This window comes from Gopherus flavomarginatus, chromosome 11, assembly GCF_025201925.1.
Source record: "Gopherus flavomarginatus isolate rGopFla2 chromosome 11, rGopFla2.mat.asm, whole genome shotgun sequence".
NCBI lineage: Eukaryota > Metazoa > Chordata > Testudines > Testudinidae > Gopherus > Gopherus flavomarginatus.
Window position 1 is genome coordinate 42,868,345 of NC_066627.1, and position 72,089 is coordinate 42,940,433.

At 43.8% G+C, this 72,089-nt stretch overlaps 1 protein-coding gene across 1 annotated transcript; it reads left to right on the plus strand.

Annotated features, from left to right (window-relative positions):
• The first annotated feature begins 263 nt into the window (after positions 1-263).
• CDH26 (cadherin 26) lies at positions 264-32,464 on the plus strand. Its single transcript, XM_050917774.1, has 17 exons — positions 264-349; positions 9,857-9,934; positions 10,851-10,973; positions 12,261-12,422; positions 13,557-13,704; positions 15,954-16,120; positions 16,481-16,609; positions 20,632-20,817; positions 21,004-21,272; positions 21,857-21,999; positions 23,567-23,800; positions 24,449-24,670; positions 27,996-28,126; positions 30,048-30,116; positions 30,273-30,326; positions 31,310-31,396; positions 32,118-32,464. Exons 1-17 carry the CDS (start codon positions 317-319, stop codon positions 32,307-32,309), a joined length of 2,427 nt encoding a protein of 808 aa, XP_050773731.1. The 5' UTR covers positions 264-316; the 3' UTR covers positions 32,310-32,464.
• The last annotated feature ends 39,625 nt before the right edge of the window (positions 32,465-72,089 follow it).

Sequence of the window (72,089 nt, forward strand, 5' to 3'; positions counted from 1 at the left end):
AGCGGAGCCTGCAGAGCAGAGCCGGACCCGCACTTCGCAGCCGGGCTCTGCCTGCACCTCCAGCAACTACTGACAAGGACCGCGGGCATCTCCCCACGCCGGCGTGGGAGGGGGAGCCCCTCGCCCCCCCCCACTCGCTCCGCGGGTCCCCGCCTCTCCGGGAAGCGGCCGCGGTACCCCCGCGCCGATCCCTGCAGGGGAGGGGGTGGGGCGGCATGTGCAGCCGAGGCCGCTCCTCCAACCCGCTTTATAAGCGGGGATGCTGCGGTGCAGCGGCTCAGACCCGCTCGCGCTCCGGCCACCGCCTCTGCTGGCCATGGGGCGCCTGGCAGCGCTGCTTCTCCTGGCGGTAGGTGCGCGGGGGACCGCGGGGGCTGCGGGGCACCGGGCGGTGGAAGAGGCTGGGGCAGCCTGGAGCGGTGCACAGGCAGCGGATGCGGGAGCTGGGGAAGCTCCGGAGAAAAGATACATAAGAGTCTGCCTAGGCGCCCCCCGCACCTGTGCAGGGGTAATTCAGTGCTACCAGCTACACCCCACCGCATTAAACTGCCCCACTGCGGTAACGCTGGTTAGCGGGAGGGGGAAGCCTTTGGAAATAGAAATCTTTGCCCTTGAAATAGTTTGCCTGTTAACCAACCTACCTTCAGAGAGGCGCTGATCTCAAGGAGGTGGGCTTGGCCAACTTTGGTTTTTGTTTTTTAATAATATCACTTTTAAGCACTTTGATTTTTAATCAATTTACATTTTCATAGTTGTGGGAAGTTATGGAGGGGCCAGACACTAATTATTTAATGACAGTAGATGAGATTTAAAAAAGTTAAGGCTTTATAACCATTAAAACATAAGTTGTCAACAGCATAATAGACAAAGTAAATATCCTTAAATCAATTCTAGTACATTTTGAAGCAGAATTTTTCTTACATTGTCTAAGCTGTAAATTTAAATCATCATGGATGGAAATTTGTCAGTTTGTGTATCTTTGGTGAAATCAATGTTTACCAACAAAAATCTAATCCTTAAAAGCCTACAAATCAATTAATCAATGATTTAGATAATGGCATAGAGCAGGGGTTCTCACACTGAGGGGTCAGGACTCCTCAGGGGGTCGCAAGGTTATTACATGGGGGGGTTGCGAGCTGTCAGCCTTCACCCCAAACCCTGCTTTGCATCCAGCATTTATAATGGTGTTAAATATATAAAAAAGTGTTTTTAATGTATAAGGGCGGTCACACTCAGAGGCTTGCTATGTGAAAGGGGTCACCAGTACAAAAGTCTGAGAACCCCTGGCATAGAGAGTACACTTGTAAAGATTGTGGATGATATCAAGCTGGGAGGAGTTGAAAGTGCTTTGGAGGCTAGGAATAAAATTCAGAATGATCTGGACAAACTGGAGAAATGGTCTGAAGTAAATACAATGAAGTTCAGTAAGGACAAATGTAAAGTACTCCATTTAGGAAGGAACAATCAGTTGCACACCTACAAAATGGGAAATGACTGCCTAGGAAAGAGTACTGCGGAAAGGGATCTGGGCTAATAGTGGACCACAAGCTAAATATGAGTCAACAGTGTAACACTTTTGCAAAAAAAAGCAAACATCATTCTGGGATGTATTAGCAGGATGTTGTAAGCAAGACATGAGAAGGAATTCTTCCACTCTACTCCACGCTGATTAGGCCTCAACTGGAGTATTGTGTCCAGTTCTGGGTGCCATGTTTCAGGAAAGATATGGACAGATTGGAGAAAGTCCACAGAAGAGCAACAAAAATGATTAATGGTCTAGAAAACATGATCTAAGAGGGAAGATTGAGAAAATTGTGTTTGTTTAGTCTGGAAAAGAGAAGACTGAGAGGGGACATGATAACAATTTTCAAGTACATAAAAGGTTGTTACAAGGAGGAGGGAGAAAAATTGTTCTTCTTGTCCTGTCCTCAGAGGTTAAGAAGCAATGGGCTTAAATTGCAGCAAGGGAGGTTTAGTTTAGACATGAGGAAAAACTTTCTGACTGTCAGGGTGGTTAAGCACTGCAATAAATTGCCTAGGGAGGTTGTGGAATCTCCATCACTGGGTATTTTAAGAGCAGTTTGGACAAATACCTGTCAGGGATGGTGTAGATAATACTTAGTCCTGCCTTGAGTGCAGGGAACTGGACTAGATGACCTCTCGAGGTCCCTTCCAGGTCTATGATTCTATGATATAGGTTCTTTTGGGCAAAAAATAACCAAAGAAGTTGAAGATATTGCTACAAGGTAAAACAATGGAAATAATACATAAAGTGTTGGTACCAATCTCAGTCCCCAGTTCTACAAAGAATTACTTTAAAGCATATGAATAGTCCCATTAAGATGAGTGGAACTACAGTAGAACCTGAGAGTTACAAACTGACCCATTCAACTACACGCTTCACTTGGAACCGAAAGTGAACAATCAGGCAGCAGCAGAAATAATAATAATAATAAAAAAGCAAATACAGAACAGTACCATGTTAAATGTAAACGACTAAAAAAAAAGTTAAATTTTTTTTTGACAAGGTAAGGAAACTGTTTCTGTGCTTGTTTCATTAAAATTAAGATGGTTAATGTCACGGAGTCCCCGGGTGATACTCTGGAACTGCTCCCCACAAAGCCAGTCAGGTCTCTGGGGAGCCTCCTCTCCCTTGGAGCAGACTGTTTTCAGGGTAAGAAGCTCACACGACTTCACCTTCATGGGTCTGACCTTGGAGCATTCAGCATATGCTTCTCCGTGTGCTTCCCACAGTGAGTCCACCCAGGCGGGGTCCTAGGGAAGCACAGGGTCCTGCACCCCCACTTCGCAGTCAGCAATGACTCTTAGCCAGCCAGTAAAACAGAGGTTTATTAGAAGACAGGAACACGGTCTAAAAAAGAGCTTGTAGGTATAGAGAACAGGACCCCTCAGCTGAGTCCATTCTGGGGCCCAGCAAGCCAGACAACCCCGTGTGCACTCACTTCCCGTCCCCAGCCAGCTCCCAACTGAAACCCCTCCAGCCCCTCCTTCTCTGCGGAGTTCTTTTCCAGGGCCAGGAGGTCACCTGACCTCTTTGTTCTCCCATACATTTAGCATCCTCTTGTGGGGCAGGGGGGCAGAACTCGGGCCATTAGTTGCCAGGAGACAGAGTGTTGGCCAGAAACTGAGGCATCCACACAGTATTCAGAGGAAACATTAAGAACAGTTCCACTTTGTCACAGTTCAAAGCAACATTTTCTTCTGCATAGTAAAGTTTCAAAGCTGTATTAAGTCAATATTCAGTTGTAAACTTTTGAAAGAACCACAACATTTTGTTCAGAGTTACGAACATTTCAGAATTACAAATTACCTCCATTTCTGAGGTGTTCATAACTCTGAGGTTCTACTGTAGTGACATGCTTGAAGTTAAGCCATGCCATGAAAGGGGGAACAATATTTCTCTGATCAGCAGTTCACACTTTTGTATGCTGTTTAAGGAAATGGGTATGGACCGTGGAGTAACTTCATTACTTTCAGATACAATAAAGCAGACCTTTGTACTGTGCTTGTGCTTAATGCCCTTTATGACAAAAACTTGGTCTTCCATGGAAAAGCTTGTTTGTGTTTGCAGATAACTAGTTCTACATAATATCCTTTCATATACTATTGTGATGTTCTCCTCTGGTGTAATTTGGTCCCGTGATCTGCTCGGTCACTCCAATCTTTGACTCTGGGAGTCAGCCTTACCCTGCTCTGCTATGAGAACCCCACTCCTGGGCTGTTCACACACAGCCTCCGGCATGTAAGCTGCTCTCAGCTACTTGCAACCGAATGACACTAGCCAATATCTCCGGTCCCAGACCCAACCCTAGGAACCTCCGTCTCGCAGTGTCCAGTTATGCCAACTGGACGCTGCAAGCTTATATGAGTTCATCAATTTAACAAAGAAAACTGATATGTATCAGAGTTCTTATCCCAAGGGGAGCCTCTAACATGCTTCAAACCAAACACACTGCTTTAAGTAGAATAAAAAACCCAAATGTATTAACTATAAAGATTATAAATCAAAGCATACCAAGTCAGATCTGGTCAAAAGAAATAAAGGATTCTGTCATTTGTTCAGCTGCAGAACTCTGCCAGCTAACAATTGGGACAGTTTCCTTAATCTCTTCCCCTGTGCCTGAGAGAATGTTGCCTTGTGCTGGAAAGGAGCTAGTCTCAGCCCTCCCATATTTGGAAGCAACCTGATTCCCTGTGTTATAGAGCCGCGGTTTGCCGCTCCAGGCCAACATTTTCATAGTTGTGGGAAGTTATGGAGCGGCCAAACACTAATTATTTAATGACAGTAGATGAGATAAGGCTTTATACCCATTAAAACACAAGTTGTCAACAGCATAATAGACAAAATAAATAAGTCTAGTACATTTTGAAGCAGAATTTTTCTTACATTGTCTAGCTTTAAATTTAAATGATCATGGATGGACATTTGTCAGTTTCTGTATGTTCGATGAAATCAACATTTACTAACAAAAATCTAATCCTTCCAAGCCTACAAATAAATTAATCAATGATTTAGATAATGTCATAGAGAGTACACGTATAAAGTTTGCCGATGGTACTAAGCTGGGAGAGGTTGAAAGTGCTTTGGAGGATAGGATTGAAATTCAAAATGATCTGGACAAACTGGAGAAATGGTCTGAAGTAAATACAATGAAGTTCTATAAGGATAAATGTAAAGTACTCCATTTAGGAAGGAACAATCAGTTGCACACCTACAAAATGTGAAATGACTGCCTAGGAAAGAGTACTGCAGAAAGGGATCTGGGGTAATAGTGGACCACAAGTTAAATATGAGTCAATAGTTTAACACTTTTGCAAAAAAAAGCAAACGTCATTCTGGGATGTATTAGCAGGAGTGTTGTAAGCAAGACACGAGAAGGAATTCTTCCACTCTACTCCACGCTGATTAGGCCTCAACTGGAGTATTGTGTCCAGTTCTGGGTGCCATGTTTCAGGAAAGATGTGGACAGATTGGAGAAAGTCCACAGAAGAGCAACAAAAGTGATTAATGGACTAGAAAACATGATCTAAGAGGGAAGATTGAGAAAATTGTGTTTGTTTAGTCTGGAAAAGAGAAGACTGAGAGGGGACATGATAACAATTTTCAAGTATATAAAAGGTTGTTACAAGGAAGAGGGAGAAAAATTGTTGTTCTTAACCTCTGAGGATAGGACAAGAAGCAATGGGCTTAAATTGCAGCAAGGGCGGTTTAGGTTGGACATGAAGAAAAACTTCTTAACTGTCAGGGTGGTTAAGCACTGCAATAAATTGTCTAGAGAGGTTGTGGAATCTCCATCATTGGGGATTTTTAAGAGCAGGTTGGACAAACACCTGTCAGGGATGGTATAGATAATACTTAGTTCTACCTTGAGTGCAGGGGATTGGACTAGATGACCTCTTGAGGTCCCTTCCAGGTCTATGATTCTATGAAATAGGTTCCTTTGGCAAAAAATAACCAAAGAAGTTGATGATATTGCTACAAGGTAAAGCGATGGAAATAATACATAAAAAGTGTTGGTACCAATCTCAGTGCCCAGTTCTACAAAGAATTACTTTAAAGCATATAAATAGTCCCATTAAGTTGAGTGGAACTACTGTAGAACCTAAGAGTTATGAACTGACCCATTCAACTACACGCTTCACTTGGAACCGAAAGTACACAATCAGGCAGCAGCAGAAATAATAATAATGATTTAAAAAAAGCAAATACAGAACAGTACTGTGTTCAATGTAAATGACTAAAAAAGGGAAACTTAAAAAAAAATTGGACAAGGTAAGGAAACTGTTTCTGTGCTTGTTTCATTAAAATTAAGATAGTTAAAAGCAACATTTTCTTCTGCATAGTAAAGTTTCAAAGCTGTATTAAATCAATATTCAGTTGTAAACTTTTGGAAGAACCGCCATAACATGTTGTTCAGAGTTATGAACATTTCAGAATTACAAATTACTTCCATTTCCGAGGTGTTCATAACTCTGAGGTTCTACTATAGTGAGATGCTTGAAGTTAAGCATTTGTGAAAGTCTCTGCAGAATTAACTATCATAAGCAAACCATTACTGTGCAATGCTCCTGCTGCAGAGGATATTTGTGTGTGTGTGTGTGTGTGTGTGTGTGTGTGTGTGTGTGTGTGTGTGTGTGTGTGTGTGTGTGAGAGAGAGAGAGAGAGACAGGTGGTGGGTAGGGGCTGATGGCGAGTTTCCACCCTACCCCTGCCTCTGTCTGAATTTACAAGACAGCATGCTGACACACTCTGCCCCCCCAAAACACACTTTGTCTCCCCCTACATACACGCAACACACTCCCTATCATACTCCCCATCCCCTCATTTGAAAAGCAGCTGGCAATCTAGTAGGATGCCCATGGAACAATGGGATTGGGGAACCTGCATTATGTGACACTGTGCCTGCCCCATTGAGCATTGCTAACCCTTTCCAAAGCACGCTGCAGCCACTTGCACACTGGGATAGCTACCACAATGCACTGCTCTCTGTGGCATTGTAAGAACTGCTAATGTGGACGTGCTCCACAGTCACAAGGAGCAAGTGTGAACACACGGCAGTGCTTTCCCTGCTGCTGTCTCCAAGGGCTGGTTTAACTCCCGGTACTCTACATCTGCAAGTGTAGCCACAGCCTGAGTCTGTGTTGTAGAGTGAAAGGAAGGGAAGTGTGGCTGGAACGGTTATGGGTTTTACCAGGCACAGACTGAGTTATGGCCACATTCTGTTACTGCTTGCTGAGCACCTGAAGCCAGCACTTCTCAGGATATGGTCCTGTGGAAATGGCAGAGAATGACTTGCCTGCCACATGTACTGGAAGGGTGTAAATACCGAAGACAGAGAAATCAGCATGGAGAAAAAAAAAAAAAAAAAAAAAAAAAAAAAAAAAAAAAAAAAAAAAAATTGGGAAGAAGTTCTAGCCAAGTGGCTGTAGCTAAAAATAATGGAATGAAATGAAGAGAAGGGTAACTAGGAGAGCATGTAGCTGAGCTGAGCTTTACAAGATAACTTCCCATGGAAAATGGTGAAAGCCCCATCCAGTGGGCCATTTTGTTCAATCAGTTAATGAACAGCAATTGATATTAACAATGGATATCACAATATAGTCCTGGGAGACACTTCAAACTAGCATGTGAAGCATTAGAACGTATACATTGGGGGATCAATCCTGCACTCTCCCCAGGGGATAGACTAGAGGACCTGATAACATGCCATGAAAGGAGGAACAATATTTCTCTGACCAGCAGTTCACACTTTTGTATGCTGTTTAAGGAAATGGGTATGGACCTTGGAGTAACTTCACTAATTTCAGTTGCAATAAAGCAGACCTTTGTACTGTGCTTGTGATTAATGCCCTTTATGATAAAAACTTGGTCTTCCATGGAAAAGCTTGTTTGTGTTTGCAGATAACTAGTTCTACATAATATCCTTTCATATACTATTGTGATGTTCCCCTCTGGTGTAATCTGGACCCGTGATCTGCTCGGTCACTCCAATCCTTGACTTCGGGAGCCAGCCTTACCCTGCTCTGCTGTGAGAACCCGCTCCTGGGCTGTTCACACGCAGCCTCTGGCATGTAAGCTGCTCCCAGCTACTTGTAACCGAATGACACTAGCTAATATCTCCGATCTCAGACACAACCCTAGGAACCTCTATCTCGCAGTGTCCAGTTATGCCCACTGGACTTGCAAGCTTATATGAATTCATCTGTTTAACAAAGAAATTGATATGTATTAGGCTTGTTATCCCAAGGGGAACCTCTGACACACTTCAAACCAAATGCACTGCTTCAGGTAGAATAAAGAAACAAATGTATTAACTATAAAGATAGATTTTAAGTGATTATAAGTCAAGGCATAACAGGTGGGATTTGGTCAAATGAAATAAAAGCAAAACGAATTCTAAGCTGATCTTAACACTTTCAGTGCCCTTACAAACTTATATGCTTCTCACCACAGGGGGGCTGGTTGCTCTTCAGCCAAGCTCTCCCCTTTGATCAGTACTTCAGTCGCTTGGTGTGGTGTCTGTAGATGTAGGTGGAAAAGAGAGAGAGAGAGCATGGCAAATGTCTCTCCTTTTTATCATGTCCTTTCTTTCTTCTTGGCTTTGCCCCCTCCCACTTCAGAGTCAGGTGAGCATTACTTCATCGCAGTTCCAAACTGACCAAAGGAAGGGGGGTGACTCCCTCGAGAATCTAAGGGCTTGTCTATGCCACACAGCTTTTAGTGACAAGGCTGGGTCGACCCAGCCTTGTTGCTAAAAGTCAGCATGTGTAAACGCTCTTTGTTGGTACTTTGTCGGCACTTTTGCCGACAAAATACTTCCAGCCCCTGCCGATAAAGCTGCGTTCACACTGCTACTTGCATTGGCAAAACTGTTGTCTTTCATGGGGGGCGGGGGGGCTTTTTTAAGTACTCATGAAAGAAAAACGTTTTGTCAATAACTTCACAGTGTAGACCTACCCTAACAGATTTTTTTGTTGCTGCCTACGCCAGCATCTTTTGTTCCTGTGAGGTGGGGCTGGGTTTGCCCCATACCTGCCCAGATGAGGTGTGAACTGCCTGTCTGCTCTTAGAAAGTTCTTGTCTGGGCCTGCTTTAAGCCATAAGGATACATTTTCAGCCTCACAACTATATACATGAAATTATAACCCATAACATAATTATAACATCACTATAACAGCAATACTTAGTACATCATGAGCCTTCCATAGACACCCGACATGACAAACTTTGCATTGGATACCACACAATCATTTTACAAGGATGAACATGAGGGTGCTGGGTGTTCCCCCGAGGTACAGAGCATCACAACTAAAGAGACAGAAAGCTCTCAAAAGGATGGGCTTTCTCTTCTGGTTATAAACGGCACTCACAACACTTGATCCACAATTACATTGCAGTTGCAAATCAAATAGTTTAGTGGTCTTGACTGCCCTTGCAAATAATTTTGCAAGTACAAAATTGAAAATTCTAGTTTTGTGGGTACAGGCTACATCTGGAAAATGGAGCCTAAGTCTCAGCTTTGTTGAAAACATACCCCCACTTGTGAGCTCAACACTGAAAATGCCACAGCTGTGAAAGTTGTTTTGTAGAACTTCTTTCTTTTAATTTGCAAAGGAGCCCAAGGGAGTTAGATAGCGACTGAAATTCCATGGGAGTTGGGGTCTTGACTCCCTTAGTCTCCATTGAAAATCTCAACTGCAGACCAAATAGAGTGGGATTTTTAAAATTGTTCATGGTTGGCATGGTTCTTCTCCCAACGATACTGACATCAGCGGGAGGAGTGTTAAACCACCACTGAGTGCTTTTGAAAATCCCACCTGACAAGTCCTTGTTTTAGGACCTAACACTTTTAAGCCATAAAAGTCAACGAGCTCACTCTTAAAGAAAAGAAATAATTGACCACTTGCTTGTGTAAGAGTACCCTTCACTACAGTAATTATCCTTTTAGGTTAAGTACTGGTATGTTGTAGGACTGCGTATCAGAATATTAGTATTTCCTAGTATTTGTTTGGATTTGGAAAAAAACACAAATTTATGGAGTCAGGTGTGAAGCAACACTATTACAAGAAGATAAACAAATTTATGATACTAGCAATTTTTAGTAAGTTCTGGAGAGATAAAGAAACTCAATCCACTATGAATCAAGCTCTGTTTTATACTTCACAATTTGGGAAATGCTTGATGAGAACTCTTCTTAGAGTCAGATGTCTTTTGGTTCCTTTTTCTGTTTGAAAAGGCAATGTACTTTCTGTTGTGTAAGTACAATATTACATAAATCTCACAGACCGCTTATAATTAGCCATCCCTCTAATTAAAGCCATTTTGTTTTATAAGGTTACTGCTGCCAGCAACACCTCTCCTGAAAAGGACAGTGTCCGTCTAATAAAGACCATCGGCAAGACAAGCAGCAAGGTTTGTTAGTCTACTAATTTACTTAATAAATAATGTATTTAAAATTGGGAGTAGAGTGATATGTAAATATTTAGGATTTGCAATGCTAGTCTTGGCTTGCAAGAAATCACCATGATATAAAAAGGCAGGGAAGAATTAGTTGCATTATTAAAAGGCCAGGTCACGCTCTTTGATGAACCCTTTATGCTTGAGAAGTAGAAGGGAAGAGTGGCCTATTTGCAAAAGTGTTTCCATCAGGTACCTGCCCCCCTTGTATCTAAGTGCCAAATTTGTTCTTATGGCTGCGCCTGTTAGTATGTATGTTTGGGGAAAAGTTCACTCCCTATTAGAGGAAGTATTAGAGCAGGGGTAGGCAACCTATGGCACGCGTGCCAAAGGCAGCATGTGAGCTGATTTTCAGTGGCACTCACACTGCCTGGGTCCTGGCCACCCATATGGGGGCTGGGATCTGCATTTTAATTTAATTTTAAGTGAAGCTTCTTAAACATTTTAAAACCTTGTTTACTTTACATACAACAATAGTTTAGTTATATATTATAGACTTATAGAAAGAGACCTTCTAAAAACGTTACAATGTATTACTGGCACATGAAACCTTCAATTAGAGTGAATAAATGAAGACTTGGCACACCACTTCTGAAAGGTTGCCAACTCCTGTATTAGAGAGTAGACAGGTACAACACTTGATCAATCACTTTCTTCCTTCTTGTCTATTGTACCCCACATAGGGCTGGGAATCAGGAAATTCCAAGTTCTAATCCCAATTCTGTTGAAAACTTTAATGATTTTAAAATATTAGGTTTATACTCAATACTTTTATAAAATAGTTTAATCATAAAAGCAAAATGTGCAATTCACAATCTATTGGGAGAGTCACCTCTCACTTTGAGACCTGAATTCATTATTATATCAACAGGGGATGGATCATTATCAGTCAGAAAATCTTCATCCTCTATGGCGTACAAAAAGGAGATGGATTATAACCACCTTTGAACTTGAAGAGGAGGACAAAGGACCATTCCCCAAACTTGCTGGAGAGGTAAAACAAAAACTCTTAGTAAGGATATTCCTCTTTCCTCTATAGAATACTATCCATCGCAGATTGAGGCCTCCAATGTAGTGGGATGGAGAGGCTGCCACTCTTCCACTGTGGAACATGACTGGTCCTCATTTGAGAGACTGGTACCTTGCTTACACACCACATAAGATAGAAACATAAGAACTGTCATAGCAGATTGGACCAGTGATCCATCTAGACCAGTATTCCTTCCCTGACAGTGATCAGCCCCAGCTGCTTCAGAAGAAGTGAAGAAATCCATGGACAACTCAGGAAAAAGTGTCCATAGGAGTTGTTTCTTCCTATGAGTTAGCATTAGGTACATTAGAGTTTATATGGAGGAGAAAGTCCAATAGAAAACTAAAGTCTTTGTTCCTTATTTGATTAATCTTTTGGTCTTTCATGACAGTACATTGCCTCTCATTCCATGGCTACTTAGTCTCCTTAATAGCCTCTTGAAGGGATTTTGTGGAAGACTTTTTGAAAGTCCAACTGGTTCTCCATTATCTTCTGGTTGTTGTTTTTTTGGACACACTAAAAGAACTGCGGTAGGGAGGTTTGATATTCCTTTACAGAAGCAGTGCTGGCTTGTCCCTGTCATATTATGTTCATCTAGGCGTTTTTTTAATAGTATTCATCTATTTTTAATTGTCATTTCAACAAGATTACTTGATAATGAAGTAGGGTTCACTAGTCTGTAATTCTCAGGTTCTCAGAGTGATCATATCTTAAAGATAGGCATAACTTTTTGCTGTTCTCAATATCCGCTTTTACAGTTGCTGATTCTGATGAGTGATTATAGATTTTTGGTAACAGCTCACACCTTTTGTTCTTCAGTTTCTTCAGAACACTTGGGTCCAAGTTAAGTGGGCCTGGGGATTCGCTGCTCTTTAATTTGAGTTTGTCCTTGCTCTTAATACATTAGGGTCCAATCCAACTGGCTTTCTATTAATTTCAATAGGATTTGGATCAAACCCTTAATTACAAAGGCTCCATGAGTACTATGAAGATCTCCTACTTCTGGTAAAAATTGCTTCTTATAAAAAAAAATTGGCATCACAATTTGAATTAACATAGTAGCTAGAAACATCCTATGGTATTTATTCTCCCAGAGTGTGGAGTCATATAACTATGACTATATAAATGTACCAGATGAATATGTTGTCCTGAACTTTTTTCAGTGTGTCTTTAAAACCTTTAAATTCCAGTGCTGAAACTTAATCCTTATGATACAGTTGGCTTTTCACTAATGCTCCATTTCTTTTGTAGCTGTTCAACAACGTGTCATATAATATGTCCATAAAATATTTAATCAGTGGACCTGGTGTAAATGAATCTCCAGAGTTTGGGTTGTTTTCTATAGAAGACGATGCCAATGGACATGTGTACGTGCATCGTACCATTGACAGAGAAAACACCCCCTTTTTTAAGGTAAATAGAGTTTAGAAGAACAGTTAAGCATATGGCAACTCTAAATTACTCTCCCAGTGCTAAATGTTTCATGTGAAGGAGAAAATCCAGTAGTAAACTCAAGTCTGTATTTGTTTGTTACTTTCTTGCTTAACTCTTATGATAATAAATATCATAGAAGAGTTATCATAAATAAATATCTGCATGGCCAATGATCTCCATAAAATTGCTTCAATTATCTAAACATTGATCAATGTCCTTGTCTAACCTTTGTGCCATGCTTGAAGTGCTGCAAACCCAGAATTTTACTCCTTGCATAGCTACAGTGATATTGCTATAAAGCTGCACAAGGAGTTCTAAGGAAGCATGGTTGAACCTGAAGTCTAAGGTTCTTGTTGTACACCTCATGATAAATTGCAGTTCTAGCAGCAAAGTATGAGTTGTAAAACCATAAACTATTGGCCTGTGGTACAGTGCTATTGCACCATTACTGTTTCTGGAAGCAAATTTATGCTGATGTATAAAGGAAGTATCGATACTGGTCATCAGAAAATTCCTTCTCCTCTTGTATGCAGATGTCAGAGCTCAATGTTTAGGTACCATAACCAAAGGATGGCCTTTGTATTCAGGGAGGCTAGGCATTGTGAACCGCCCTCCTGATGTAGAGTTGGGCCCTCTTCCACCACATGAGTTATTGTCTGGTGCTGCCCCACAAGCACAGTGTGGAGAGGAAACCAGGCCAAGCTGGTGTATAGTTGCAGCAACTCTGAATGGCCTAGAAAGAAGCCTGCCAAGCCTGGTCCACAAACTACATCAAGTGGACCAAAAGGCAGGTGCCGCAATGGTCTTCTGAATTTACATGATGTGTTAGATTCTCCCGTTGCTGGGTTATTTTGCACAGCTGCATTTCCATTTTATCTATGTATTTATTTTTACAAAAAGTCTAGAACTTTACCATGTTTAGTTTTTAAATGCAGATGGTAATTGTTTTGAGTTGTACTAACTTTGCCAAGTGAAGCAACTTATTGTTAGTGATGCAAAGCAAAAAAAAAAAAAAATAGCCAAATATGTTTATAACTGAAATGGCTTAAAGAGATTTCCTGTGCAATTCTGACAGCTAACTTTTTTGTTTCTGTATCGATATCCATTACTCAGATACGTTTTGATGTTGCACATACAATGACTGGGAAGATAGCGGACAGATCTTTATTTTTCAATATTAAGATTAAAGACATTAATGATAATGCACCCAAGTTTCCCAAGGAGGAATTTAACATTACTATAAAAGAAAACCATGATACAGGTAAGTGCTATCTAAAGAAGCGATTTCTAGTGGCTTGTGGGGTTTTCCCCCTCCCCTGTAGTTTTATTCAAATATACATAGGTTTAGGGCAGTGTTTCTCAAACTAGGGTCGCCGCTTGTGTAGGGAAAGCCCCTAGCGGACCAAGGTGGTTTGTTTACCTGCCCCATCCGCAGGTCTGGCTGATTGCAGTGGTGCGGGCTGAGGGACATACTGACCACCACTTCCAGCAGCTCCCATTGGCCTGAAGAGGCGAAACGCAACCAGTGGGAGTCGCGATCGGCCAGACCTTTGGGTGGGGCAGGTAAACAAACTGGCCCAGCCCACCAGGGGCTTTCCCTACACAAGCAGCGACCCCTGTTTTGAGAAACACTGGTTTAGGGAGTGAAAGAACAATTTTCCATTTCTGTTGGAGTCATAAGTAATGTACAGACAGGTCACAATTCTGTAAGTACCAAATAAAAGGTGCTTACAGACTGTCACAAGTAGCCCCATTGCCTTCAGTACCATGATACTTGCTGTTGTTTTCAGACTTGGGCCCTATAGTAATTCCTTTGCTACTATCACCTCTGATTGCAGTATGGCAATTGAATTAAGTCTTAACTAAAGGAAGAATTGGTCTGAAATCAGTTTCTTGTAAAGAATGCAGCAAAAAAGAGAATGCAGTTTGGGGAGTCATTTTTATCATGCAGTTGAAATGATGTTGCAAAGTTTGAGGCTTAAAGTCGTATTTTCCTTGACCAGAGAAGGTTCATAATGAAAGCCCTGCATGAAGTGTCTTAGTGTGCATGTGAGAAGCTGTAATGCCCAAGTTATTGTGTACATCAACTTTAAATACACATTGGCAGCATGTTATACATAAACACCAAATATCTTTAGCAAAACCTCCAGCATCCTTGGGTCTGGTACCTTTTTATCAGTCAAAACTTGCACACAATTGTAGAGAACTTAAAGGGATGAGAAGTAGACAGGGCCAGCTCCAACCTGGAAATAACAATCCCAGGGTCATACACTGTTGATGTCAATGGCAAAATTCACATTGATTTTAGTGGGAACAGATTCAGAGCCTTTCTACATAATTCCAGTATCCTTTATCTCCATATGGAACACAGTCATTTTCAGCAGTAGAGCTTTCATTGTTCCTGGCAGGCATGTGAATCAGTTGTCTAGTGGTTGGACTTGGAAGCTGATAGGGCCCTGCTCCTTACAGGAGGTGCTGAGCATGTTGCAGGATTGGACCCTTTCATCCTTACAGATAAGAACATAAAAGCTGCCATACTGGGTCAGATCATGGTCTATCTTGCCCAGTATCCTGTCTCTGATAGTGGCCTGTACCACAGCTTCCGGGGCAATGAAGAGAACAGGATAATTATGGAGTGATCCATCCTGTCATTCTTGGCTTCAGGTAGTCAGAAATTTAAGGCAGTTGTGAGCATGGGGTTGCATCCCTGACCATATTGCCAAATAGCCATCAACGGATCTATCCTCCATGAACTTATGCAGTTCTTTTTGAACCATGTTATACTCTTGGCTATCAGAACATCCCATGGCAATGAGTTCCACTGGTTAGTTGTGCATTATTTGAAGAAGTACTTCCTCTTGTTTGCATTAAACCTGCTGCCTATTAACTTCATCAGATGACCCCTGTTTTTTTGTATTGGTTGAAAGGATAAATAACACTTCTCTATTCACTCTTTCCACATTTTATAGATCTCTATCATCCTCCCTTAGTCATCTCTTTTCAAAGCTAAGCAGCCCTAATATTTTTAGTTTTTCCCTTGCATGGAAGCCATCTCTGAACCTTTTCCAGTTCCACTAATGAACCAGACGATAAACAAAAAACTGGACTGGGTGTGCTCGGAAAGAACAGTGATGTGAACACACAGTGTGAGGCTGACTGGCAGCACTGCTGGGTTAGAAACCAGCGAATGTTTAGTAAAGAAATACAGAAATGCAATAAATATCTTTATAGTATCTCTCTCTTACAAATTTCTGTCCCTAAATGAGCTAGAGTAATTATAATAGTGGGAGAGGAGGCAGGAGCTGCAGAGGAAGAGAAACATAAGTGGCAAACCTCAGTCCAAATGTGGAGAGAATATGTGGAGGTACAGAGGAGTCTAGTGGACATGCAGAAGCCTTGGAGTAATGAGAGGGGAGGGGAAGTAGTAGAGAGGGATAAAGGTCATTAGGCCCAAGCACATCCATGTCAGTAGTGAGCTCATATAATAAATGCTTCAATTCTTCATCCTAGATGAGCCAGTTTTCCAAGTGACAGCCCTTGACAAAGATGAAGAAGACACCGCTAATTCTCGGGTGACCTATTCCCTTACTACACAGACACCCAATCTGAAAGAGCCCAGATTTGACATCAATCCTACCAGTGGTTTTATAGTGATTTCAGGATGCTTGGATCATCAGGTGAAGTACCTAATATGTTATGATATATACTTGCCATGTATATTTAGGTAAATTTAGATTCATATAGGAATCTCTGGAGTACGGAGAGATTCACAAGTATAAATACACCTCTACCTCGATATAACATGAATTCGGATAGAACATGGTGTGCAGTGCTCCGCAGTGGCGGGGCTGCGCGCTCCGGTGGATCAAAGAAAGTTCAATGTAACGTGATTTTACCTATAACGCGGTAAGATTTTTTGGCTCCCGAGGACAGTGTTATATCAGGGTAGAAGTGTAGTTTAAAGGATCAATTTTGTAGCAGCAACCAGACACTTTTTCCCAACCTATATTTTGGAAGTTAATTAACTTGTTTTTCAGACTGCCAGCTCTTTCAAGCTTCTGATCAAAGCCAGAGACCATGGTACTCCACAAATGTCATCTACTGCAACAGTTAACATTGCCATTGAAGATACAAACAACCACCTGCCTGTATTTACCAAGGAAAATGTAAGGAAAAAGTGCACTACTTTACTGAATCATCCCAAGACAAAGAAATATCAGTCCTGCCAGGTGCCGAGTACGCTCAGTGGCAAATTAAGAGTGCTTGGCACCTTGCAAGATCAAGCTAAACTACATATGGATGTGAGTTATTAACAAAACAGCACTAAGATTTGGGGGTTGTGATGGATACTCAACTGAACATAAACTCCTAGTGCGACACTGTGGCCAAAAATGCTAAGGACATCCTGGAATGCATAAACAGGGGAATCTCGAGTTGGAGTAGAGAGATTATTTTACTTCTATATTTGGCAATGTGTGCCTGCTGCTGGAATATTCTATCCAGTTCTGGTGCCCACAGTTCAAAAAGGATGTTGATATATTGGAGTGGGTTCAGAGAAGAGCCATGACAATGATTAAAAGCTTAGAAAACTGGCCTTTAATGATTGAGCTCCTTGAGTCTATCTATTTGGATTATCCAAGAGAAGGTTAAGGGTTGATTTGATGACATTCTATAAGTATCTATCTGAGGTAACACATATATAATAATGGACTCTTCAGTCTAGCAGAGAAAGGGATAATATGTCTGGAAATTAAAGCTAGACAAATGCAGACTGGAAATGAGGCATACATTTTTATTGATGTGAGTAACTAACCATTGGAACAATTCATCTATTGCTGACAATTTTTAAATCAAGGTCAGGTGTTTTTCTAAAAGATCTGCTCTAGGAATTATTTTGGGCCTGTTATGCAGAGGTCAGACTAGATGATCAGAATGGTCCCTTCTGGCCTTGGCATCTATGATGTCAATAGAAATCTCTTAAATGTTGACAGAAAGACATTTGACAGGATGTCATCAATTTCAGTGGATTCCCATGAACTGATATTGGCTCCTCTAAAGGTTTTAGTGCCATTTCTGTAATCAGGTGCTATTAAAACAGCACTTACATGTTGTAGAAAAGTGGACTCACTGCTGTCATGCCCTCTTTTGGCTGGGCATGGCATAGCAGGAACTCTTCTTACCAATAGCCTCTCCGGCCTTGCAGCAGTCTGAGTCTTCTTGTGACTCAACCCTCTGGACAGGCCACGTTTAGTCCCATCTCTTCTGGAGTAACAGAGTCTGATAAACAATGGAGTGGCAACCTCAAGCCAACTCTCCATCCCAAGTCCTAACACAGTAGTCCTTCCACAAGTGGTCTCCAGGATCTTTTCTGGTGGCCAGTGTGGAAACCCAGACCCTCTTCCCCTCTGGGTTCCAGTCTAGGGACCCTGTAGAAAGCAGCCAAGGTCCATCTACTCAGACTCCTTGCTTCCTCCCCGGGACCACTTCCAATCTCAGCCTGTCCACAGACCTTTCCTACCAGCCCCTTCCTGCGCTCACTGTGCACCTGCATGTCTCTCAGGCACTCCCTTCTTTCAGGGCTCTGGCTTGTAGGATTCTTCCCCAGAGTTCTTCGCCAAATCCCAAACCAGAAGTACAATCTGACCCACTTCCATCCCTGCCACGCTTGAATGTTAGTTCTTCACAAGTCTCCTTGGTACTCTACTTTTCAGCTGAACACTGACACCCCAGAGCTGCCTCCCGCAAATCTTGCCTCCATTTTGAGATGCACCACACAAACTAACTCTCCTCCTGTAGCTTTTCCCAATTCTCCTCTCTCCTGACTTCTATCAGACCATTCTCAGAGAGCAGGAACTCCCAGCCTCCTCTCTTCTGACTCTCTCTCTAACTGAGTTTTCTCAGTCCTGACTCTCTTCTAGGTGGACCAGCTAATTGACCTACTTAGCACCTCTCTGGGTTCCGGGTTCCAGCTCCCAGGCTCTTGTTAATCTTTCCAGTGCCAGTGTGGGGTTTACATCCCATTATACCTACGTTCTCAAATGCACATTATAGAGTCAATTAATTTTAATATAGCTGACAATTGGAAATGTTGATTGGATCACAACCAGAATTTTTTCACATAATGCTCTGTACACCTGGCTACTTATGTACCCTCTGTATATCCCACTGTAGAAGTTAAGTTTTGTTGAGTTGTATCTACTGTCAGGTCAGAGGATAAAACTGTCTCTAATACCGGCAGCAAGGTTCTCTCAGAAGGGGGCTTGCTATGACAATGGGACCAATGAACCAAGCTTGCCTAAAGAAAAGTGATTTTTAAAAGGGTTATGGATTAATCAACAATTACCTTGGAATTCTGGAAAAGAGCTCAAACTTATGGCCAGAGTTGATCTGAGGAAGAGCCTGATGCGTGATGAGAACCTTGTTTGTGAACTGAACGTGTTGCTAAGTCCATAGGCTGTTTTTTGTGTAAAAAATATTTTAGGTAGATGTAGTTCCTAGATGACTCTGGAAGGAGGATAGTGAACAGCCTGGCCTGAGAGCTTTATAAAAAACCTAGAGTGATTTTGAGGAGAGTGGGACCAGTTTGGGTGTTTATTGTTTTGTTTCATGGTCAGGATCTTCCCTTTCCTTTGTTTTCTTTTTCTTTCTGCTGAGTTACGAGTCTCCCCAGGATGATTACAACCTACTGGAATGCAGGGTCAATGTTCTTTGTGTTTAGCAATGCATCCTCCACTGTTGTGGACCTGGAAAGCATCAGTGGGTAAGGAATGGTGTCCCTAGCCTCTGTTTATCAGAGGATGGAGATGGATGGCAGAATAGAGATCACTTGATCATTGCCTGTTAGGTTCACTCCCTCTGGGGCACCTGGCATTGGACGCTGTCAGTAAACAGATACTGGGCTAGATGGACCTTTGGTCTGACTCAGTACGGCCGTTCTTATGTAATTGCTTTCTCTGCTGAACCAGAGGCTGAGAGAGAGGGGAATCCTACCTCATCCAAGAACTAAGGAAGTCCGGAACTCTTCTCCTGAAGCAGGCTTCCTGACCTCTAAGAGACTAGAAATCCTCTCTGCTTGAGAAAGGAGCCATGACTTTAGTCTGAGCTGAAAGTAATTATAGCCACCCAACTACCACCCAATCTCCAACCAGCATGCTCTTTCCATTTCTCCTCTGCTATCTCCTCCTTTGTTGTTTGGTTTTGGGGAAAGCGTTCTGAAAAGCTTATGAATTAGCTGAGGATTTTAGGGTTCTAGTCCAGTTAATATTTTCCATTTGTGTATGAAAAATTAAAACTGGTTTTGTAACTTGCCTGTTCTAGTGACTGAAGGTGAGAGGCTTGACAGGGTATGTGTGGCTATTAATAAGTTAAGGTGCAGACCAGGAGAAAAGGGTTTTACATTGCAGCATTGGCCACAAAGTGCACAAAACAAACATCTGACTAAGACTTAGTCAGACCTCTGCCTATGTAATTCACTCCCCAGGACTGTTTGCCAGAGTTTGAAAGCTTCAGGGCAAAAATGCGCCCTGTTTCAGTAGGTTTCTGCATGAAGTTTGGGTTTTGTGGGGATAAAACATGCTAGTTAAGTTCTATGGTTCTTTGTAGACATCGTGATTTGTTCACTCCATATGGGTATAAGCTTCCATGGTCTCTGGCAATGGATCGTTCTTTAGATAAGCTCCAGGATACAAGTGCTAGATTCCACCACCCTTAATCACGTTGAGTAGAACCTTGTTTCATGAGTAGTTTAATTGATATCAATGTTAGCTCGCAGAGTAAAGTGCTACTTTATGTGAGTAAGAGAGGCATCATTGAGCCCTAAACAAAAAATTAAAATTACCTGCAGAAGATACAGAATCTGATGGAAGTAACTATTATTAGGGAGATATTTGCACTGTGCAGAATTATGTCCCCATCCAGATCTTCAGAGATTACTCAACCTCAGGCCATATCCACAGAGCCTCTGCCATCCTGGGGAACAGGATCCTGGAGGAAGCTGTAGGAGAGGGCCTAGTCTGCACTGGAGCTGCACTGCCAGGGAATAAGGACCCTAAAGCTAGTGCAGAGGAACAGGGCCTCTGTGAAATGGATCTTCAGGGCTTGGAAGTGTGATGGGAACCTGGATTGATGGACTAGTTCAATGTGATGACTCCTGGTTAGACATTGATGAGACAATCCTCTTTTTTTTCAGTATCAGTGGCAAATTGAAGAAGGCAAAGTAGGACCAGGCGTGTTAAGGCTCCAGGTGGAAGATCAAGATTCTCCAAACACACCTGCTTGGAGAGCAAAGTACAAAATAGTGAAAGGCAATGAAAAGGAACAGTTCATCGTTGAGACTGATCCTGAAACAAATGAGGGCATTTTAAGTGTTATTAAGGTAATATTACTGAAGCCGTAGATTTGATACAACATGGCATTTTGTAGCATGGACAGATTGATTGTAATGTTAGTAGTTGGAGCTGCGTGTAAGTTGGGATCAGTTACTGCTCTCACTTATAGAGAGATGATCTTTCCACAGGAAAAGCCATAATTTCTAATGGAAACTTCTCTTTGGGGTTTGTAGCCTCTGGACCATGAAGGTGACTCAGAGAAGATACTTGTCATTTCTGTTGAAAACGAAGAACCTTTATTTTCATGTCATAAAGGGGAACTGAGGAGCCCTCCTGTAGCCCCCATTAGTGTATCCGTGGCTGTGAAAGTCCTAGACAGAAATGATGCTCCTGAATTTCACCCTCCTACACTTGTTTTTCAAAAAGAAGAAGGCGTGAAGCCTGGGACGAGGCTCGGAAAATATTCTGCTGTAGATCCAGATGTGGTGCCAAATAAGATTAAGTAAGTGGAGACACTGTAAACACTGAGCTGGGGAAATTGTTAAGGAACATAAAGGAAAGAGCGTTTTAACTTTAACAAAGAAATCTCTGCTTAGTGCAACTGTTCTAAACTGTATGTTGGAGCATTAGACTGACTGGATCCAGCCAACCTTCCAGACTTAGACAGAAAATATCTAGTTTTGCTTTTGGAATAGTAAAAATAATGATTCCAATAATACAGTGCTTGCTTGGTCAGAACTCCCATTGACTTCTTCCTTCTTGAACTGGAATGGAAACTAAATCATCCTCTCACCCTTAACAGTGATTCCTCCAGGCTCTGGGTAACGCATATTAGCACTGGTGTAGGGGACCCTTGCATTGCCACTAGCTACACTGCACATGTTTTGGCTGATAAAGAAAATTCAGTCCCTAGTGAAGCCACCTCATCACGTTTCATCAACAGGAAACACTAAACAAAGTGAAGTCCCAGAGTGAAAATATCTGAGGCTTAAAAAGATACCAGGAGATGTAATGGAACTTGTATTTGAGTGCGTAAGATATTTAAATAATTGCGTGGCCTTGGATTTTTTGTCTTGTTTTCTTCAGATACAAAGTAGTTCATGATCCAGCAGGGTGGGTGACTGTTGATGAGAACTCTGGCGTTATTACTGCCATGAAAGAACTTGATCGGGAATCCCCCTATGTGAACGACGGTGTTTACCCCATCATTATTCATGCCATAGATGATGGTAAGTTTTTTTGCTCAGATAGTAGCAAATGAGACCATTTCTGAGTATGTGCTGTGAGCATTAGCACCACTGTAGAGAGGAATAACAGCTCCTGTTGCTGGAAAAATAGTTCCTGTTGAGGAAGAATGGGGTACTTGAGTCCATTGCACAGTGAATAAAGTCTTCACATGCTGCTATGTGTCTGTAAGTCTTTCTTTTCAGGACTCCCTGATTTGTTTTGTATCCAGAATGCTGCTCATTTGCGTATTTGTTCAGAGGATCAGATTTTCAGTGACACCTGTCAAATTCTCCAGGCACTCGTGTGAAGGATAAAGGCACAACTATCATCACAATATAGCAAATAAACATTCAAAGAAAACTGATTTCCCAACAGCCTCCTGCTTAAACCCTTCCCACTCTAAAATGCGCTCCACTCTGTCTCCTAATCAGTGCCTCAAGTGAGCGCCTGGGAAAACAGGCCAGACTTGTACTGTGTCCTGAAGTTCACCAGATCTGAGCTCTAGAGGACCAAGGGAGTGTGACAAGTGAAAGCCTCCCTCAGTGAGAACGGCCTGCTACTAGCCTAACTTAGCAGATAAGGGTGCTGTCAGCTCATCACTTCAGATGATTGCAGCTGTGTTGGGAGCTTGCAGAGGGAGAGGTGGGGCATTGCAGGTCTCAAACGACACCTCTGATTTTACCCAGACACTAATTAGCTGCAGTACAGATGATGGATTACATGGGTAGGGCAGTGCTAACAATCCCTCATGTACTGATGGGAACTGAGGCACAGAGATGGACTGACTTGCCCAAGTTCACACAAGAAATCTATGGCACAGCAGAGAATTGAACCCTGGTGTCCCAAGTACTTGACCATCCACCTTCCTTTTGTACTTCCTTCTGTGATCTCATAATTGGGGCAGGAGACTTGGGGAATGAGAGGGAGGACTATGTTCTAGTCCTAGCTGTGACCTTGCTGTGTGCCCTCTGATAATGCATCTAACTCCTTGGTATCTCAGCCCTGGGCTACACTGGGGGTGGGGAATTGATCTAAGTTATGCAACTTCAGCTACGTGAGTAACGTAGCTAAAGTCAACATACTTAGATCGACTTACTGTGGTGTCTTCACCACGGTAAGTCAACTGCTGCCACTCCCCCATCGATTCTGCTTGCACCTCTAGTGGCTCTGGAGTACACGAGTCGACGGGACAGGGCTCGGGGATTGATTTATCGTGTCTAGACTAGATGTGATAAATCGATCCCTGCTGGATCGATCGCAGCCTGCCGTTGCGGCAGGTAGTGTAGACATACCCTCAGCTAACCCATTTGGAAGAGGGGATGATGATATGTATCTTATTGACAGTAGTATCAAGGGTTAATTATTACTGGCTAATTGATTATTACTAATAAAGCATATTCTCAGGTTAAAGACACACTATGAAATGATTGACTATGAATCTGAATGGAGGATCAGTACAGAAAATCCTAATATCCTTACATCTTGCTAATGTATTAACTTAGGGACTAACAGGAAATGAATTGGGCAGGAGAATCATGTCAGATTGTTACCTCTGTTTTCTCCACCTAGGTGTCCCACCACAGACGGGCACTGGCACCATTCTGCTTTACCTGTCTGACATCAATGACCACATGCCAACATTAGTCACGCGTTTCTTGGAAGTCTGTGACAAAGCAAGACTAACTCCTCTCATCATAAAGGCGGAGGATAAGGACTCCCATCCATATGCCAGTCCTTTTACATTTAAACTCACTGATGACTCAAAAAGTATAAAGCAAAACTGGAGATTAGGAAAGAGTTTTGGTAAATTCTTCCTCCCACACACTCTGTGAAACCCCTGCTCACTTTGTCATCCTGTCACTGTTTCACATAGGCTTAGTCATGTTTACCATCTGTTATTTATTATCACTTCAGGGTTTTAAGTTCTGCACTCCTACCTCAGAGCAGATTCAGAGTAAATCCACTCTCACTTCAGTGGAGTCACTCCAGAGTTACACTGGAGTAACTCTGGAGGTCGGAATCCGCTTAGATGTCTTTTAATACAGTTGTCCATGATTACAGGCTCAATAGGATTTTGCACCATTCAGCCTTCTGCTTTGAGGCCTCTAAAATCTCACATATGGCAAGAAACGGTTTTCCATTGGGATTATCGACACAGTAACTATGGAACTGAAGGCATTACACATATTGGAAAGTGATAGATCTATTTTAATGGACACAGTTATCAGATACAGGCAGGCACTAAAACACTGGCACATACAGTTATCCACTTTGCACACACTGTCTGGGTAGCAGTGTGTGCAAATTAAACACCGGATTGTGAACCTAACGTATAACTCAGAAGGGCTCAAAATGGGGAAAAAAGCCCTCCCTCCTCCAACAACACTGTGCTTTCAGGCTGTTTATTGCTTTTTACAAGAGGCTCAGGAGTTCTTGCCTTTCTTCTTTTAGGTGACTCAGTTGAACTTTTAAGGTTGAGAAACCTCCCACGTGGAAAGTATTTGGTGCCTCTCCTAATTCTGGACAGGCAGGGATTCTCTATGAAGCAGAATCTGTCTGTGAGGCTCTGCCGTTGTCCAGACGGACGCGTATGCGAAGATCCGAACTCCGTGCAATTAAGTCTTGGAGGTGGCGCCATTGCTATGATTTTGGCAGCCCTCTTGTTATTTCTAGGTAAGATACCCTCCTAAAATTTACCCCTCACTTACTCATCACCTGGCTATAAGATGGGAACTGCAACCTATTAATATGTGGCATATAGTACCTGCCTTTAGAGGGAACAAGTGGCACTAAAATGGCCATTTGACTCTCTTAATATGTCTGAGTGCTGTAGAGGTGGAACTAAATAACTGCTCTTTTGTGTCACCACCATTCAGTGGTCTAAGCAGATGATCTGTAGCCCTATTACATTCTGGAGCCACCTTCATCGTGCAATGGGAACCATAGCTGTGCTCTTGTAATGACTACTGCAGTCTTTTCATCTCCAGCAACCAAGAGAACAGTCTGTTAAATTATTTGGCAGAAATGCCATGATGTGCAGCACAATGGCAGATGATAGCCAATGCTGACAAATGAAGGGTAATGGACCTTGGAAGGGATTATTTAAATAACCCATCTACATTTGGGAGGGGTGAGGGACATTCTAAATTAGCTGTAGCATCTCAGGAGAAGGACCTGGGCTTTATTGTGGAGAACTCAGTGGAAACCTGTGTTCAGCGTGCAGTCATGATTGAAAAAGCAACATTAGGCTGTATGAAGAATGGGTTAGAAAGTAACACTGTCAGTTCTACAATGGTATCCCATGGTGACCTGGGACACTTTCATCTGGAACAGTGTGTTTGTCTCAAAAGTATAATCAAAACAGAAAGGGTCCAGAGATGAGCAGTGGAAATGAACAGTCCTGGGAAGCCTTCCATCTGAGGAGAAAATGAAAAGCTCAGGGCAGCGTATTTTAGAGAGGAGATGAGATAAGGCGGAGTGTGAAATGTATGTCATGCTCCTGCTGACCGTTTCGTGTATTAGTATAGGGGACCTCCAATGAAATGGAAAGGCAGGACACTTGAAATGGATAAAAGGGAATTCTCTCTTTTACTGCATGCAGTTAACCTGTGGAACTCATGGCCACATGCCAACATTAGTCACACGTTCATTAGAACGATATCATTGAGGCCAAGAAGAGTTCTGTAGGAAGACAGAAAATTTGAGTAGAATGTAGGCACTTACAAGGATAGTGAGAAAATTCCTGGATGAAGTTAAAATGTATAAGGCTAAAACTTTTGGCATTAGCCAAGCCCTAACTGATTGGGAATAGATATGCAGTGTTATAGCCCTGTCAGTCCTAGGATATTAGAGAAACAATATCTCTTGTTGGGCCAACTTCTGTTAGTGAAAGAGCCAAACTTTCGAGCTTACACAGAACTCTTCTTGAGGTCTAGGAAACGTATTTAGCTGTGACACTCAGTACAAAGTGGAACAGATCGTTTAGCCTAACACAGATTTCAAGGGACCTCCCATCACTGGGGGAGTGGGGTAGGTTTTGTTGGTGAGTTATAGATTGTTTTAATAAACCATAAATCCAGTGTCTCTATTTAATCCATGATTTTTAGTGTCTAGCAAAGTTACGAATTTAAGCTCCCGGGCTTGTCTTTTGATGGTGTTGTGCAGGTTTCTTTTGAGGATGAGGACAGTGAGGTCAGATATAACAGGATCACTTTGTGAAAAGTTCACCCACAGTGATGGGGTGTTTTTTGTCTTATTTTCCTGTGTGAGTTCATTCAAGATGGTAGTGATTGTTGGTTTCACTCACATAGTTATAATTGGGCATGTTAGTGCACTGAATGAGGTATACAATGTATTATGATAGCAATGGAGATAGGGGTTGATCATTGCAGCAGTGGAGATATGTCTGCAGGTTTCATATCTGTTTTGGCAGGGTCTGGTGCAGCTGTGAGTTGGTATGTCCTAGTCGATGGGGAGCTTGCTTCTGATGCTGAGCTTGGAGAGGCTGGGGGATTGTTTCAAGGCCAGCAGAGGGCATTCAGGAAAGATTTCTTTCAGGATGGGTTCCAACTGAGCATGGGTTTATTTATTTGATTCCTCTTATGGGTTCCAGTAAGGGGTGGTAGGTGACAGGGAAAGGTGTGGGGGCAGGTGGTGTTTTATTTCTGTATTGAAGTAGGTTCTCTCAGGGCTGGTACCATGATGTGATCCACTTCTCTGGTGGAGTGTTCTTGTTTGGTAAAGACAGTTTTCAGTGCGCTAAAGTGTATATCCTGGACTTTCTCCTTAGAGCATATTCTGTGGTATCTGAGTGCCTGGCTGTAGATAACTTTCTCGGTGTGTTTGAGGTGGTTGCTAGATTTGTGGAGGTAAGCGTGGTGATCTGTGGGTTTCTTGTACATAGTTGTCTGTAGGGTTCCATTGTTGAAACTGACTCTGGTGTCCAGGAAGTTGATGCTAGTGTGGGAGTTTTCCAGAGAGAATTTAATGGACAGATGGTGGCTGTTGAAGTTGTGGTGGAAATCTATGAGGAATTTTAGGTCATCTATCCAGAGGATGAAAATATTATAGACATATCTTAAGTTTATCAGTGGTTTTCTGGTGCATTTGTCCAGAAATTCTTCAAGTGGCCCATGAAGAGGATGGCATATTGGAAAGCCATGCTAGTACCCATGGCTGTTCCCATGGTTTGAACAAAATGTTTGTTGTTGAATGTAAAGTTGTTATGGGTCAGGATGAAATGGATGAGTTTAGCAATGTGTTCAGGGTAGACATCTGAGTGTTGTCCAGCGTCTTGTAAATATTTGAGGCAGGCAGCAATGCTGTCATTGTGTGGGATGTTGGTGTATAAAGGAGTGACATCCATGGTGGCAAAGATGGTGTCCTGGGGGAAATTGTTGATGTTCTGGAGTTTGTGGGTTGGTTGTGTCTTAAAGAAAGTCTTTTTGTGTGGTGACTGATTTGAAGATGGTTTCTAAGAGTCTGAATATTCCTTCACTGAGAGTACCGTTGCCAGATATAATGTGTCTGCCTGGGTTCCCTTGTTTTGTATCTTGGGAAGCATGTAGAAGGTCCCAGTGGTGGGTTCTTGGGGGATGAGTTTGTAGAGTTTCTCTTGGAGTTGTTTGGGAGAAGGATTTGATGATATCCTTAAATTCCTGTGGTGTGGGGTCTTTGAGTTCTTCATAGTAGGTGGTGTTGGAGAGTTGATTAGACAGAAATTTCCCATAGAGGAAGGTTACTCCACAATTGCCTGTTGCGGGGTTTCTCGCATCTTCCTTTGAAACAGCTGGAGCTGGCCATTGTCAGTGACAGGATGTTGTGCTAGCTGGACCCCTGGTATAGTCCAGTCTGATGTTTCTTATGTCTGAAACATGAATTAATGAATGATATGAAATCTGACCTCTACATTCATAGAGCTCAGTGAGGTGCCAGCAGGGCTGCTTTGAAAGGCTGTGAGGTGTCAGTAGTAGTTCTGGTAATTTTTTTCCTGTTTCAGTGGCAGGCTGTCTTGTGCTGCGGTGTTCATGTGGGTCTGAAAACAGGAAAAGCCAAGCCCATCTCCCTTTTGAAGAAGGCAACCAGACTTTAATCAAGTACAATGAAGAGTGTGAAAATGTTTTGTCTCAGGTGGGCAATCGAGCTATATCCACTTTCCTATTGTGAGCATCCTGCCAACTCGACATCTGTCTGCCCAGATTATCAACCATCTGGTCTTATCACTCATGTCTCCTGTCATTTGGTTTTGAGCAGAACGCTCCTCCCTTTCTCAGCAGAATGTGGCAGGAAAATGACCTGTTGTATGGTATTGGGTTATCCAGGTAATGAGGACTAACTCTGATGCATCCTCTGCCATTCCAATGGTTTTCTGGGTAACCTTCTTCTTGGACACCTCATCCCGTTGGAATGTATTAACAAGGCAGACCTGGTGCTTTGCTGAGGAAAGATTTGAGTGGCTCCTCTGTCTCTATTTGCCATGTGATACCTGCCTGTTTAGTGAGAACAGGGAAATAACAGATGACATGAAGAAGGGCAGGGGCTGCAAAATATCGGTGAGGAGCCAATCAGGATTAATAGTCCTTTGTTCTGTACATTTAATGAATGCACGTCTCCATCTCTGCCCTCTGCAGGTTATGCCAGATTATGCTAGCCAACTCTCTACATATGCAGAAGTTAGAAAAGGAAAACAAATGTCTGAGGTAGCCACTTGTTTGTTTATATATTCTTGTAAATGGAGTGGTCCCTTTTTAACACCCTAAGTAGATATTAGAATTGGAAGGACTTCAGGAGGTCATCTAGTCCAACCCCCTACTCAAGGCAGGACCAATCCCCAGACAGATTTTTGCCCCAGTTCCCTAAACGGCCCCCTCAAGGGTTAAACTCACAGCTCTGGGTTTAGCAGGCCAATGCTCAAACCACTGAGATATTGTCATGCTGTCTGGAGTAGCTCACAATTGTGAGCCTACTTCAGGGCAGACTGTCGGAAAACAGGGCAGTTACCCCAAGCTGGTAGTATGGTTAGATTTCACCAAATCAGTAACAAATGTGAACTCCTGGATTGCTATATCAGTCTTAACATGGAGTCACAGACAGTCCCCGTAGATTCACCAGCCACCCAGACAAACTGGACTTTGTGATAAAAGGTCAGAAATCAAAAACAGACCACATCAGGTTGCTCCAGTCCCAAGAGACCAGTCACTTACCCCATATTGATTGGTACTCCAGATCTTACACCAAAGATAACACTGGCAGCCAATTCTATAGTAAAGTAAACCACACTGCCAGTTTCCCAAAAATCTTCTCAGATTGTCTCTGGGGATCTCTGCTTTGCATCAGGTACACTTCTCTGTAAGAGTCCAAGCAGTCCAGAGATCAAAGGTCTTTCCTTGAATCCATCTCCTGACAGAAAACAAGCTGACAGTGTCTCTATCCATTTGGGCTTTTCCTCTGACAGGGAGAGAGGAATGAATTTTGAATCCTTGACCTCCGGTCATCACATACTATGGCCACTTGATTTGAAATTAACACTTTTCTGTCAAAGTCCTTCATTAGCATTCCACAAGGCTTCTTTGAAGAGTTATTTAGTTACAGGGGTATTTACAATGTAAATGTTTGCAATTACATTATAACAGGATACAGATAGGTAAAAAAGAATGCATGTAACATCCCTTTTTCATGATGCTTAAATGCCAAATACATTCTTATATATTCAACAATTACTTTGGTCAATACTAATAAGTGAATTGACCTGGGGCTTTGGCATGAGCTGGCACCTGGTCTGCCAACATCACACATGTGCCTAACACATGGCCTATGACATGAACCAGAGTGAAAAGAATAACTAAGACAGCCCTATTTGAAAATAATAACCCTGTAAGTAAAATGAAATTGCACTGCCATTCTGAGCACTGTGCTTAGTCACTTATCATTTTCTGAGGCTGACATTTCTCAAGCTTAGTCTCCATTCAGAATAAAACTATTTCCCGTTACAAGATTCTTAACTATCCAGCCAGGTATTTTAGTGATGTGAGCTTGTTGTTTGTCATTGTAGGATGTAAATGGAATGGCACCATCTCTCTCCCTTACATCCAGTCGAGGACACTCTGACCAAGGTCTATGTGTAAGTAAACTCTACAAACTAGCATAGAGTATTGGGGGGGAGGGTGAAGAAGGGGGGAATGGTGGAAGGGATGAGAGGTTAACTGTGATGGGTTTTATTAACCCCTAATAACTTTCCTGGAATCATACAACAGTTCCCTGTGTTTATTTTTTAAAGAGTGCCAGTACAATGGTCCAGGCCAGACCAGTAAGTGACAACCACAGTTCCCACGTAAGTAGAATGCCTTTCACTGTGTTATGCTCACTAATGGGCTCCACAAACTCTGTCTGTCTGGGGACAGGTTAGAAAAAAAATGCAAAGCATAGCACCTTTATTTTCATAGCATAACCCTGAATCGGTAAGCCTCACTTAAAATATTAGGACGTTGCGAGTAAGGACTACTTGTGTGAGTAAATATTGGCAGGATCAGGTCCTGTCTTTGGTGTCTTTAACTGAAAGGAATGCAATGAATTATGATGATTCACCATGTTTATGGTGGTCCCAAGACTGGGGCCCATCGTGCTAGGCACTGTGCAAACACAGAGTAGCAGCTGGTCCCTGCCCAGTGAGCTTGCAATCTAAATAGACAAGACACATGAATGCCTACAGACCCCAGTCATTGGTGAGCAGGATTGAACCAGGGACCTCTGGAGCTTAGTGCATGAGCCCCTACTGCATGAGCTAAAAGCTACCTGGCTGTTAGCGAGGGCTGTAGGTCACACTAATTTTTACCTCTCTCTCTAAGTGGTCTCAGTACCACTAGATGGGACAGAACACCACACCCAGGAACTGTGTAGGTTACATACTCCCCTAACTGAGGAAGCGTGTCCTGAGCATCAGAATCTTCCCAGTTGAAATCCCAGACAAGCCCCCACTTGTAACGCCGACAGATCCTGGTTATCGGCGGGCAGGATCGAGGTGGGGACCTTTGGAGCTTAGTGTATGAGCCTGTACTGCATGAGCTAAAAGCCAACTGGCTGTTAGTGAAGGCTATAGAGCAGACTCATTTTTACCTCTCTCTCTCTAAGTGGTCTTGGTGCCACCAGATGGGACAGAACACCACACCCAGGAGGTGTGTGGGTTACACCTGCACAGGAGAAATGGCTATAACATACAATAAATGCTGAGGAATTGTTCAGACCAGAATGACACTTGTAAAATCTTGATGGAGGGCTATGGCCTTGCTGAGGTCCAATGCTATGTCTCTCTTTCAGGAGGTCTACAATTCTAGGCGCGTGGAGACACTCCACAGAAGACCCCTCACTGTGACTGTAGAAACAGTGGGTGAAATGTTGAATCAGGTAGGGAATGGCTGGTTTTGAACTCCTCAGTATTGTCAGTGGGTCCTGGCTATGGAACACGGTTTGCCATGGGAACTTTCTAGTTTGGCTGTAGCTGCTTATAGGAGAGACACACCTTCCAGGAATGGGAAGAGGGGCTAGGGTGTGTAAAATGGGCATTAACTCGCAGCAGAATCCGAACCCCTGGCTGAGAGCAAGGTACACAAACTGGGGGAGTGTGAGGAGGGGTCACTTACAACGATCTCTGAGCCTTTGCTGAAGATTTAGTGTCTCCAGCACTTCTTGCTGTGCCATTCTGGTTACCTACAAGTTACCTGGACACTTGCATGTCCACCACATGTGCACCTTTTCCTTTCTGGACAGGCCCTGGGTGCTGCAGTGCTTCCCATGGTAGGTGCATGAGTAAAGACAGGTTCCTTGCTCTTTCCGTTCTGTGTTGGCTGGGGAACTTGTAATTTTTCATGCTTTTTGGATTTCTTCTGATAGCTTCCCAGTGCTATTGTATTGCAGCGCTGCTCCCGGGGCGCTCTTTGGCATAGCTGATGTGCCTTAAAGGAGCTGGCTGGCTGGGTGGGAGTGACTAGTGTTTCTTACAGTATCACCCTGGGACTTCTTGCTAACCTGCTACTTAAAATGAATCCCACTGGCTTCCAAAGGGATGTGAGAGATGGAGTCTCCAGGGAGATTTTGTTTTCTTTTTTGTACTCTTTCCCTTCCTCAGAGGCTCTATCACTTCAGCAACCTGGAGGAGGACATAGTCACTTACCAACCTCACATCTATGCCGAGGAGGGAATGCTAGAGAGAAGCGACTCTTTCAGGTCCCTGCTCATTGACGACGATGAACTGCCCAAGGATTTCTTGGATGCCCTGGGACCAAAGTTCATTGCTCTGGGTGAAATCTGCCAGAAGTGATTTCAGTCACAGCCACTCTCATAGGAACCATGGAATGGTGGGGACCTTCCCAAACAGGTTTGGAAGAGACTCAACCCAAGCACAAACATCTGCTGACCTTTGGTGGCGCTCTCCTACAGGGAATGTCCCCAGAGTTACACTATAAACAGAGCCGGGCAGTGGTCTGGATTTGTATTGTTTCTGTTTAAACTTGATGCTGGGTCGCTCCCCTTTGGGCTCTTAGTTGTCAGCAGAGAGCTCTTTCTTTTAGAACAGTTACTCCAACTCTCTCTGAGCTGAAGAGACTGAAGTGTAGGTCCAGTCTGGTCAGGTCCTAGGCATCAAGCATCCCTATCCGCCTGCAGTCAGCGGGTCTCCCCTTTCTGATCAAGGGCTCAGTGCTTTCCTTGAATGTTTCCTTATGAGAATACATTTTAAAGATGGAGGGATCTAGAATAAAATTGATCTGGGGCCCAGATCCTCAGACATTTAGGTGCCTAATTCCAACTAAAATCAATGGGAGTTCGGTTGCTAAGTATCGTGAGGGTCTGGACTTTGGAAGCTAAGCCCCATTTTCAGAAGCGACTTCGGACACTTCAGAAAATGTTCCTGCTAATTGTTGTAGAAGCAGGACCCTTTGTGTAGGGAGCTGACCACTCACAGCACTTAGTCATCAGAGACAGTCGGTTATAGTCACTGCTGTTCACTGAGTCAAAGGCAACTGTAACTTTCATCCCCCAACAACTCATGTGGTGTTTTGCTGAATGATGACCCCCCCCACCCCACACAGTGGAGTTGTCACCCAGGGCCTCTCAAGCTGAAAGCAGGAGCCTCTGCTGCCAAATGCAAAGGCCTAAAAGCCCAGCTCAGCAAAGCATTTAAACATGCACTTGACTTCAATTAAATGGCTCACGTGTTTAAAGCAATAGGACTGTTGATGCATTCAAAGTACATGCTTAAGCACCTTGCTGAATCAGGGCCTACGCCTAATAGCCAGGAGCAGCAGCTGATCCATAAACCTCTTATATGGCCTTTCTGCTACAGGGGGACAAAGACCGACAATAGGGGTCGGCAACCTTTCAGAAGTGGTGTGCCGAGCCTTCATTTATTCACTCTAATTTAAGGTTACGCGTGCCGGTAATACATTTTAATGTTTTTCAGAAGGTCTCTCTCTACAGGTCTATAAATTATATAACTAAACTAGTGTTGTATTGTAAAATAAACAAGGTTTTCAAAATATTTAAGAAGCTTCATTTAAAATTAAAATCTTACGCCGCCAGCCCGCTCAGCCTGCTGCTGGTTTGGGGTTCTGTTCACCTAGGCCGGCATTGGGATGAGTGAGGCCTGCGGCCGGGACCTCAGCTGGGAAGGGTCTGGCAGCCAGAACCCCAGACCGGCAGCGGGCTGTGCAGGGCCTAGAGCCGAGACCCCAGACCGACAATGGGCTGAGCGGCTCAGCCTACTGCCGCTCAGGGGTTCCATCCGCCGGCTCCTGCCAGCCTGCATTCTGGCTGCCAGACCCTCTCAGCCCGCTGCCGGTCTGGGGTCCCGGCCCTCCCCACATACAGTGGGTACCTACCTTCTCCCTGGTTCTGGCCCATTCTCTTCCACTCTCTGCACTGAGCTGAGGGTGGGAGTGGACCGAGCACAGGGCTGGGCGTGGAGGGTCTGGCCAGGAGCTAGAATGAGGGAGGGGGCTCAGAGTTGGGGCAGGAGGTTTGGGTGTGGAGGCACTTACCTGGTCAGCTCCCATTTGGTGTGAGGGGTGCAGGTGGGAATGTGAGTGGGGGTGCAGAAGCTCCCGTTTGGTCCTCAGGGCGGGGTGGGGATCTGTGGGGTGCATGGGATGTGGGGGGTCGGGGGGCTGGGGATGTGTGAGGTGCAAGAGTCAGGGCAGAGGGCTGGGGGCATGTGAGGAGAGTGCAGGTGTCAGAGTAGGGGGGCTGGGTATGTGTGGGGGTGCCAGAGTCATGGCTGGGGTGAAGGAGTCAGAGGGCTGGGTGGTACAGGGCTCAGGGCAGGGGCATGGGGTGTGTGGGGGGGTGCAGGGCTCAGGGCAGAGGGCTGCGTGTGTGTGTGTAGGGGGGCACGGTGGTTAGGGCTCAGGGCAGAGGGCTGGGTGACTGCCCCCCCCAAAAGCCCCAACTCCTCCGCTCCTTGTCCCAACTACCCCCTCCTGGGACCCCACCCCCTATCTAAGCCTCCCTGTCCCTTGTCCCCTGACTGCCCCCCTAGGACTCTATCCTCTACCTGTCCCCTGACTGCTCCAATCCTTATCCACACCCCCATCCCCAGACAGAACCCCCTGGACTCCCATGCCTCTCTAGCTGCTCCCTGCCCCCTGACAGGACCCCTAGAATTCTGGACCCATACAACCCCCCCCCACCCACTCCCTGCCTGCCCCAACCCCTCTCCACACCCCTACCTCCTGACAGCCCCCCCCAGAACTCCCGACTCATCCAACCCCCCCTGCTCCTTGTCCCCTGACCACCCCCTCCAAAGACACACCCCCCGGACCCTCCTTGCTCCCTGTCCCCTGACCCCTATCCACCTCTCACCCCCTAACAGACCCCAGGACTCCCATGCCCCATGCACCCCTGCTGCTCCCTAACTGCCACCTCCAGAAACCCCCGCCCTTAACCACCCCCCTGGGATCCCACCCCCCCATCCAACCCACCTTGCTCCCTGTCCCCTGACTGCCCCCACCACTTATCCAGCCCCCCCAACCCCAGACCCAAACCCCTTACCATCAGGCTCCCCGCTCATCCGGAGTTTTGTCGCTGCCACGTGCACACAGCCCCGCCCCTCAGAGCGCTGTGCGCGTCGCGGCGTTGCTCCGAATGAGCCGGGAACGGTTTTCTGTCCCCATGGAGCCAAATGTTGCCCCGCGGGAGCATGCAGCCCCGGCCCCCAGAGCACTGTGTGCGCGGCGGCAGGGCTCCAGGGGAAGTGGGGGAAGACGGGGGAGGGGACGGTGGCTTGCTGCGCTCAGCCGGACGCTTCGGCCAGGCAGCGTGGACCCTGCAGCTTGTCGCGTTGGCAGGATTTTTAATGGCACACTGAAGTCCCGGCAGGCTCCAGCGTGCCATTAAAAATCGGCTCGCGTGCCGCCTTTGGCACACGTGCCATAGGTTGCCGACCCCTGGTCTAGACAGTATTTGGTCCTGCCATGAGTGCAGGGGACTGGACTCAATGACCTCTCGAGGTCCCTTCCAGTCCCAGAGTCTATGAATCCACCCAGGAGTTTTTTTGGCTGAGTATTCTTTTGAGTAGGGGAGTGAGTGTGAGAGTGTGTGTGTGTGTGCGTGTGTGTGTAGAGAGATCACACAGAAACTGAGATCAGACAGGAACAGGCTGAGTGAGAGAGACAGCCTGAAGGAGCAGCGGAAAGCATGGAAGCTGACTTTGGAAGAAACCTGAAAAGAAGTTTTGGGTCAGAGGTGCAGGCTGAAATGAGAGCTCTTGGTGCTCTGAGCAAAAGAAGCTGTTTCCTGTCATTTGAGTCCCTCGGTGCTCAGGGACACAAGACTTTGTACCTTCTTTGTAAATAAACAAAGCTGCATCAAAGAAAATACCAAACTCCATCAATTTCCACTTCCAGTTGGAACAACCTACTGGACCCTGAAATTTTGGCTAGCCACTCAGACCAAAAATGGTAATAATATCAACCCTTTATTTCAGCAACACTATGCATACATTTAGGTCAGGAAGTGAAGTTCAGTATATCCAACTGAAACTGTAGGGGGAGATTTTGACAGGTGGGATGTATTTACCTGATGCAGGATTTGGCCAGGACACTAGGGCGAATATAAAAAAATCCCATCAGATCTTTAATGACCACAAGTAGTCAGGGTCTCAGTTTCACATCTGATCTCACAACCCAGATGCACAGAGTCCCCCAACTCTATGACACACTGAAAACTCCCAGCAGCACATAAACAGCGACTCTGTTCTGTATAGGCTCTTATACCACCCTCATCCTGTAGTATCTGAGTGGTTTCCAGTAGTGCATTAAGCATCCTGACATCTATTACATATGGTTTGTTCTTGTTCACCTTCTCTCAAGGAGTAGAACGTCCAATGATTTGGGATAATCTGGTGCCAGATCAGAGAGAATGCCACCAATAAGATATATTGTAAATATTATAAAATTGGCACCATATCTTAATGGTCAACAATGGGAAACATAGCAAAATTGTTGGAATCATACTTTCATAACTGTCTTTGTAAAATATAATGATTTTTCACAAATGCTGAATATTATTACTTTATTAATAATTTTCTAATATTTCATTTGATCAACATTCTTAAAAATAAGGAAAACTATTTTTGGGATGTGATTAGAAAACTCTTTAACAGTACTAATAAATACTAAAGCTTCTGACTGAGGCTTTTGCTACATAAACATACATAACTAACCAACCAGAAGATGGCATCAGTAAACTGGATATGGAGGCTACTGGACAAAGCAGCAGAAGCAAAGGCAGAATATTCACTGTTGCTCAGTTTCAAAACAAACCTCTTTATAAAGAATCTCTTTTTGGGTAGGGAGGTTGTCTGGTGGTGAGGGGGGTGGGGAGATTTGGTTTTGTTAGGACATTGTTACAGTGATTAATTAGCCTCACTGTTAAAAAATTATATCTTAATTAATGGGTGATACAGAGAAGGAAGGTGAGAAGCCCATTATGTTTTATTGGGTGTTCGTGCTGTATGCTTGCGGTAGAGTTTGTCCTTTATACAAAAATCTTTTTGGTTGTCCAACTTATTCGTATATTTCTGTTAAGTGGTAAGTTAGAATGAAATAAAAATGTCTCCCTCTATTTTCCTTTGAGACAGATGTGCTCTGGTTAGTGGATTTAATTCTATCTGGTACTTTAGGAAATTTGTTTTTATGACTTTCAAAAGTGCAGTGGTTACGGGAGAACAAGCAAACTGCCGTTTGTGGGTGGAAGAAGGGGACTTACACTTGCAATTGCCCTGGAACATACAAATGTCCACATGTGGGGTTTGCATGTGTCAATATGCAGTGTAAATTGCAGTGATTGGCATGATATAAATACCACAGAGCAACAGAGAAAATAAATGATGCTTAGCACAATACCATAATTGCTGGTACAAAGGTGCGACAAATAAAAATTCAAGTAGAGGGTGTTTTTTCCCCCCTTCATTGTGTGTTTAAATTTGCAGTTCACAGCATTAAGTAGCCACATGATGGTGCAACACTGAAGCTCAGCACAATGCAAATATGCTTTAAGTGAGTCTGGACGTTGCCAAGTCAAAATCTGCTGCATGCGTAAACTAAGGCTCCACACACAAGTGAACAAATGGGGAAAATGCAATTAAACAAGCATCCCTTCGGGTCTAGGGTTCAAATCCCAGTTAGGCTCTGAGTGAAAATAATCTTGGTGATCTCCTCGCCTCAGTTTCCTCCCTTTCACTAATTTGCAATTTACCACAGTTCATTGTAACTGGCAGCCTCTGCTTCCAAAAGGCTAAGAGCTGGATTAGTAGGTTTGCTGTGGGTCAGGATTGAGACACCTGGGCTGAGCTGCATGGGGAGGTTTGCACATGCCTGGCTTGGCGTCCCTCACATTTCTAAACACTGGAGGAGGCAAGAAAGGGAACAAAGCTGGGGACTGGAAAGGATTTACATGCTAAACTGTAGGAGAGGGATGGTATTAAACAAGTATCTGATTCTCTCCCAACTCGGTATGAATTAAATACTGCGGGGGGGGGGGGGGGGAAATCCTGCTGTCCTCCCTGCAGCTGTGGAAGGCACTGGACACAGCAGGATTGGTGCTGGAAAAGGAGGATTCAAGGAGCCAGCCCAGGGAGTCCATCCCTGCTTCACAGGCTAGCGATGGTCTCCGTGGGGATTTCTTGCACAAGGCTAGGATCATAGAATCAGAGAATATCAGGGTTGGAAGGGACCTCAGGAGGTCATCTAGTCCAATCCCCTGCTCAAAGCAGGACCAATCCCCAACTAAATCATCCCAGCCAGGGCTTTGTCAAGCCTGCCTTTAAAAACCTCTAAGAAAGGAGATTCCACCACCTCCCTAGGTAGCCCATTCTAGTGCTTCACCGCCCTCATAGTGAAAAGTTTTTCCTAATATCCAACCTAAACCTCCCCCACTGCAACTTGAGACCATTACTCCTTGTTCTGTCATGTGGAATTGAAGAGCCAATGGATCCAGGGGTGTGTGTGTCTGTGTGTGGGGTGGGGGTGGGAGCGGCAGTGGTGGGGAGGCAGCCCTGAGGCTACTTTGCTGCTGAGGGAAGATGATTGATATTCATGTAATCCGCACCTGGACTTTGCCAACTAGGGTTGCCACCTCTCAGGTACAAAAACTCAGGCCCTCCATGATATTCCTGAGCCCCTAATACTGGACAGCAGGCAGTGTGTACTGAGCCCCCTCACAGATTCCCCAGGACAGCTACCTCAGAAAAGGAACAATCCTGGTAAAATCTGGACAGATGGCAACCCTATTGCCAGCTTGTGGAGTGCCAGACTGAGCCTCTACAGTATCCGAACAAAGGGGTTACAACTGTCATGGCTACCAGAGTCTTCTGACACCATCTTCTAGCAAACTCAGCATCAGGGATGGGGGCAGAATGGACTAGAAACTCTGACTGAGGTCAACAGGCAGGCGTCTGCATGGGGGCTCCGGACAAGCTGTTTGCTGGGCCCAGGATAAGCCAGCCTGGCTCAGAGACAAAGAGACTGTAAGTTTCAGCTCTGAGTTTGGGAGCTGCGAGAAGCAGAGCAGCTCAGGGAATCCCTGGTTGACTCCCTCGGACCCTGTGTGCAAAGGGGACATCTTTGCATTGTTGTGGGATCCGGTTGCATGGGTCAGGCAGCTCCAGCCCAGCACAGACCAGTGGCAGGGAACCAACCCAGCACCCTACCAAGAGCCAGACAAGACCCTCATAGGATGCCAGACCAGGAAGCCAGAAGAGGACCCTGCCCCACCCAGGGGCAGAGACACTGTAAATGGACCCTTTTTGTTTAAGCTGATCACAGTGCTGTGCCATTTGTCTCCAGTGTCCCATCTGCCTGGCACCTTCCAGATGGGACAGGGAGGGGTTGGGAAGAGTTGTGGGGTTGGAAGTTGATGCTCAGTATCTGTTAACACTGACCTTTTGCTTCTCCAGAATCTATGTTCCTGCTCCAAATAAAGGCCCCTTTGTAACACTGTTATTTTGAGTGTCATTCTTTTGCTGTGGTTTGTGTTAATGTACTTTGGTGTTTCTTGTGCACTGGATTTTATACTCCTTGCCTGTTAGCAGCATTGTGCAATATCCCAGCACCCCCTGCGTACTGGGCCTAAAACTTGGCTGGAGGTGCTGGGAGTCAGAAAAACGAAGAACCCAGGACCCAGCCCACGTGAGGAGAGGGGAGAAGCAGCTACAACAGCAAGCACCAGTGAGAAGGTTTGAGCCAGGCCTTGGAGAAGGAGCTACAAACACTCACAGACCTCGCTGCTACACAGCCGTGGTGAATGGGATGTGCTGGGGAGAGGAATTGGGTGGCATTTGGATATCTGTCTAGGTCACTTCTATGGTCCTTGTGACCACAGTTTTGGAGCGCCTCACACTTATTAATGGATTTTAGTCTAACATCACCCCAGTGAGGTAGGGCAGTGCAATTTCCCTCATTTTCCTAAGGCCCCGTGACTTTGCCCAAGGTCACACAGGAAAACCCTGGCTGAGTGGGGAACTGAACCCAGTCCAATGCCCCAACCCCAGGACAGGTACCTTAGAGACCAAGATTGGTAGGACGTCTCTTTAACCTATTTTTCTTTAATGTCTCTATTGCAAAAAATAAAAATGTCAGAACAAAGCTCCATGCTATGGAGATTAGAAAATATTAAACACATGTGCTGAGGGGTATAAATAATCACTGCTGCACCTCTGCTGACTTGACTGCTATTACTTCGAGCGTGAATATGACTTATAGGGACACTGCTGAAATGTATACCACCTGGGCCAGGGCATTTTTGTTTTCTTTATAAAGAGGTTAGTTAATCGCAACACTGTGGCAGCATATAAAGGAAAATCCTTGTGAAAATACCTCCACAAAATACGTGTCTTGTTTGCAAGATCATTTACCCTGTCACACTATTCCAGGGTGGGGATTCTCAGTACAAACAAAACAGGAGAGTGTGTCAAAGGCATATATGCAGTCAGGCGCCAAACTCCCAGTGAAAGTCCATGAATTATAAACGTGCTTAGATAGTAAGTTATGGGGGAGGAGGAATAATCTTTTTGTTCTGTGTTTGTACAGCACCTAGCACACTGGGGTCTTGACGAGGGCTCCTAGATGCTATCACTTGATACATAATATTGGGAGTTAGGTGCTTACGTGCCATTGGTGCCTTTGCAAATCTCCCCCAATGTGTTTTGCAGGGGGTATGAGGACGCATACCATGTCCTGTATTGTGTGTTCCTGCTCTGGACAGTTTCTCTTCATTACCAGAGATGAGATTAAAAAAACAGTTTCCTGCTACATTTGGTCCAAGAAACCCCTGCTGCGATCACGGCTCTCATGAAAAGAACACAACAACTCTTTCCAGTTCAGCCTGTCAGCTCGCCAAGAATGCTGTTTAGATTAATACAAACACCATCAGTCTATTTAATTGAATTGCATTTGGAAGAGACATGGGAGAGAATTAAAAGTGATTTGCAGATGCTGTACCAACAAATGTTCCAGAGAACACATGACACATTTTTACACAACAAAGGAGCGGCGAGTGCAGTATGAGGCACCAGCACGCACACTGTACCTAGGAAAAAACAACACAGAGAAGCAGCTTTTAGCACAGAAACTAGAGTGTATTCAGGCTCCTGCAAAGCTGCTGACACAGGCAGCTGCTGATGGAAATCCAACAGAACCTGTTATCTCCATGTTATAGTATTGACAGTATAAAGGGTCTTTTCATTTAGAAATTCATTTTAAAGTGATAGCGACTAGTGAGTCCCTATTTCTGAAATCCATTAGAGCTAGAGAGAATTCCCTTCTTCAGGCCCTGATATGGCTTTCCCTTATGCTAGGAGAAATCTGGAGTGACTCCACTGAAGCCAATGGACTTGGTTGGTATAGATGAGAGGATGATCAGGCCCACAGTTTTCTTGGTCACAAAGCAACTTTGAAGCAGTGAACATGCCCGTGTGCTCCGAGCTCAGGGCCGGCTCCAGGCACCAGCGAAGAAAGCAGGTGTCTGGGGTGGCCAATAGAAAGGGGCGGCACTCCATCCGCTGTTGGGGTGGCACATCCGGGTCTGTGGTGGCAATTTGGCAATGGGTCCTTCACTCACTCTCTTCGTTGGCACTTCAGCAGCAGGTCAATCGGGGTCCCCCCCTTTTTTTTCTTCACCTCTTAGGGCAGCAAAAAAGCTGGAGCCGGCCCAGTCAGAACTGCCAGCGTTACACCAACGGGATAAAATTGTCTCCTTATAGGCAGAGTGATGGGAGGCAAGGGAGGCACAAAAACAGCAAGTGATGGCAGGAGCTGGAGGAGGTACAGCTCATGGAATCTGGGCTGAATGAGGCAGGATCTCTTGGCAATTTCTTACCCACAGGGCCCTAGCAATCTCACTACAAAAACGGATCTCTTCAAAGCTGTATATTCTAAGGGACCAAACAAGGAATTCTGGAGTTACTCAAACTGTAAAGTCTAAGCCCATAATAAATCATAGAGGACTTGATTGTGCCTTGTAGGCACAGCACCGTGTTGGGGACGGAACAGTGCTGCATTGCTCCAGGGGGAGCTCAGATACTCTGGGAGGCAGACTGCCTCCTGGAGCTTCGCAGTGCATAGAGGAGAGCACAGACTGCTACATCCCTACAGAACACTCCTAGCCCCTCTGTGTGGGGCTGGCTGGGGTACTAGAAGGAGGAGCCATGCTCACCCCATTTGGGGCTCTGGGCGTCCCTGTGGGCATAGTTAGGGATCATTTCTGCCTGGCCTTCACACGGACCACACAAATGGGAAGGCTCTTCTTCCCCTCCCCTGAATGCTCATACAAGGGTTAGGCCAAAAACTAGGAAATCTGGGCATAAATGACCTCATCTGAATGTACCGGTATAACACACAGCCTGCCTGCTAAGCAGAATCACAGAATAACTCACTATACAATCAAATGAACATGTATGTTCAGCTCCTACAGCACAAATGCATAAAGCCTTTGCACTATCGTAAAAATGCCAAAAAATTATTAAAAAAAAAAATCAGGCTGAATGTTTCATGAGAACACAGGGCTTGATTCTGCTTCCTGCCCCCATAACTAGCCACAAGTAGTCTCACCGATAGCAAGGAGACTACTCTGAGAGACAGGTACTACTAAGCGGGAGAAAACAGGGCAGAATTACGCCTGTAATAAAGAAATCAGGGAAGGATGGTTCAGCTGTGAGGGTGTTAGACTGGGATTTTGGAGACCCATCTTCAATTTCCTGCTGCACCATCAACTTCCTGTGTGACCCTGGGCAAGTTACTTAGCCTCTCTGAACCTCAGTTCCCCATCTGAGAAATGAGGGCAGCAGCACTGTCCTATCTCACAGCGGTCTGGTGAGGTTAATAGGTTAAAGGGTGTGAGATGCTCTGATTGTATTGCAACAGGAGACATATAAGTATCATAGACAGAAATATAAAGTATCTCTGAAATTCGATGGTGCATTAATGTACTGAATAAATATTGTTTTTAGGAGTTGCAACAGTCAGGTTTATGAGCCAAATGAAAGCAAAGCCCAGAAGATATTTTTAGTGTGCTGAATAAATATTAAGCAAGATACACATTTTTAAAATTATCTTACTCCCAAATAAATTTGTTAGTCTCTAAGGTGCCACAAGGACTCCTCGTTGTTTTTAAACTAAACACCCAATAGTATATATTCTACTTTTTTCATGCAGAAAAAGATAGTTTGTCTGGGAGAGAGAAGGAGGAGGAGAACTGTACTCTGCCATCAAGTAACTCTCACAGCAAGAACATGACTAGAGCCAAATCCTCCTCGCCTACTCCACATGAATGATCTCATTGACTCTAATGGAAAATGGAGGTGGGTGCTCAACACCTCTGAAAAATTCAGGACTTTCATTTAGGTACCCAAGTGGATTTAGGTGGCACTCACATTGGAAAATACAGGGCCAAGCGCTTGCTTAATGTCACATATTGGAAGAGTGGCAAGGATGGGAACAGAACCCAGGTCACCTGACTCAAAAAAAATCTGACAGTCTTGCCATTGACCCCCCCGCCCCCAGTATCTCAGTGGCTAGCACTCAAACATTTGTAGAGCTGTTTTTCGATGCTTGATCTCATGGGATCGAAGTTAGTCCTGATCCAAAGCCCACTGAAATTAATGGGAGTCTTTCTACTGACCTCAGTGGAGCAAAGCCCATCCAGCTTATACAGCAGTAGAATCTAAAAGCCTCCAAAAGGAGTTTGCATTGTTTATACTGGGACCTGTATGCGTGTTGCTAAAATTAAAATTATTTCCAGGAGATAAGAATTTGGAATTTCGTTGTTATGCACCCACTTCTACAAAAGTTCCAGCACCCTTGGCTGGTGCGACTCAGAATTGGACTCTAATGGCCTCCAGGCCCATGTCCTATCATGTCAGGTGTGTTTTAACCCAGGGGAGAATATTGCTGTTGGGGATCATGTCTCATACTCACAATGCAAATTACATTCCACACACTTTCTGGTTTACTAATCTCCCAGCTGAATACAGGACAGAAAATGAGATTGAGCCTGTTGGAATAGGTGAGAATGCAGAGGCACCGCAGTCAGAATCAAACAGGGCTGCTCACGGTGGAAAAATACAAAGGAACATGAAGGGAAGAGAAGACACAATAGTCTGGCTGGTTACTTGACATCTGAATTACAGCAATTACCCACCTACTCCTTTATCACTTTACAGCTCCATCCTGCCCTCCTTACGCTGGCACAACTCCAAAATGAAATCAGTGGGAGTTTCGCCAGAATAAAGAAATGGAGGATTAACCCTCTCAGCTGCCAAGGGCCCACATGTGCTACCAGAACGCAAAAGTGGGACACAAATCCCATTGGCTTGGCTAGAATTGCCAGTGGGCTCACAAAAAGGAGAGGAATGAAATATTTTCATTGCATCTGCCTCATTTATTTATTCTTTAATGTATGGGCCTGTAGAGAGGGTTTGTGAGGGTTCATCCCTCTCCAGGGCAGTGGGGAACCACACCGCCTCCCTTAGCCCTTGCTCGATCCCTTGCGAAATCGGTTGGGCCCCAGGAGTCCTGGATCAAGCCGCCGGGAAGGTATTTAGCAGATAACAAGCCCAGGCCCTGGGTCAGGGCGGGGCAGTAAAGAGTCACAACTCAGGCCCTTAGGCAAGTGCTGAGCAAACACAGATAGCAGTTAAGAATCAGAGGGTAGCGGTGTTAGTCTGTATCCACAAAAAACAAGGTGGCACCCTAAAGACTAACAGATTTATTGGCTTTTGTGGGTAAAAAAATGCACTAGTTAACGAGCCCAGGCCCTGGGGCAAGACAGGATAGCGATGAGTTCAAGGCTCAGGCCCTCAGGCAGGGGCTGAGCAGCAGTTTATATAGTCAACAAGGCCAGGCCCGGGGTCAGGGCGGGGCAGCAATGAGTTCAAGGCTCAGGCAGGGGCTGAGCAAACACAGGTAAATAACTCACCCATGCTTTAGGGTCCAAGCGGCCTGGGAGAGGGTGTCTTCAAGGTGGTGTCCTCAGGGGGGTGGATCACCATTGGATCCTCGGGGTAGCTGGTGAGGGGTAGGCTCAGCGATTCTTCTGAGTATCTGGTAAGGGTTAGGCTCAGCAACTCTCCCATATGCTGGTCCGCGTTGAGTGTTGGCCAGTCAGACCAGTCTCCAGGTCGGCCGCTGGTTGCTGGAGTCTCCCCAGCGGGAGTTGGGCTGGAGGCATCTGGCCTCTCCAGCGGCTGCCTCTTGAGTGAGCTCTGGGGTTGGGCTCTTATACTTCCTGTCCAGCCTCTGACCATCTAGGGGGTGGGCTTGGAGTGCTCTGGCTCTGCCCACTCTGGTGTCTGGTGGAGCTCATCCCGCACCGGGGAACCACACTGCCTCCCTACAGGACCATTAAGGCTAGAATGGGGCACCAACTGACTCCAGTCCTAACCCTAGCCCAAGCCCACAATCTGGTCTCAAGCCATTCCTTAAAAAAAACAAAAAACCCTGTTGAATTCAATAGAAAAAGGTAGCCATTTTATAGGCCCTTTGAATCATCCTGTTTTACCTAATAGAGAATTATATCCCTGCTGTAGAATTCCATAGACTTCCATAGAATTCCACTTCCTTCCTATAGAAGGAATCTCATTCTCTATTAAATTCTCCAGGTGTTTGGAGTAGTTTCTATGGAACCTTACTGGGTTCCTCTCTCTTGAATGCTATAGGACTTTTCCATAAGGGACTGTGTTCCCCTAGAACTTTGTCTATCTTTTATCTTTATTTTCAGCCTAAACATGCCCTGCCTTTGAGGCTAATCTTGCAGAGGAGGAGAGTAAAACATACTTAGGAGAGAGAGTAGAAGAGTTGTGTCCCAGAGCAGGTAAGGAAAGTAAACTTGGCATTTTGCACAGGATTGTTCGTCGTGGTTATGTCTACAGTGCAGTCAGAAGGTGGGATTGCAGCATGTGTTAGCACACCTCAGCTAGCTTTTGATCTAGTGGCAGCTGCTCCAGCATATACCCAGAGTCGTGGGTGGGCGGGCCTAAGTCATGTATCCACTTGTGCTGCTGCAACATCACTGCTATTGTTACTGATCTAGCTAACCCAAAGCTGGCTTGGGTCTGTCTATAGGTGCTGCAGTAACACCTCCCAGCTGCGCTGCAGACGTATCCCATGAACTCATGCCTGCCCTCCGGGGCTGTGACATCGAAAGTAACTTGTGTCATGAGAGGCAAATGGAGAAAGTAGAACGATACTAGATTCTGGTTCTGAGCCCCTCCTGTCCCCGTCTGTAACTGACCCAGATTTGAAGTAAGTGTTAAAACAGCAACTTCTTTATAAAATTGTGAGGTCATGAGCTTCTGGCTGTGGATGTGTGTGAGCAGGATTCCTTGAGCCACCAGCAGGTAGTAGCAAGTATCAGCCCAGACTCATGGACTTCAAGGTCAGAAGGGACCATTGCGATCATCTAGTTTGACCTCTTGCACGTTGCAAGCTACAGAACCTGCACAGTCGAAGTAGTAATAGCAAACTGCCTCAGATCAGACCAGACTCCGAACTTGCTTACACCAGTGTCAATCCAGAGTAATTCCACTGACACAAATGGAGTTACAACTGATAGATTCGTTCAGTGGAATTACTCTGGATTGACACTGGTATAAGCAAGATTAGAATCTTGGCACCCAGTCAAGGCACACAAGAGACCTTCCAATGCTAAATGTGTTTACTGTAGTAAGCAATGGATATTAACACACAGGATTGAATCTTTCTATCCTGAGCCTTTACTGAGGCAAACCTCCCATGAAAGTGAGTTTTGCTTGTGTAAAGGAATCAGGATTTGACCCATAAGCAAATATATAGTATATATTGGGATTGTATTAGTGTTCCCGACTGGGACCTCTGAGTAAGCCCTGTTGTGCAGAGCACTGAGGAAACACAACATAAGAGGAAGTTCCTGTGATAGTCTTCGTACCTTTCCTTAGCAAGGACTTGTCCTATAGCACAGCCATGAATTGCCGTCCCAATGCGTCCCCAAGTAACAGGAGGTTATCATGGCACCTTCCCCTTTGTAAGTGGAGTTCAGTGCTTTCACACACAAGAGTTTTGAAGAGGCATATTCACATGCTCCCATTTTTGCCATAAAGCTGACTTCTTTGCATAAAAATCGATGAGGAGTTGTGAAAAGTTGTCACAAGAGGTGGAAGAAGCGGATAGGAGTGACAAAATGCATTCTTTTGGAAGGGATGTGACCTGCAGATGGAGCTCAAACTTTTCAAACCTGGGTGGGTGCATAAGGCTGGGCAATTTAGGCACCTAGGTGGAAGAGGCTTTCAAAGGTGCCAAGTGCTTTTTCCAGCTGCCCCCATCCCCAAGTTTCCAACCTGGGAAAAGGTCTTGTGCTCACGGCAAAATTTCCCGTCAAGATATTTTTTAAACTTTACTGGGAGCTGCAGGTAGCTCAGCAACCTAGGCAAATCAGACCTAACGAGATGCCGGAATGTGGATTTCAAAACTTAACTTTAACCAACCTTTTGGCCTGCACACTGCAACCTAAGCAGAAAAAGTTACATCAAAAAATTAACACGAGACACAAACTGAATAGAAAGGAATGACAAAACCAGACCTGAGGAAGAGCTCTGTGTAGCTCGAAAGTGTCTTTTTTTCACCAGCAGAAGTTGGTCCACTATAGGGTGACCAGACGTCCCGATATTTAGGTATTTGTCCCGCTTCCCGACTGATCTTTGGTCAGGACGCAATTTGTCCTGATATTTCACTCTGCAGGCACCACTAGCCTTTTTTCTTTTTCTTTGCCAGCAGCATTTGGCTTCCCTCCTCTCGCCCCTCACCCGACCCCGCCAGCAGCATTTATCTTTTTTTTTTTTTTTTTTGCTTGGCTGGCAGACCTCCTCCCCCACCCCATATTTTCTTCCTCTCATCTGGTCACCCTAGTCCACTAACAGATATTACCTCCCTAACTTTGTCTCTCTAATATCCTGGGACCAACATGGCTACAAAAGCACTGTGGAAAATAATTAGGCACATACTTCTTATTCTCAGAACCCCTTTCAGAAGCATCTTAGAGCTCTTAAGCTCAAATCTAGTGAAGAAATACAATATTGAGAGAAAAAAATTCTTCTGTTTGGATTTGAAAATGAGGATTGAGTCTGACAACTGGATTAGTTTGAGTAGAGAATTCCACCAGAGGCTAAATCAACAAAAACTCTATAACTCAAGCACAGACATTAATTCTGAGCCTGTTTACTGCCCAATCATTTGGAATAAAATAATCTTCTTTCAAATACACAATAAAATGGAGGGTGGGGGCGGAAATCCAAAGATCACTTTTATGACCCAATGAATAACATCAGTGCTAGTATAAAATAATAAGCGTTAGTTCTTCCATCATTACTCACATTGGTACTTCCCGCTGGGGTTACTCGAGTAAGGCACCGCTCAATGTAAGAGTGGCAGGACTAGGCCTCAAATAAAGAGGAAGTCATAAGGCAGGTTAGTTTCATGCTTACATAATGTTTTCTCAACCTCTGTTTCTAAATATACATCCCAGGTTTGATGGAAACACTACTATTATATTCTAATAGGTATAAGGAGGTATTTCCAATAACTCTCCTAACTTCCAGTATTGTCAACAGGAGCTATCCACCCATGAGGCCAAAGTTTCTGCTAGTGTAAACTGATGCAGCTCCATTGACTGAGACAGAGAATTTGACCCATCAAGTGCAGAACAGACCCTTGTGGCAGCTGTAAAAAAACTAAGCCTTTCCCTCTTTCAAAGTCTGACCATTCTCTGCTTTCAGATACGAAAGGCCTATTGTCAAGAAACTAAGGCTAGAATTCACAAAGAGACCTAAGAGAATTAGACACCCAAATGACATTGAACTTCACTGGTAGCTGGATTCTCAAACTCTGTAAATCCCTCTTGAAAATCTTAGCCTTAAAGAAAGAATCTAGCCTACCAACAGGAACATCTATTGGATGCTCTCCCACGAAAGTATGGATCCATCCTAAATTCTTCTGCTCACAAGCTAGTGATTACACAGTAAAGAAAACTGATCCTCTCATGTTAGCTCCGTACTTGCCAACTCTTTCGATCCTGAACTGTACCCACTCACTAACTTCACTGTTTGGCCTTGAAGGGACTGACTCAAAGCCCAGTGAAGTAAATAGGAATCTTTATATTGACTTCAGAGCAATGAAGGTACATAATCCTTCAGGGAATCTGTGCCCTATTGTTTGGTCTTGCTAATTACTCTTTTGTCTAGTGGACTGTTTCTGAGTGTTCTTTACCACCTTGGAAAACTCACCCATCTCCTAAACGCGTGAGATATATTGCAAAAAATAAATTTGCTGGATCCTTCCTGACTTGAATATTCTGGTTTTAACCAAACTTCAGCACTTCTGCCTTGTGATTAGGTTTCACATCATTTCTACCCTTCTCCTCCTCCATTACCAGAGTCAAGGATATTCCTTTCCTTAGACAGCAAAATAATGAATTGCATGCTAAAAACCCCCAACATCACAATCCAGTCATTTCAGAGCAATCTCTTGGGGAACAGTTTGTCAAGGAAACATCTCAATACTGTCACTTGATACAGTAGTGCCCTTTCCGAGGACTCAGGACGCTAGCCCGTGTATGTTAAAGTACCTTAAATGCCATATTTCATCCAGCCACCTTCACTACAAGATGTCAAAGAGACTTTCCTCTTACATTTTCTATTCACCTCTCACTCACTGTCCACTTCACAGCTTGCTGCACCCCCCCACCCCGCGTCTGTGCTCATAATTCTCTGCCTGGCACCCCGGCACCAGATCAGAGTTTTGACTGGTGCCCCTAAATTCTCTCTTTCCTGTCTCTGTTCATTGGAGTTGTTACCATCTAGTCATTTCTGATTTCTCTATGTGCAACATTCTCTCAATGCTCCCATCCTTTTGTTTCTCGTATTACTCAGGCCCAACGTCCACGGAACCTGTAGCATAGAGCAGGGCCATGGCAGACTGCTCAAAGAGAATGCTGGAAGGCATGTGGGGCACAACCCTTAGGCTCTCCTGAGCCCTTCAATGGCAATTACAGCCAGCCCTGACAGGACCATGCAGAGGGAGTGATGTTAGAATCATGACTTCCTCCTGCATGGGAATGTAAGGGCCACCCAGTTTAGAGCTCTATCTTTTTCTCAACAGTTCATCGCAAGGACTGTGACATTAAGACTTCAGCTGTAAGGAAATTCCATTCTGTATTATTGCTGTGTATTCTCTTTGTTTGGGTTTACTGATATGAAATGAAATTAAAAACAGCTCTACAATTCCAAGACAGTGAGTGTACAGTAGGTGGCGCTCATTCTCTTGAGGATACAGGAAATGCCAGTGCCTTTTTTAATTAGAAGGAGGCAGCCTGTCTTTTTCTCTTGCAAAATTAACAGCTCAGAATAGGTAAATCACCCACTGTGGTTCAGTTTCATTAGCGTCCTGTCAACGTGAGCAGTCACCTCTATTGATCTATATCCATATGCGCATCTCTGAAATATCTGCCTTCAAACTGGGCACTGTGAAAAGAGAATCAGACTGTCTGGCTGAGGGTCTGTGCAGGAATCCATTACAACTGCACAGATCCTGGCTTATTGGTCAATTGCTATAAGCTTATTAAATGAACATATTGTTGAAGCTGTGACACTGCTCAGGCCTTAAAGGTATCCCCTACCATTGCATTCTCTTTATTAAAGGTACTTTAGTAAAATAACATGGTATTGGACTACAAAAGGAGAAAAGCCCCTTCCTTGTTCAATACACAGTGGTTGCCATTAAGTCATCAACATCTAACACCACATTATTTGTTGGAAATTTGTCTGGTACAGTATTGGTGCAAGAGCTGTCTCAATGGCAGGGACAAGGAGAGGGGATGGCGAGTCCAACATGGATCGAGTGGCATTGAGACTTGGTGCCCGTGGTTCCTAGCACCACTGAAGTTTGGCCCACTGCCCCTGGAGTGGCACGGAGACCCCCATGCATGAGGACCCAACGCCACTCACTCAGTTTTTGCCTTGCTGCCCCTTATCATGGTGGAGGGTCATAGGGCCAAACCTGAGTGGCAGTAGGATGGACAGTACTGTTCCAACTTGTCACTGATCTAGGGCCAGCTGCTGCAATAGGAGTCTGACCTGGGGGCCTTCCAGCTCGCTCTGTTTCCAGCAGCCTGTTTTCTCTCTGCTCTGCCTGCAGGACTCTCCCAGTGACAGCTTCAAGGCCTGGCACAAGTATGAGGAGCCACATGGCCAGAAGAAGGGCAGTGGTGAGACCTAGGGGGGCATGAGGGGATTTTGCCTAGTGTAAGATAAACAAGTGTATGTGTAGACACTATACTAAGTTAAAGTGAGAGTGGTTCAGTTGCGTGTACCATATGAAACATTTCTGGGGGCACCCCTACTTTGTCCTCCCACAGAAGCTCTATTGACCTCCAGGTTAATTTCCCATAAATCAATGATAAGCAGAGCCTCAAACAGTGGCGTGCACCAATCAGCCCTCAACAAACCATGCAGCAAGTGACCCCCTAACCAGGAGGTTTTCCCTACTGGCCACGAGTGTGTGAGGTTCAACTGTGAAGGAGGAGATGGGGTGGGATGTTCTACCCTTCCACCTCCTCCCTTGGTGCTCAGGAACTCTATGGTCTCCCTCTCATCCAGAAGCAGAACTCCTGTGGTACCTGACACACTGTCCTACTACCCTATTCACTAACCATGACTCTTCAGTGTTGAGAGCCACACCAAGGGCCTGCTGGCGGGGGTGTGGTGAGACAACTAGACTGGCATCTAACATCTTTTCTACATGGATTTTGGGGGCAGCTGATGATACAGGGAAAAGTAGCTTCATTGTGGGGTGAGGAAAGAAATCCTCGTGGATAATATCCAGATTCTGCTATGTTATGCACTGCTGATTATACTGCCTGATGTTATTGGTGTTGGCAGCCATTGTAAAATGAATTTTGGGGAGATTAAGCGGATAGAAGAATTGCCTGTAATTTTTAATAATCCTGCTCTTTTATCTTCTTAAAAAGAGAAACATGATTGTTGTGGATGTACTAATGGAATCTGCCTGTCAAAATAATGAAATGGAGAGCCCTTTTACCGGTTATGTACATGATAGCAATGTTAGCATTATATATCTCCCTTGTGCCCAATGTGTTTTATCAAAGCAATAAGAGCAGAAGCATCAATTGTAATACACTATATAATGTTGCTTAAAAATCCGCATATACACCAATATTGTTAAAATACTGACTGCCCCGCCCCCCCAAGTTATAAATCTTCCTAGAAGCCTTTCACAATGTTGCTACCGGTTTTTCAATATTTGTTGATTTAAATGCTCCCCTTGGAAGAAATATTCCACTCAAGGAGCAATGCTTTCTACGAAACTGATCCGGAAGGTAGATTCGAATTATGTATGCCTTAGGTATGTAGTTTGACACTTCCTCTTTCTGGGCCTGACTTTAAAAATTCTCTGCCATTGCATGTAAGAAAGTGTGTGCAGAATTATTACAAAGGTGCATGCAACCTACGTGCCTTGCAAGTATAAATGACCAGTCAGAGAGACAGTTGGCCACTCGTGCCTACGAACACCTGGTGTGTGCAAGAGATTAAAGGATTTTCTGAAGCACACAGTGGTCATGCTTAAAAAAGTTGTCCATTCTGTGGTCTGTTTCAGAGGCTGTCATAAACAGATAGCTAAGGGTTAACGTCTCTTTCACCTATAAAGGGTTAACAAACAGTGACCTGCAAACACCTGACCAGAGGACCAATCAAGAGACAAAATACTTTCAAATCTCATGGAGGGAAGCCTTTGTTTGTGGGTTTTGGGTTTGGCTTTGTTCTTTCTGGGTCCTGGACGGGACTAGAGGTGCAACCAGGTTTCTGCCAATCTCCCTGCTACAGTCTCTTATCTATTCAGAATTATAAGTAAGAAAAGGTGGTCATAGTCTTTTAATTTGTTTTTTTTTTCCATTTGCATATGTGTACTTGCTGGAAGTAGCTTAAATTGTGTTTCTGTTGGAGAAAGTTTCTTTCTATTGTTTATAGTTAAAAGACCCTGTAACTTTTTACCATCTAAAGTGCAAAGATGAACCTTTTACTTTTTTCTTTCTTTTTTATTAAAAGTTTTGCTTTTAAGACCTGTGTGATTTTTTTCTCCTAGTTAAGGTTCAAGGGAATTTGTGGGGAGAAGGGAAGGATAAATTTTCTCTTTGTGTTAGATTCACGCAGCTTGAATCTGTACGGCCTCTGGGTAAGGGGGAAGGTAACACTCCTCTCAGTGTGGTGATTCAAGAAGTTGAATCCGGCGATCTCCTAGTGTTCCCAGGGCGGGAAGGAGCTGGGAGGAAGAAGGGAGGGGGAAGAGAATGGTTTATTTCCCTTTGTTGTGAGACTCAAGGAATTTGGGTCTTGGAACCCCCAGGGAAGGTTTTTGGGGGAGACCAGAGTCTATCAGGCACTCTACGCTAAGTCCTGATTAGTGGCAGCCTATCAGATCTAAGCTGGTAATTAAGCTTAGGAGAATTCATGCTAGTACCCATATTTTGGACGCTAAGGTCCAGAATTGGGAATTATACTTGATAGAGGCTATCCTATATTTTTAAGTACATAGAGTCTCTCACACTGGTAGAATCATTCCAAATGGGCAAAACTTTTAAAGTGGTATCACCATCCATGCCAGAACTTGTGCAGAAAGAACAATAATTGAAAAAGTTCTACATCAGCTTAGACTTAAGGCTCTGTTTCTGCTTGAGTGTGGAATGCAGTTGCCCTTGACAGGTATGTGGTGAACATTTCTGTAGTAAAATAACACTTTGATGTCTTCTGATGAAAGTGCAAAGAGCATTGAAAATGCTGGTATAATCCCCATTTTACTGCTTTAAAGCAGAGGTCATAATGGCTTGATTTTCAGAAGGCTGAGGCCTGAAGGCTGCATACATTTACAAGGACTTATTTTGCATGTTTTTGTGACTGGAGATATAAATGCCTGTTTGCATGTGCAATTGTGGCAACTGCAGATGCAAAGTTGGTGTCCAAATTCATAGATCTCAGGCCTCAACATTCTGAAAATCAGCCCCCAAATTCTTCTTCCTTCTGGCTTCCATCCTATCTTTTAACTTCCCTCTACCTCTTAAAAGGACTGATACAGGGAACACGATTTGTAACCAAAAAGACATAATGGAATCTGCTAAGAGGCTGGGACACATATGGTTGAGGTTTTTAAACAGTGCTGTGGATTTAACCAGGCATCTTCCATGAGTCCCTGGCAGTGTCTGAAAATCTGAACAGTCTTTTTACAACACAGTGATGGAATTTAACCTGATAACACAGTTTGAATGAATGGTGTGGAAGATGCATCGTAGCTAAAGCACAGAATTAATTCCCCACTCATCTAATGACTCACTGTGTAATCCTGAGCAAGTGACTTAATTAATCTCTCTCTGTACCTCTCTCTGTACCTCAGTTTCCCCACCTGTAATCTTGATCCATCTCTGTGAGGCACTTTAAGGGCCTTGGGTAAAAGCTTAAAAGCCATTGTGTAAGTGTTAAATAGCATTAGTATTTTCATGATGCCTCCTCATAAATGTAACTTAAAATCCAGTGAGACATCCTTCTAGCATTCAGCCTTGGCAGGGCAGGAGGTGTTCCACTCTCAGCAGACTGCCTGTCCCTGTGCGGAAATGCAAGCCAAAGTTGATGCTGTTGTTGTAAATAGGCCAGTTAAACAGTGCAGCGAAGATGCAGAAATGTTATTGCAGAGGCTGAATATGAACAAGGGAATGGAAAGATAACATCTCTTAGGCTACATGCAGGCAGCTCAGGGGGTGCTTGGAACAAAGGCCTGGGTGAGGCATCCAGGGAGAGATCACAGGTTGACAGGTGCAGGGGACCCATTTCTCTTTCTCCTACTAAAAATGGTTCATTTGTCTCCTACATGTAAAACAGCTATGGCCCATCATGGCTGATCACATGGAGGCAGAGTTCAGGGCCCCTCTCTGTGGGCCAGACTCTGAACTTGACCCTTGCTGGTGAGGGAGTGTTCTCCCTGGGACACTGTCAGAGTCCAGCATTGAGAGTGCCTGGACTGGAAGGTGCCCCTTTGCTTGCTTGTCAATGACGTGGCCGCCGTTGGCTTCCTATGAGGACGAGATGTGCTTCCACTGGCATCTCTAACGTGCAGCCCAGTTCTAAAGCTTTCCAGTCACTCAGTGAACGGCTGCTGGCAATGGGACTGAGAGACACATCTGGAACCCAGGGGCTAAGCTCAGGTGTCACTTTGCCATGCCCATCAATCTCTGGCAATTTGCTTTTGTGTATGTGCATGAAATGCTTGAAATCCTTGGGACTGGGAGGGCTGTCCTACCTCAGCCCTACTCCAGCTGCTAGAGACCATTGGTGACTTCTCTTTGTCAAACTGACACTACTTGGAGCAACCCCACTGGGTAAATCAGGAGCTGCAGACCACATCCTCTCTCTCTCTCCATCCCAGGGCCCGCTACATTTTACATAGCACAGACCACAGCTTAACAGCGGTCATCTCATGGAGCACCTGCTCTCCCATTCACCACTGCCTGGACCATCTCCCTACCCACCCCACATCCCAGTCACATCTCTCTGGCAACTACAGCAGCTAATTATGAAACAGTTAAGCTGGTTCTTCCTCATTTCCAGCTGCTTCTACCGGCAACCGGGCTCTCCTCTCTGCAATGAAGGGTCCAAACACCTAGAAACAAGGAGCAGGCAGCTCCTGTGAATGGGAACAGGCTGGTCACATGTGGTGCAGGGGGATAGCAGGTTAGGACCGTCTACTTCTAGTAGTCCCAAATCGGATTCAACTTCCAATATGGGCACATATTCTTCCTCCCTATCCCAGCACCCCCAATGACCTAGCTGTATTTCAGTTTAGACTGTGAACGTCTCAGGGCAGACACTTCTTTACATTTGTCAGTAAAGCGCCATGACACAACATAAATATTGGGCCAGACTTTCAACTGGTTGAAATCTGCATCACTCCTTGAAGTCAATGGAACTATGCTACCAGCTGAGGAGCTAGCATATCCTCTGTAACAATTAACCAGGGGGTTGATAGCATGTGGAATACACAAGGGCTAGCCAGTTTCACAAGTAAGCAGTTACACCATTCAATCACATATGAAGAAATCAAGGTCCTTGTGATCAGAGTCGTATGTTAGCGTTATGCACTCTGCTCTCTGAATGGCCTGAAGACTTAAAGTTTCCTTTAAATTACTGGTGGTTAGACAACGAAACAGGACATGAGGCCTGGCTGCTTTGATTTCAAATGCCTTGCCAGAACTGACAAACATGAAGGGCAGAAATTCTGCAAAATGCAGATGACGTGGAAAGAAAAGGAATGGAACCAAATAAAAACACAACAGGCTTTTGGTTAGGGAAGAGATCAAAGGTAAAAGCAGTGCTGTTAGCCTTTCAAAATCTTTTCAGGCGTGGTGTTTTATGTGAATGCCTGCTGTGGTGCCATCTGCTGCTGTTTGTGTCTGTACAATCTGTGCCAAGGAGACTTTAGGAAGAGTTCAGTGGAAATGTGTGAGCTGCTGATATAACTGGCAGCAAAGTGAAAAGTATATTTTATTATTTACACCAAGCTTTTCCAAGCAGGGACCATGTCTTCCTGTGAGTTTGAGCAGCACCTAAGATCACTACTGGAGCCTCTGAGTGCTGCTACATTACAAATGACTGATAACTGTTAAAGTAACTTTCAAATTCATAGCAAACAGTTTTCAAAATGATTTTGAGCATGTTCTTTGGGTTACTGATGGGATTCCAGGTGGGACACATTACAAATATGAGCTGAATTCATTGGTTTGCAGGGGGTGTAAGCATCGACTCATTTTAACTTTCCTTCTTCCATCTAGGGAATAGGAACATACCACATGCCCTACTACTGAATAAATTCACATAACAAATCTGAACCATTTGTCCTGGATGGTTTGCAAACAAAGTGGCAAAACTAATTGGATAATTTTGCTATGAATTATTCACTCTGCTCTATTAAATCCCTTGTTCAGAGCTACAAAATGACTAATAAGAAATAGCCTTTTAATTGCTTTTTATTTATGTCCTCTTTGTGATTATTCCACAGTATTTTAAAGAGATGTGAGATTTGGGAGCAATGAATCCTTGTAGCTCTTGGATGAGGTTTCCTCTCTGAGACAGAAATGTGACTCATGAATACAAAGGCATTTTTAAATTTTATAACTAAAGCTGCTGAACAACTAAGTCTCCTGTTCATCATCTTGACAGTCCAGCTGAAGATGTGAATACCTGGAGTAAGTGATACCTTCTCAGGGTGACAGCGCTGGGCTATTGCTCATTTATGAAAGCCACACAGGCCATGGTCCTGACTAGGCTGCAAGAAGAGACCTAAGCACTGCAGATCTGCTCTGTATCTTGCAAGGGTTCGTTAAGCTGTACTGAGAGTAGTTCAGAAGTTTCATATTAATTGTGGTAGGATTGGGGCTGGGGCGTAAGTTTAAAGTCAGATAAGGGGTAAATGCTATGCTATGCTAATAGCAGTAGGTTGGAGCATATTGCTACTTAAGTCAATGTCCGGCGAAGTCAACGCGATGATCTGGCCCACAAAAATTGAAGAAAGGCAGTTTATTTAAAATATGAATGGTCTAGGCCCAGACCTGGTGACTTCAAACAGCATTTTGTTAACATACTTGGCCTTAAAAGAAACGCCACACTTACTAGGAAACCCAAAGAACCAGTCTGTAGGAAGTTGCCATTAAAAACCTATTTGATCATAGAATGAAATATTTATTGAGCATATTATGCTTTCTCAGTGTCCACAGAACTTTCTTTAGTAGTGTTGGAAGCGTCCGCAAGCACATCTCTAGTGGGAAGAACGAACCTTTACAAGTGGCACAGGATTTTCCTCTCTCAAGCTTGTTTATTTTAGCTCTTCAGGAATGGTAATGTGTATTCTTGTGTTGTACAGCTCCCTTGGGTCCCATAACTAGAGAGAACACCTTCTCTTAAATCATACAGTGTCAGATTTGGAATGACTCTGACTTTTCACCAACTGAAGAGCTGGCCCATAGTGCTGAGGAAATTTCCCCTTCCTCAACGTGCACTGCTAGGGCGCACCAGGGCCTGAAGGAACTCTTCAGAAAAGCTCAGAGCTCAGATTGTTCTACAGAAGGATTTGGTTCTAGCTGCCCCATCAACTCCCATTAAAGGCTCTGTATGATCATGTCACACCCTTACTCTTGTCAGTATCTAAAGTATCGTCTTGCAAACAGTGAAAAAGACCTTACACGCTGCAGACATGAGGGTTTCTTTCATACCAACCTGCTCCTTGGTAATTGGATGTTGTTGGCTCTCCCGCTTCAGAAATCAGCATTAGATGGGAGTGAAGGCTCTGAAAATGATCCTCACAGGCAGGCTATTCCCACAACTTTAGAAATGTTCCCTCTTCATTAAATAAATAGATTGAAAGCAGAATGGAAGCAGGACTCCAGTTTTAACTTGTTTTTTTTTCAGACACCACTCAGTAGAGGATGATGTCCGATGGGAGATCACCCATTTGCTTTCAGATTGTTAAAGAAATGGCTCCATTGCTGACATAGAGTAAGGAGCAAAAAGTGAAGACTTCGATAAGGTAGCTATCCACGGCCAGTAGGTTTGTGAGCTCCTAAAGGCAGCTGGTTCAGTATTAGCTTAATTTCTACTTAAGCCATTTCCTTCAGATCTGGTCAGTGTATGTAGCTCCTTCTCTTTCCCTTTATGCCCTTCTCCCACCAATGGCTGTAGAATGATCTTAACAAACCAACCACTTACAGAACAGTGAGGCTCTAATGAGTACCCTTGCTCCTGTTTACATGGATCCACTTGAGATCATCCCCTTTTCGGTCCATGTCCCATGAGGCTTCATGTGTTCAACATGCCAAATGCCATTAATAAGATCTGCACCTCTGACTTCAGTGAATGCTGACGTTATGTTCCCTTGTGCCAAACCTGTGCTCCCATTCATCTTGTACATTTCTGACTTCTTACCTGAGTAGAGTAAGCAGAACAGCTGCCTCTATAGAAATCAGATTGATGCACATGATTACATGGACTGTTAACTTTGGCTATAAATAAATAAAAAATTATTTACCTGCCAACACTCACAGACACCTTCACAAACCAGTTGCTGATGACACTTCTGTTCACCTTGAAAAGGACATGAAATGAAGAGTGCAGTGTGACATACTTAATAGATTGCCCAGAATTTACTGTAGAGCTTGTATAATATGACTTTAGCCATGTTCAATGGATACAAGCTTTTCTAAGAGACAGGGATGATTTAGTCAGAAAACAAAGCTTATATGGCCATATCAGGAGGGCGTTTACATTGACTTAATGCTACAGTGCTTCCAGGCACCTCAGATACAAAAATATAGAGCAGTATTTTCAAAGTAGAGGGGAGCAAAATACTAATGCTGCAATTCAGAACTGCCTGGAAGTCAAAGTTTTTTAATATTTTGTTGTGAAACATAGAAGGGGAGAATTCAGCATTTTTGGTGGGAAACGTGTGTGTGAGGATGGCCTTTGGGCAGAAGCACACATTTATATCCCATATCTCTGTGCATAACCAAAATCCTGCACTGAATAAGGCTTTGCTAAGGAGAAAAGAAATGACCCAAATGTATAGGGAAAGTTGCCAAAAGGCTGCCATTTTACTGAAGTGCCTTTGCAAGCAAGACAACAGCTAATAGCAATTAGACCTGGCTCAGTGGGCTGTACAAGACCAAAACAGGTCTGGCTAATCCCAATGCCCAGACAAGCCTGCTTCCCTATGCAAGCTACTGGATCAATCCAGCCCCAAATCTCCTGCTTAATCAGTATTACCAACCCCAAGCTTTTAAAAATCACAAGTGAGTCTGTCCAAAAATGTGGTGCCTGCTATTGTTACAAGTAACATCTAACTTGACTACATCTGAAAGAGGAAGAAAATATCTAATCTTCCCCTTTGTTTGCTTTTGTATTGATCTTGTTTCACTGTTTCCACTGTACAAATTTCCCCTGTTTATGTAGGTCTGTTGCATAGCAACAGGGCATAGCAAATGATTCTAATACCATTAAAACTTGGCATGAAAAGGCCAAGAGCAGATATAATACAAAAAACTCCTTTTAGGAAACTGATTAGATTTTGAGTTGATAGGTAGCATTCCCCCCCCCCCCCAGCCTCTAAGTTTACCACTTTGTTCCATTTAAGGTTGCAAGTGTATTGTACAACTTGACCTGAAACACGGTTGCTTTTCCCATGTCAGCAGAGCACCTGAGCTGATGAGAACAGTGCAGAGACCAGACTCCTTTACAACAACAGAACATGGATTTGTGGAAACTGTGAGTCTGATGCAAAGCCCACTTAAATCCATAGAAAGATTCTCCTGGACTTCATTCTGTTTTCAGGTCCTATATTAGCTTTCAAGGTCCATCTTGACTGATGTGATTTCAAGTGATATGCACCTAAAGCAGGAAACTCAATGGGCCTCCATATGGAAAACAGGATCTAAGGTTATCTTTTCTGGCAAAACAAACATACACATGGAGCTTAATATAAAAGAAAAGGCATTAATATAGCACCCATGTCTCTTCGGGAGGGAGCTGTGGTGCATTCTATGCACACGTTATGGAAAGGAAACACATTTCAATCCTGATCCTGTATATATTCATGAGTAGTCTGCTATTGACTCAAGTCAATAGCAGAGCTAGTACAATTAAAGTGAAGCATGTGACAAAGTGTTGGCAGGATCTGGGCGTTAAATTGCTCTAAATGGTGGGTTGGAAATCCAAAGCCAAACCAGCAAAAAGAAGGGATCCTTCCTACCCTTTGCTCAAGTGCCCAGCTAGGAAATTCAGTGTCTTACGCTTGCGCTGCTCACTCAGCTTTGCTCTGACAAAAATCCTGTTATAAAATATTCCTCCCACAGATGTCTTCTTTCTGCAGCTAGTGCGGAAACTTTGGTCAGCAGAAAGTATATTTCCATCCTCTCCCACATATAAACAACAAAACATTTTATCATTGTTTTTAAACGACTGTAATCTCCTGTGGCCTAAGTTCTTTGAAGATGTAAAGTGCTACTTAATTGCTAAGTATTAATACAGCAGATTGAGGCTTCCAAGCGCCCACAGCACAATATGCTAATTCAGATACCACCCATTAACCAAAGCTAATCATACACATCTCTCAATTCTTCTTCAGCACCTGGGTGGAGAGCTGACAGTTCTGTCAGGTTAGCAATTTATTACTGTATCTACTTTACTTATTTTCTATTAATTCATCCATCATAGCAACCTTATCATGACTGACTGAGCAGAACCAAAATATTGACTATAGTACCTGTTAGTATTCGTAGCAAAGCAAGGACCTCCCAAATAATTATCAGTTGGGGTATCAGCCTGATGTTTGGGTTAATTATCAGAACACGACTGGGTGGACACAGAACAAGAACTGTCTCACTAACAGCATCACTTGTCTAACAGGGAGGAGGAAAAACAGAAGAAAGGACAGACAGAAAATAATAAGCATTTACAGAGCTCTCGAAGCGCTTGTGGGAAAGCTTGAGGGGGTGGAACCAAGATGCAGTTCACTGTAGGTATGTGGGTTGCCTACAGTTGCAGGGCAAGTCATTGCCAGAGCACCCAAACTCAGGTCTCCTGGCACAATCCAGAAACATCCCTCCGAACGTGCTGCCTTCTTGCAGATGGAAGCAGTGAAGACAGAATATTTTTCTCTCAATTTTCTAATTAGGCAAAGTGCCCATGGCATAAAACAGGTGCTCCCACTAACATTAAAACAATGGGAAAGTTCACAGAGATTAAGGCCAGAAGGGTCTGACCTCCTGTACTTCACAGGCCACCAACATCACCCACACACTAAATTCAACAGCCAAAATGAGACCAAAGCATTACAACCCACAGGAAACTAAACTATGATGTGCTACAGGCAGAGAATCAGAGGGACGGAAGTGCCCAAGGCCCCCCACAGTGGCAGGAAAATTATTAAATGAGATATATCCAGATAATCCTGGCAACTGATTTGCACTCACGGCTGCAGAGAAAGGCAACCTCTCCTCCCCTGAAGTTCACCATCAATGTGACCTGGGGAAAAATTCCTTCCCATCCCCACACATGGCAATCAGCTAACCATCAGGGGAGTGAGGTTCTGGAACAGCCTTCCAAGGGGAGCCATGGGGGTAAAAAAATCTAACTGGCTTTAAAACTGAGCTCGATAAGTTTATGGAAGGGATGATATGATGAGACTGCCTACAATGGCATGTAGCCAATCTGCAATTAGTAGCAGCAACTATCTCCAACGGCCAGTGATGGGACACTAGATGGTACATGTGAATACCAGCTGTAATCATGGTTCTTCTCACTGTTAGCTCTGGTGTCTTGATTTATCTTTTACTCAGTGGAGTTTTAAATAGTTGCACAGGCATTGATTTCCTACCCTGAGGCTCCATTACAGCTGTAATTATTGGTGTTCCCAGTTCAGCATCTCTTTCCTCTTGCATTCACTACACACATTTTCCTAATTTAAGTATGTTTCTCCCACCGTGCCTTTTACTACTGACACCTTATTCTGAACTAAGGGCCCGGCTCTGCACCCACCCAAATCAAAGACAAAACTCCCACTGGCTTAAATACTAACCAGGTCTGAGTAAGGGGCAGCAAGTGGATGCTGCTGCTCTGTGAGCACATGAGGGACCAAACTGTGTTTGGAGGGAGTCTCAGTTTGCTCCTAGGTGGGAGCGAGAAGTAATCTGTGCTGACCCTCTAGTTGGTGCAGATGACCTCCTTCCTGTCCCCCTCACATTGCCTTATAACTCAAGTCTTGAGAGGCAAACAGAGGTTGTAAGTACAGTTAAGTCTTCTAGGCACAGCAGCTCTTCCCGGTGGACATAAGAAGAGAATGGGCATGTCAGAGGCAGGACTGTCTTAATGGTGAGTGCAAATTTGTTGGTTTGTTTATTTTTTCTGTGAACATTTTTAGAAAAAACACAAACAGTTTTTTGTCTGTTTCATTTGAAACTTTTCCTGATTTTTTTGTTTTGTTTTTCCCAACACCACCACTTCAAAAGCGATTAGTTTCCTTTTGAGAAAGGTCCATTAGAATTGTTGGGGTTCCCCGCTTTCCCCTCACTTTTTAAACTTTCTCCCCATTCTTTTCCCCCAGTGAAAACAGGAATGATGGAGAGGAAGAAAAAAAGTAAGTGTGGGATTTTTTTTCCTTACCATCTTGAATATTTCTAAATTCCATCAAAAATTAAATTTGACAACCAAAGCTTTCTGCCAAATATTTTTTGTTGAAAACTCTTTAGTTGCCAGCTCTAAAGTTGCCTCTATTCATGCTCATAGGCACTTAACTATGTGCTGCCCTCATTGACGTTACTTCAGTAGAAGTAACTTGGCAGCTGCATCTTATAGATGCCAGATCCAGCCCTGTGCATTCTGTCTTACTCATCACTTTGTGCTCACCCACGGCACTCCATATCTGTGCTGTGAAGGATCAACCCCTCTACCTCGCCAGACCAAATCTGCAAGGTCTGCCTACTATAGCTGCTATGCAAATCAAGCTTTGCTGTCTGTAAACATATGGTGAAGCTCTTGAAAGCAGAGTTGTTTTCTAACATGATCACAGATAGTGAATCTCTTTAAGTTAAAATAATGAGAAACCGGAGCTGATGAGCAGCTGTTTTATTAAGCTCTTAAGAACCACCTGTAGCCCAGGAAGTTATCAGGAGGAAATCATTAGATGGTTAGGGATTGCTTTTTGAATTCACTCTAAATTAATAATTAACAGCTTGGATATTTTCTGAAGAAACGTATCTTGTTTTTTGCTTCACTGATTTCTAATCACTTCTCAACCAATGTGTTCTCTGCTGAACAGCTGAATTCCCCACTCTGAAATGGGGAATATTCTTGTGGAATAAGGGATGATGTGTAGCTGCACAGTCCCAGGAGCAGACAAGAGAACAAACCGTGACTGGAAGAGTCATGACTAATCACTGACCTCTCTTGTTAGTCCACAAGGGAAGTCACGTACTGCTAGTATAGACCAGTATCAGATGACTTCTCTGCAGCGCTGGTACGTTGGGGAGGGGAACAGAGCCAGGACTCTGGGTGGGAAGGGGAGCAGCAGCTTCACTTTGGGCTTGTCTTCACTGCAAAGTTATGATTCAAGTGTTGCTCCTCACTCAACACAAAAGCCCTTAGTTACTTAAAACGTTTTTAATTTGGGTTGACTGGCCTGAGAGGGCATCTAGGCTAAAATTCAGGTGAGCACAACTCGTCAGCTGCTGGCCCAACCATTCTCCAATAAATGTTGGAGCATGGGGGACGTTCCAGAAGACTGGAAGAAAAGTAATGTTGTGACAGTTTTTAAAACAAGTAAATGGGATGACCTAGGTAATTATTAGGCTGTCAACCTGACATTGATCCCAGGCAAGATAATCGAGAGGCTGACAACAGAGGGTAATGTAATTAATGCAGATCAACAGGGCTGATGGAAAATAAATCCTATCAAGCTAAGTTGATATCTTTTTTTTTTAAATGAAATTACAAGTTTGGTTGATAAAGGTAATAATGTTGACATAATAGACTTCAGTAAGGCGTTTGACTTAGTGACACATGACATTTTGATTAAAAAAACTAGAACAATATAAAATTAACACGGCACCTATTAAATGGATTAAAAACTGGCTAACTGATAGATCTTAAAATGTAGCTGTAAACAGGGAATTGCCATCAAGCATGTGTGTTTCCAGTGGGGTCTTGCAGGGATCAGTTCTTGGCCCTACACTATTTAACATTTTTATCAATGATCTGGAAGGAAACATAAAATCAGTAGTGGCAAAGTTCACAGATGACACAAAAATTGGGGGAGTGATAATAATGAAGATGACAGGTCACTGATTCAGAGAGATCTGAATCACTTGATAAACTGGGCAGCAGCAAACAATATATGTTTTAGTATAGCTAAATGTAATGGTATACATTTAAGAACAAAGAATGCAGGCCATATTTACAGGATAGGGGACTCTATCCTTAGAAGCCAAGATTCTGAAAAAGATTTGGGGGTCATGGTGGATAATCAGCTGAACAGGAGCTCCCAGTGTGACACTATGGCCAAAAGAACTAATGTGATCATTGGATGTATAAATAGTGGAATCTTGAGTAGGAGTAGGGAGGTTATTTTACCTTTGTATTTGACACTGTTGTGACCACTGCTGGAATACTGTGTTCAGTTCTGGTGCCCACAAATCAGGAAGGATGTTGTTAAATTGGAGAGGGTTCAGAGAAGAGCCATGACAATGAATAAAGGATTAGAAAACCTGCCTTATAGGAACAGACACAAAGGCCTGGTCTACACTGTGGGGTGGGGGGAAATCGATCTAAGTTACGGAACTTCAGCTACATGAATAACGTAGCTGAAGTCGACATACTTAGACCTACTCACCGCAGTGTCCTCACTGTGGTGAATCGACTGCTGCCACTCCTCCATCGACTCTGCCTGCGCCTCTCATGGCAGTGGAGTACAGGAGTCAATGGGAAAGCACTTGGGGATTGATTTATCATGTCTGGACTAGATGCAATAAATCAACCCCTGCTGGATTGATCGCTGCCTGACGATCCGGTGGGTAGTGTAGACATACCCAAAGAGTCAATCTATTTAGCTTAAAGAATAAGTTAAGGGGTGTCTTGATCACTGTCTGAGTAGCTACATGGTGAAGAAATATTTAATAATGGGCTCTTCAATCTAGCAGAGAAATTAAGTGCTGGAACAATTAGAGGGATCATGGTGGATTCTCCATTACTAACAGTTTTAAAATCAAGATTGGATGTTTTTCTGAAAGATCTGCTCTAGGAATTTTTTTCTGAGGGGGTGGGAGGAAATCTATGGCCTGTATTATATAGGAGGTCAGACTAGATAATCCTTTCTGGCCTTGGAATCTATGCTCTGTGTACACAAGCTAGCTCCACTTGTCCTCCAACGCCTCCCCACAATTCCTAGAAAGAGCAGATAAGTTCTCCCACAATACATTGCAAAAACATTCATATACTGATTCAGGTAACGGAAGCACTAAGAATCATGGGAGGCGCCCCCAGAAGACCTCATGCCACATATGAGAGGGTACAGCCCCTGCGTGGATGCAGCAACATGAGTGTTATTTCACAGTGTGGTGGTGTCCCCCGAGCGAGGCTAACTTAAGAGGAGTAACTTCAGCATAGATAAGTGGAGCTACTTCTGCAGTGCCGACATGCCCTTAGGCTGCTTTCTCCCTGTGCTATGACCTGTGATACAGGTAGCCTACACAAGGGAGTTCTTATGCAAGAGCACAGGGCAAGAGACAATCTTGACCTAATTTTTTTTATACCAAGTGTAGACAGTGGTAATATTTCATTGCTTTGTGTTCCTGGTTACATGTATAATATCAAATGGTATCACTTCTAACAAACAAGGTGTTGATTTATCAATTCAAATGCACCAGCACTGCTGCTTCTTATCACACTGCATGACTCCTGGTGCTGCCCACAGCCCTCCAGTGAGCACCAGACTGCAGCTGCTTGGCAGGTGGTCAGGGTCTCCTTGGCTGTGTAACGTGATGCAGAACCGCTAACTACATACTGAGAGTTGATACCAGCTCCAACTATGTAGCAGCCCCTTTCTTCTTTCTACAGCGAAGCATGTCACTTGGGTGTCTTCGTTGACACATCAGACAAGTTAGTATAGCTCGAGTAACTCTTTTAAAGAAATACAGTAACCTTCTACATAGTACACTTAATCGGACAACCGAATATGATCAGCATTTCTGGGACCCGACGTCTATTAAGTGAAGTCTGTCCACATTTTCACATGTGTTACAATACAATCATGAGCTGACAATGGGTACTAAATCTTTGGCATTGGTGTGAAAAGCACGGCTCTGTCATACAAGCTAAAGGAGAAAGTCTGTTAGCCAGCAGCAGTTGCAGTATCCTCTTTGTCTCCCTCAGGCAGCTGGTCCACAGAGCACTTAGTCATGTATTTCACATGTCCACAAAGAATGCAGATGCTTAAGTTGTGGGCATAATTGATATTTGCAAACATCAGTGCATGCATTAAAATGGCAAGATTTTCATTCAATGAAAGCAAATACTAAAGGTCCAGTTGAGGTTTATCAACTTGCAGACTATCCAGACCCACTCTTGCATGGATGCTAAAACTCACATGCTTTTAATAACTCTTTGGTACAATAATTCTCTTATTAAATCCACATGGGAGACCTTATTGGAGACAGTTAAGTCTGTAACTGAAATAGCAAAATGCTCAGATTAAATTAGTAAATTTGCAGCAGGTTGATCTATAGACTCTCTCAGTTAATACACTCTCTGAATGTTCCTTAATGAAGCCATTAAGTCAATAAATATCATATGTGCCAAATGGTAAAACACAGCGATGATCTAATCTGCTCTAAGTTGCTTAGTAAATAAACCTGCTAAATGAATTAAATCCTCTCATTTATGCTGATGATATTCATATGATGAAACTTCATACATGCTTACAGACAAACCTATTAAGAAGATCAATGTGTTGTCCCCCTTCCCCCAAGGCTAAACATTAAAGAGATTCTTGCTGTACTAGCCAGCAACATTTTTTGCCTTTTGAACCTTCCGTTCCCTAATGGAAACACCACATCATTAACAATTGATATGTTTTAGCACTAATTTGGTACGACAATCGATAACAGGCTTCTTTAATAATTGTTCCTTACCAGCATCCCATCCATTGAGAGTGTCCTGTCCTTATGTGATTACTGCAGCCCCGAGGCCTTTAAATTCCATTGATACTACAGGGAATTTCCAGTTAAGGCTCCCAGAGCCTCATTCGGGTGCGTGCATTGCAAAAGCAGTGGTAGCTAAAGCAATGTGCTTCCATGAGGGACAGGGATTAGCACACTCACCGGTGGACTTTGTGGCACCTTTAGAGGCCTCCCTCAAAAACCCGCCAGAGCAAAAAGGGGATCAGGTAGCATCATGGTCACCTTGCCACCCTGGAGTGTCTGTTCCACACTAATTTTGCCATGTATGTAATATACAAGCCCAAAAACCCCTGTGAGGTGGGTGTGTAAATATTATCCTCACATAGTGAGCCTCAGAGACAAGAGCACTGTTGCTTCAGCCAAGCCCGTGGTAGAACCAGGATTAGAACGCATAACCTTCCTATTCATAACCTGCTGCTACAGGCTACAGTACCTTCTTCACATGATTAGGGCGTGCTTCTTTTAAATTGTGCACATTAGCTCTGGTGGAAAAATGAGTTCCCTGCACTCACTTCCTAAACATTCCCTGTTGTGGAGCAGCCATAATTTGGTCATGTCTTCATAGATTTTCAATGTCTTTATAGACAGTCTAGATTTCAGAGATGAGTGAGAAAGCTGAACCCACTTAACTATTTACTGTAGCACTTGGAGTTGGTTTTAGTTCTACCTCTTTATTTAATCGATACCTTAGCCGAAGCGAACGCAAAATAGAATCATCTATACTTTGTTAGAATTGCCAGCGTAGGACTTGTCTGTGCACAATGGTCTCTAGCAGCATGTGATTAACTTGAAATAGCTTTAAAGTTAACCTGTCACCATAGTACATTTAAACTGTTTGTCATGGCAAAGTGGGATATTGCTGAAGTTTCAGTCATCCTTCAAAATGAAGACTTGCTGGAAGAAAGTTTCCACTGCAGTTTATACAGTTCATTTAACTGAAAAAAAAACCCAAACAAAAAAAACCCACCCCTCTTTAGAACCTATTACTGAAATATCTTAAACCAGACACACCACCACAAGTAATTATATTGCCCATTAAAGAACACCCCTAATCTGCAGGTCTCAAAGCAGTGTTCAGACATTAAGTATAACTATTGTTATGCCTGTTTTACAGAGGAGTTAAGAGGAAGCTTACAGAGGCTAAGCGGGTTGGCCAAGGTTACATACAACAGTGGCAAAGACAGAAATAGAAGCCAGGAGTGATGGCTACCAATGCCCTTCTCTAACCAACTGATCTCATTTAAACTTGACCAGATGAGCAAGGGGCACAAATATTTGTTTGCACAGTAACAAAATGATCTTCACTTTAATAAGGGACTTTATTATCCAGCCGAGGCTTTCTATATTTGGTTTGTGTCAAGCTGAATGGCACAAGGGATTTCCAGTTTCTGTGAATGCAACAATGCTGTGCATCAACAATAATGAGACGTGTTTGACTTGCATTGCAAGAGCTGAGATTTCTCTTTGTTTGAACTGTAATTTATTACAGCAGCTGAAGGATCCTTTTATTAAGTAAATCTTGGGGCTCTTCTGAAAACCATTTGTAGATGGATCCGCCTCCTAGAGCATTTTTCCAGGACACTAAAAATAAACAGGAATCTTGTTGACTGGATCTCCTTTCTAGAGCTAGAAGCTGCTTCTCCTATAATATAACACAACTCATCTGTTGCTTACCCAGAGTACATGCCAGTGCATAGAGTAGCCCAAATGTATTAGAATCAGTAGCGCACTTGATAGTAAAGAAGCAGTACATTATCTATCCCATACAGCATATGGGACAGGACCATGCTCTCACTGCAAATAAAATGGGGCAAGGGCGTGAAATCTTCCACCTCCCAGGCTGTTGAACCATAAAAGCTGGGGAGATTGGCTACTTCTTTTGGCTGGAGAATCCGCATAGTTATGGATCCACCAATCCTACCATTCTTCGTCTGAGCTCACTCACAGACCATACAGCAAATTCCACATGCCCCCTGCTTCCATTGCAGCAGATCCACACCAGTCCCACTAGATTTGGAGCCCTCCAGGCCCATGGACGCTGGGGTGGCAAATTCGCCCCAGAACGCATAAAAAGGAAGAGCAAATTATTTTTCTTTGACTTTTAAACACTGCCAGTGTTTCTTAATAGACCTGTTCAGGAAATGGTTTTCCTGTCTCTCAAATATCTTCAAGAGTTAAATTTTTTTTACCATCCTGAATCAGGACAAAAAGTCAAAATCTCAAATGTTTGCAAATCAAAAACTATTTTTTTCCTGTTTGGATCAATCAAAACATTTAGTTTCAATTTTGATCCATTTTCTTTGATCTTTTACAGTCCAATTAGCTTAAATTTTGAAATGAAAAGTAATTTAAAACCAGAAATATGGAAACCTACATTAAAAAAATGTGAAAATAACACATTGACAATTTTGAAACTTTTCTTCAGCATTTGAGTTGAAAGATTCATCAAAACCAATCCAGTTTCAATGAATAGCCATTTTTTGGTTAAAAAAAAACACAACAAAAAATTCCCAGCTGGCTGTCCTGCTGTACGTACCTGGGCCATTGGGATCATCTGTAAAGTGGGAAAGACCAATACTTCTCTATGGCATATGGATGCAAATTCATTAATGTCTGTCAAGCTCTTTGAGAGCCTTTGATGAGGTACAAATTCTTATTAGTAATTAATATTACTTTTCTAAACTACCCTTTTTCATCTGTTTGTTTTAAATGAACACTTAGTAATATCTCCACTTGCTGCCGCTCTGTGAATAGTTACCATATGGTGGATTCAATAGATGCATAACATCATTTTTTATGAGTACATCAACTTATTTGCAATTAACTTTAGATTGTCTAATAAAATCCTGTGACATTTAGCCAACAGTTTATATCCCAGGAAAAGGCTCTGAATGTTTTGCTATAAGAATTCATGTGACAACTAAAGATAATCCTTTTGACTTCAGGCTGGACAGCTGAACACATCATTATTAAAAACAGGCAAGAGATGAGATAAAGCCAAGGTGAGGTAAGGCATTTGTCAGAGAGGGGATTCTTCTGTTCTCACTCAGCTTTAATATCACAAACAGAGAGAACTTCAGCACGTTCTGGCAATCAAGAGCAGAAACACATGGAGTTAAAGGTCCTGATTTTTGTTGCCCAAACGAAGAATATACATGTGCTTGCTGAATACATGAAAGAGCTGGGGAAGAGAAAGGAGATTGTCTAAACTGCCTTCCCTATGAGCACAATTTATGGACTGGAGCTGGCAAGAAATGATGGGCTGAACCATAAATTCCCAGAGTTTAGTGTTTTGGTTCAGGCTCATCTCTAGTTACAAACCCTGAAGCTGCTTGGACCCAGGTGCACTGGAAGATCTATAACAGTCCCCAGACTTGGCCCGTGTTTACTGGAAAGAGCTGCTGAAGAACACAGATCTTTGAAATGAACCCAGGCCCTTCTTCATTTCCCATATATGGACTGTGGGGAAAGACTTGTGGTTTCATTTGTGACCCTTAGGGCTGCCAAGTCTCCAGGAATTAAAGACGAATCTTTAATTAAAGATTATGCCATATGAGGAAGACTCCAGGGATTTGTTCAACCAAAGTTGGCAACCATAATGACCATGTGAAATCTTGGCAGTTTTGCATGGGCTCTGCAAACTGGAAAAAGCCGAACTGTTTTTGTTTGAGTGTGGCTTTGGGGATTTTAAACCTGACACTCAAAGGGAAATTCAGGGTCGAGATATTAAAAAAAAATCCTAAACATTTTGTCATACCTCCATGAACCAAAACTGTAGAGTTTGCAATGCTTTTGCATGCAGTTTCCTTTAATTTAGTAACTGCCTTCCCTTCTTTATGCTAAAGTAAGACCACAAGTGCATCTTCACTAGGAAATATTGTGTGTTCTTTACTCATGTTAGCTAACATGGAAATCAACATGAGGTAAAATCCTAGTGAAGACCACGGAGTGTGTATGTGACAGGGTTGGGACTCGCCACCACAGCACCTCCGGCTGGTTACCTCTAGGAATTAGCTCAGTTCATGGGGAGCACGCTCTGCCAGTGGTGTCCTGTCCATTGTCTGTTCCTTGCTGGTGTCTGGACTCGTGTTGCTCCTGGCTCGGCGGCATCCTCTTCAGGCCATGGCCCTCCAGCAGTGCCCCTTAGTCCATCCTTGCCCCCTTCTGGGGGGGTGGGTTATCAACAGTCCTTGCACTGGCCTCAGTGGCCAACCACAACTTCCAAAGTCTAGCCCCTTGTCTCAAGGGC

What these genes read in the sequence shown, in the direction of transcription:
- CDH26 (XM_050917774.1), top strand. Translation starts at nt 317, where the DNA reads ATGGGGCGCCTGGCAGCGCTGCTTCTCCTGGCG. An exon ending in AAAACACCCCCTTTTTTAAG is followed by an intron (nt 12,423 to 13,556) that starts GTAAATAGAGTT and finishes TCCATTACTCAG; the next exon opens with ATACGTTTTGATGTTGCACA. An exon ending in CAGGATGCTTGGATCATCAG is followed by an intron (nt 16,121 to 16,480) that starts GTGAAGTACCTA and finishes CTTGTTTTTCAG; the next exon opens with ACTGCCAGCTCTTTCAAGCT.